Consider the following 72,089-nt stretch of genomic DNA (forward strand, 5'->3'; position numbering starts at 1 on the left):
TGAGTTTTTCACTTTTGAATGGGTTGTTTGGCATCTTGTAGACCCAGCCTATGATTATACTGCCATCTGTATTCTTTCTTACATCAGCCTTATTTCAGCCACAACTTCTACATGCTGTTTTGAGAAGAACTAGTCAATATTTTGGTTTGTCTTTAGCTATAAGAGCGCCGTAGACAGTCTTGCGTGAACTTGGCTCTGCCTTGCTAATTCTCTGTCAGTTCTGGCAGCTATAGGAATTTAAGTTCATGATGTAGATATTTGGATTCCCCTCAAAATAAAAATAAAATATGTAAAATAAAATCCTAAAATAGGCTGCTTTTCTTTGACAAAAATACCCAAATTCCTAGAAATGGCCAGCCATAGTCAATATGTGTATATGTGAGAGTCTAATTTTAATGTGAAAACAATACAAACAGAATAGAATAATTTGAAGTTAACAATGGCTCATGTTATCTTAGTTTTCAAACTCCATGAAGCAATTGAATAAATCATCCCTTTCTGAATTCGACTCTTCATGAGTGCTTTTGAAACTATAAGATACTATGTGACAGTGGTAGAATTGTTCACTCAACATTGGAAAATAAATTAAAATATAACTTGTATTTTTTCTTACTACTATTCTCACAACTTACAGTCTCACAATGTTATAGTCGCTATGGTGACCAGTTATTTCTTCCAAGGACCTAGTCTTGAAGAAGAGTGAAAGTTTGAACTTTGGAGGGCAATGAATCATGAAATAGTTTTTGCATAATGATCAAACCACCCTCTGGTTTTGACAGGTCAAAGCTGTGTTGAAACACTTTCCTCTATGAGTACATCTGAATCAATAATATCTTGTTTTTGTTGAATTTTTTCCTTAATGAAAGTGATAAGTCAAAGCAAATGAGGAGGAAATATATAATTTTTCATTCAATAAAGTGACAGAATGAGCAAATTCAGATTTTGTGGGACCTGAAATTATACAATTTGGAGAAACCATTTTTTAAAATACATAAAATTACAAATAAAACATTAAATATAAAAATGAATATTTAAAATGAGAAGGAAAGGGTCTTTGGAAGGAGCCTCCACATATTAGGGACCCTAGAGCTTGAAAGTCATTAGCTTTACGATATAGCTAATGACGGACTAACAGAAGAACAACAATTAAAAAAAAAATACCTGGAATTTGAACACAGAAAAACAATTTGTCACAAAGAATATGATTTATGACATATCTCACATTTGAAAATCTTTTGACTCCATTCATAAATAACACTTATATGAGGTCATCTGGGCTTCTTTCTTCCATTATTCCAGTAAAATTTGAGTTAGTTGACTCTTATTTCATTATCTTAAAAAACATTTTAGAATCACTAAGTAATGACCCTTTAAACATTAGGAGAAGGGAGCGTGTTACCAGAAGACCTGGGGCAGCCTTAGAAGTAATGCAAAGCGACAATGGAGGGTTGAGAGGCCACAGATTTATGCCTCACATGTTATCAGCGTCTTCGCTTCACAGATAAGTAAAATTAAGCCCAGAGAGGAGAGGCAACTTGCCCACTTACCACAAACCATTAATGGCAGAGGTGAGTTTAGAAGGCAGACCTGTGGATAGCCATTCCAGAGCTATGATGCCCACTAAATTTGACTCCACGCCAACCTCAAATCTCTGTTTCCCTCACTGAGTCAGCTAAGCAACTGTTGCTGTGGTCACCACTGACACTCTCCACATTAGCATTCTGAGAACTATCTGGTGAATTGTAGTGTCCTCTCTTAGGTTAATGTGGTATCAGTCAAATTTTGCATGAGCCTTCTGAAAATATTATGGTATTTACACTCACTTGCTCTGACCACTGAAACCACGTGTGGCTGCATTGCTTCCTGACAGTTGTGAGTAGTGTGGTTAACACAAACCCAGGTATATGATTCTTTGCTTTTAAGACATTTCTTCCAGTTATTTATTTTATTCACCCAGACAGTGGTGGTGCAGGATTCTTGAGACTGTTTTTCTAGCAACTTGACTAAGATTAGCTCTAACACAAAAACCAACTAAAAATACTGGTTTAAATATAAAAATATATATTTTTAGGTATATCAGTGATATGGCAAGAAAGTTAGGAGTTCTCAGGGATCAAAAACTAAGTGAAAAAAAGAACCCAGAGAACCAAACCAAACAGTAGTATGATTTGTGTTCTTAGGGCACTGAACCAACCAAGGTGAACTTGAGTTTCCTTTTCATATCTTCACAGGTCACAGGGAATGGAGAACTAGTGCCCACAAGGGAAGGACTTCTAATGACATCTAATAGGTAACCCTCTCCATAGATCTGGGACCCTAAAGAGCCAAGCTCTCAATATAAATAGAAATAATACCTTTCCCTAAGAAAGATAAAGTGCTTGTCTTCTACCTTGAATAGAAGAAAAAATTTCCTGGGAATTCATATCACAGGCAAGTCTTCACTGGCTGGGCTTGCAGATGGAGTCCACAGCACTTGGGTATAGTCAAATAAGACTCCAGCGATGCCTTTAATTAAAGTGATGCTGGATCACTAATGTCTCCAGGTCACCTAGCAGGAGCAAATGCAAATTCTACATAAAGGGACCTCTTTCAATCCAAACTTACAACAAATTTGCATAGAAAACATTCTAAAGAATAGGAACTCAAGCTCAAAAATTACAAAACACAAAGCAGTAGAAAACAGGAGCAAAAATAGCATGATCCTGAACCTTTCTACATTGAAAATATCAAAAAAAGAATATGGACTAAGTAAGCTTTGCATATTTAATTCATTTAAATAGAGGATGAGAATGAGAAAGAGAGAGGAGTCTGTAAAAAATTGACTCAACAGGTATAATATTAACCAAATCGATCAATGGAAGAAAAATATAATAATTAAAATTTAAAACCCAATATTAACCTCTAAGATTATATTAGACATAGATTAAGAAAAGAATTAATAAGCTGAATGTTACCTCTGAAGAAATTATTTGAAATGTAGAATAGTCAGGCAAGGAAATACAAAACATGACAGAGTTGTTAATAGCTATGGAGGATAGAGTGAAAAAAATCTAAAGCGTATATACTTGGAGTTTTAGTTAAACAGGAAAGAAGCAACATTTAAAGATAAAATGGTTGAAAGATTTTCCTAACTAATAAAAAATACTCATCCTTAGATTTTAAAAAACATAAGTAGGATAAAGTTAGCAATTCCATTTAAATGTATAATGATAAAATTTAATATCACCAAAGACAAAGAGATGATCTTAAAATCAAACAGAAAAGACAAATAGTTTGATGATTAAATTAACAACTGGCTTAGTAGTAACAGAAGCTGAAGGGGCTAGAATAACACTGGTAGTGCACTGAACGAAAATAACTATGAACCTAGAATTCAATATTCAACAAAGATTTTTCAAGAATGAGGATGAAATAAAGATATTTTTATGTAAAAAGTCTGAGATGCAAGGAAGAATGATGATCAAAGAAAGTAATAAATATCATCGTAAGTTGAAACAAACATTAACCATATAAAACATTAATTGCCACTATTGTGTTTGCAAAAGAGAAAAATAAGATAAAATAAAAATCTGTAAAACAATAGTGCATAAAAAGGGAAAATATTATTAGATTTATAATGTTCTAACATCATTGATTTGTTCAGAAGGAGAATGAAGATAATGATTAGATTTAGAATTTCATAAGTTAGTGTACATGTTAAGATTCCTAGAGTAATCACTACAAGAAATAAAATAATGTTCAGTGGAAAGGAAAAAATGGAATGAGAGAACATAGTCAATTAATTCAAACGAAGAAATTAAAGGCAGCAAAAATGAACATAGAAAATGTGTGACACCATGTGGGGGATGGTCATGCTGGAAACTCAGACTTGTTGGGGGGGGAAGAGCATTCATTGAAACCTTAAAATCTGTACCCCCATAATATGCCGAAATAAAAAATTTAAAAAAAATGTGCGACAAATTATAGCTCAGAATCAGGTAGAAATAAACCTAAATATGTTAGCAATTATAATAAATGTAAGTGACTAAATAATCCAGAGAAAGACAAATAGACATATTAACACACACATAAAAATGTTAATAGGTTGAATGTAAAGGATCGAAAACGTATTTCATCAAATACTATCCAAAAACAGAAAAAAAGATGTTATTATAGCTTGACTAATATGATACAAACATAAAGCTAAAAAGGATTATTGAGATTTTGAAAAGTGACTGAGTAATGAGAAATGATTCAATTCACATGGAAAATGTAAAATTTTTAAATTTAGTTTCCTAAAACATATGAAGCAAAATCTTATCCTCTAAAATATAAAAAGCAAAAATTAAGGCAGATATAATAAATATATTCATTACCAAATTAAAACATTTTAACAATACCTGTTACTAACTGACAAAAATCAGTAAATATGTGGATTTGAAAGACATTTTACAAGCTTGATATGATGAACATATATAGAATAACTTTCATGCTCTTCTTTTCTTTTTTTTTCAAACTGTAAAGCATACCTCTACATAATTCTGCAAGAATCCCTAAAAGTCATGGACTTGTTTGTACATACCATAACCAAAATTATGCCTGATAAAATTATGAATGATGGCTTGGTATCATCCACAATCCATTCCACACTATATTAAAATGATCTTGGTTGTTTAAACATGTGTTTTACCCTCAGTTTATTGGAAATAAGATCCAAACAGTTGTCCTTCCCCATTACCACCTTCCTTCTTTTCTTCAGACCATTGACTAATTGAAGAAACTGAGTCCTTTCTAAAAATTGCCTCACATTCTGGATGTGTCTGATTGGTTGATTGTGGTGTTAATTCACTTGGTTTTATTATCTCGAATATTCTCTGTAAATGGATTTAACTCTAAAGGATTAATCAAATTCCCTTTCGATTTGGGAGTGGGGATGGAGGGAGTGCCTACTATCCCATCACAATCAGATTACACGAAATCTGGTTGTCTCTCTGTTACTAATACAGACTGATCTTTCAGTTTATTTGGGGTTTGCCTGGTACCTCCATTCTAAATTGTCCATCAAGCTGGGCAAGCCCTGTGTTCCCGGCTGAGGTGGGAGGATCAGAGTGAGAGAGAGAGAGGAAGAGGGAGAGAGAGAGGGGAAGAGGGTGAGAGAGAGAGAAGAAAGAGAGAGAGAGGGGAGGAGGAAGAGAAGAAGAAAAGAGAAGAGGAGAAGAAAAGAGAAGAGGAGAAGAAAAGAGAAGAGGAGAGGAGAAGAGGGGAGGGGAGGGGAGGGGAGGGGAGGAGAGGAGAGGAGAGAAGAGGAGAGGAGAGGAGAGGAGGGGAGGGGAGGGGAGGGGAGGGGAGGGGAGGAGAAGAGAGGAGAGGAGGGGAGGGGAGGGGAGGGGAGGGGAGGGGAGGGGAGGGGAGGGGAGGAGAGGAGAGGAGAGAAGAGGAGAGGAGAGGAGAGGAGGGGAGGGGAGGGGAGGGGAGGGGAGGAGAAGAGAGGAGAGGAGGGGAGGGGAGGGGAGGGGAGGGGAGGAGAAGAGAGGAGAGGAGGGGAGGGGAGGGGAGGGGAGAGGAGGGGAGAGGAGAGGAGAGGAGAGGAGAGGAGAGGAGAGGAGAGGAGAGGAGAGGAGGGGAAGGTAAGGGAGGGGAGAGGAGAGGAGAAGAGAGGAGAGGAGAGGAGAGGAGAGGAGAGGAGAGGAGAGGAGAGGAGAGGAGAGGAGAGGAGGGGAGGGGAGGAGAGGGGAGGGAAGGGGAGGGGAGGAGAAGATAGGAGAGGAGGGGAGGGGAGGGGAGGGGAGGGGAGAGGAGAGGAGAGGAGAGGAGAGGAGAGGAGAGGAGAGGAGAGGAGAGGAGAGGAGAGGAGAGGAGAGGAGAGGAAAGAAGAGAAGGAAAGGAAAAGAAAGAAAAGAAAAGAAAAGAAAAGAACAGAAGAGAGAAATTCTCCATCTACCTTTCTCCTAATGGTTTCTTTCATGATATGATGACCATTGTCTGACTCCATTATTTTATTTGGCTTTGCAAACTGGCATTTTTTGAAGTACACAGAGAATACTTGTGAAAAGTGAACACATTTTGCCACAATGCAAGTTTAAAACATCAGTATATATTAAAGAATTCGTGTCGTACACACCATATTCTCTTATCACTATGAAATTCAAAAGGAATTTTAAAAAAGATAACTTGAAAAATATCAATCCTTCAATACTTTTTAAATTCTATTTTTTAAATTCAAAGTTTCCAAACAAAATATTGGAACATTGAAATCTAGCACTGTGTGAAAAGATTGAACTCTTTCTAGGGGGAGATTGATTAAACTTTAGGGAAAAAATCATATTATTTAGTTTACCCACCTAAAAGACAAGTGGGGAAAAAAACATGATTATCTTAATAGATGAAACAAAAGCCTTCAATGAATTAAACAATTATTCAAATTTTTTTTTAAGAAAAGAAAGCTATTTAGCAAAAGTAGAAAGAGAAGGGAATTACATCAATCTGACAAACAGTAATCTGCAAAACCTAGTATTTAGCAAAGGAATGGTGAAAGGGTTGGCTTTAAGATTATATAATACACAAGGATATCTGTTATAGCCAGTTCTGTTTGGCATAATGTAGGTCTTCGCGAGTGTAGTAAAGGAAGAAAAAGAAAAAAAAAAAAGATATAAGAAAGGCCACATGATGTAACATTTAAGATTATAGATTTTGGACCAGAGTGCCTGGCTTAAATGATTTCTCTATTGCTTACAAACTAAGTAATGAACAATGAACAAGCTTAATAACTAAGCTTATTAGCTAAGTATTTTATTCTCTGTGTGCTTTAGTTTCCAACCTATAAAATGGAAATAATAATACCTATCTCATAGAAGGTTATTAAAGTAAAATTAGTTAATATTTGTAAGTGCTTAAAACAGTGCCTGAGATGGTAAATACTATCTGTGTGTATTAAATAAGTAAAATAGATGGAAAAAAGAACTATTATTAGTCACAGATGATAAGACTGACTATGTAGAAAACTCAATACAATCTAGATATAATTTATTGGAATAAATTAGATAGTCATGCAGCTGTGTTGAATACAAAATCAACATAGAAAATTAGTAATTTACTACACACCAATAATTAATGTTAGAAAACATATTTTCCAAAAGATAATGGTTGCAATGAAATAAAAAATATTAGGTGCCTAGTAATAATCCTAACAAAATGTACATATGCTATTTGTGAAAAATTAAAACTTTATTGAAAGACAATAAGACACTCTAAAGAGAGAGTTACGCCATGTTCATTCTACTTCTAAATTGAGAGATACTCCTAAAGAAAAAAAACAAAGTGAGGAAGCTTTCTTTTTGAGACATCAAAAATCATAATAAAACTATAAAAGTTAAGGTGGGTGATATGACCACAGGGGGAGACAAATAGATTAAGGGAACAGAAGAAAAAACTTACACTGAAATCTAAAAATGTGTAATACAATGGAATTTTTTTCCAGAGGGAAAAATTAATAAACAAAGCCTACATATATAAGTAAATTTCATTTATAACAGAATTGGCATTGAAATTAGCAGGAAAAGAACAGACTTTAATAACTGATACTGGGGTGAGGAGAGCAGTTATTCAATAAGGGTGCATTATAAAATTTAGAAGATGATATAAAAGAAAAATTTTGACCCCAAGCTATCCAATGAATAGTTCTTGCAAGATTAACATTAGTCTGTGATTCCTTTATGAATTTTTCTTGAAATTTATTATTTTTCCTGCCCAGCTTTTCTGGTGGCATAATGGTTTTATTTAAGTTTTGAAAGTATATAATTATAGCAATATTTTAAACCTGGAAGTAGGAACATCCTAATGCTCAGAAAAAGATGAGTATAGTCTATTGTCCCTGTGGTTTGAATAGAACATATCTTGGTTTTATGAGAATCAAAAGTACCGTTGTCTAATAATTTATGTTCAGACTCACCATAATTTAGCTTATAAATTCAGAATATCATTTTTAAAAAGTTAAGTGGCCAATGATGTTGATCTTTTAGGTGTACACTCTTTTATGTAGAAGTAGGTGATTTATCATTAACCAACCTATACCTGCTAGTCCTTTATTAAATGAGAAAATAAAGAGTTTGCTGTCCCTTTATCTTTGGCCACCCGCTAAGTGATACTCCATGAGGGTGTTCCTAGTGTGCCCTTCCACTTGAGGTAAACATAAAAGCATTTCCAGTTGCAGAAAATGGAGGACGGTGGGATACTTATCCACCGAACTCTGTTACCATCTATAGCTACTTTGAATAATTGACCCTACTTTTTTTCTTTTTGCCATAATTAGTTGGATAAATGCCTTAGTTTTCCATTTTACTTAATCTGTGTAGACGGAGCCAAAGAATCTCTCCTCCTCCAAACACAAGCTTTCCCTCTGCATAAGTGATGCTAATGCTCTTGATTGGCATGACACAGCACTCTAAACCATTTGCCTCCAGTGAATTCATCAAGCAAGAATGTCTAAAAGCAGAGTGACTCCTCTGTTTAAGTACTTAAATGCACAGCAAATAACTGCTCGCCTTTTTTTCTTCACTAGTCTGCTGTCTCATGAAGCAGTGTATTATTACAGATAATCTACAATGAATAAAAGACAAAGCATTCTGTGTTCAAAATATACACACATTTGCCAAGTTGACTGAACCTGTGATTTTTCAAAATAAAAGATACAATATTTATTTGAAAAATGATATAATTAAGAGGGGCTTACTACAGAGCAACAACTACACAATGCCGTATAACCCAACCATAACACCAATAAACAGGTTTTGCACACAGACACCTATTGTCAATGAGATTAGTTGAACTCAAAATAGTGCCAGGAAACCTCTTTCATGTTTCAACAGAACATAATTTGTTTCAAGTAATGATGACTAGTTATGTATAATTATCTGATTATTGGGGGAAAAAAACTTGCCTAAACAACTTTGGTGTGCTGCATTATAAGGTTTCATTTAGTCTCTGAATTATTTAATGTTTATGTAGTTCTGAGACAAACTACACAATTCAAAACCAATTAAAAGATTTGCCCAGATCACCCATAACTTGTAAATTGGCACAACATGGTGGGATACCGATTAAGTTGGAAGTTTTTTTATTTTTTTGAGCATAGTAAAGGCTTTAAGAAATAATGAGGTTTTCCAGAAGGAGAATAGTTTATAAATCACTAGTCAATAAAAATGATTCATGAAATTATATCAATTTTAATATAAAACAGCATAATTCTTATCTCTTGTGTAGGTAGACTTTTAAGATGTATGAGAAAGTGAATTGCTTATACCATGTAAATGAAAATAATCATTCAGTGTCTAGCACAGTCTTTCAAATCAGGAAAAATATTTAGATTCATGCACAAAGAATTTTTAGTCATTGTTATTCTTCTGGTTTACTTGGAAACACAATGAATTAAACTAATATTATTTTCTATTCAACTGGCATAAATTAGCTTCACTTCTTGGAACAATTTATTTTGAATATTTGCCCAATAAGTTAAAATGATAAATTTGTTTTCGTCCCAGGTAAGGTCTCAGTTCCTTATGGGGTGGGGGGAGGGTAACTTAATCTTTCTAAGTATCAGGGGAAAAAAGGGGATGGTTATTATATTGAAACTATTTCTACATTATATAAATTTAAGGTAAATTTATACATAACTTAGAGCTTAAATCATCATCTCCTTGCGTAGACATTGTCAGTTGATAGTATTAAGAATGCTTTGGCTGCAGGTAACATAAAATATCAATAGTAGGACTTAGACGAAGAGAAGCTTATCTTTCTCATGTGATAAGGAACTCAGAGATTGGCAGGCAGCTGATGACATTGATTCTATGACTCAGCCATGTTGGGGCTAATGTCAACTTAGTTGTTCTTGGCCTTTTCTTCATGAGTCCACAGTGGCTGCCTCCTCTCTTGACATTGTGTTCATGTCAAGGTGAGAAAGAAGGAAGGAGACCAAGATGCCAGCATTGTCCATTGCTTTCATCAGAGAAGCAAAAACTTTTCCCAAATCCCCCCTCTGCAGCAGAATTTCTTTTTATCTTATCAGTCAGAAATATGTTGTGTGGCCACCTCTAATTGCAAATGTGGCTTTGGAAATTAGTTTTTTTCTTTATAGTGGAAATGGGTAAGGGAGAAAAATATTGGATTAGCTAAAGAACAATGCTTTTTAAATATTGACATTATCTAACGTTCTCATTATAGGAAAGCGATTCAGTTGAGTACTTCTACATTTCGGAAAAGTGGGGATGATATTTCCCTAACTCTTAGAAAGTTGTGTGAAGTTTCAATGAGATGATATGTGAATTTGTTCTATAGGCTATTAAGAACTAAACATAGTTTATATTGTCAGTGTTGATGTGGGAACAACTTCAGAGATAACATACAAGAACTCCCTTATGCAGGTCACTTCAATTTAGCTTTCACATTTCCAGAAACCCATCCTGTAGACCTATAAATACAGCTGTACACAATTTCTGACATAGAGAAGTATTAAGATATTAACAATAAGTGCAAAAAAAACCCACAAAGAGATAAAATCAATTAGAAATAAGGTGCTATAAAGGAATGAAGACAAAGATGATTTAATGTAACTTATAAATGGGAATCATGAAATAGAAAAACTTATCAAAGTTTCTAGAAAGATTCCACAATGTAAAAGTAGAAAATTTCCCTAAAATTAAGAAAAAAACCAGTTAACTAGAATTAAATATATTATATTCCAGGGGAAAAAAATGGATACAAATTCAGCCTAGTTAAAATATTAAACCTCAAGTATTTTTTTTAAGTTTTTTTTTTTTTTTTTTTGTCATTCAGGCAGTGAAAAAGCAAGTAAACAATCACATAGAAAAATGAGGCTAGCCCATACTTCTCCAAGCAACATTCAGTTCCAGAAGACTGTAGAACAATGTCTACAAAGTCTTACTATTAAAGAAATGTGACCCAAATACTCATGATCCAGGTGTAAAAACTAAAACTAGATGTTTTTAGGCACACAAGGATTCAGGAAGTACAACATCTATGAGCCCTCTTAAAATAAAGAAATTTATAAAGGTGAATACCAGGCAACAAAGAGAAGAATCAAAGTAAATAACTTAAAAATAGAGAAATAATTGATAGTGACTGTTGACTCTAGCTAAATACAAACCTCAAATAATATCAGAAATTCAGTTTTGAAGACTGAATTTAAATGCTGTGTACCTTGATGATGTAAAAATGATGCCACGAGAGTGGGTAATTGTTTGCCTGTTTCTAAAAGAAGATCAAATCTTTTTAAAATTGAAGCTTGTTCTATCAATATAACTTCAAACACCATGTATTATGATAATATTTATTTTTAAACTTAGATATATGTTTTAAAATATAGTAACACAACATTTAAAATATTTAGAGTTCAGAAAATTCTTCAGTTTGTTTTTTAAACTACTACTAATTTAATAACTTTATGAAAGGAACATATAAATTAGTATCTCATTTTAATAAAACTATTTCATATATATGTGTGTATATGTGTATACATATGTATCTTTTGCTATAAGCAGAAAAATAGACCCTCAAAGATGCCCACATGCTTATCCCCAGAATCTATGACTATGATACATGGCAAAGGAGAATTAAGGTTACAGATAGAATTAAAGTTGTTGCTATCAGTGAACTTTAAGTTGGAGGTTATCCTGGACTATGTGGTTAGGCCCAGTGTAATCACGAGGGTCCTTAAAAGTGGAAGAGAGAGGCAGAAGGTCAGAGTGATGCAATTTGAGGTCTCATCTCACCCATGCTGACTTTAAAGATGAGAAAGGGGCCACAAACCCAGAAGGTGGGTAGCTCAAGAAGTTGGAAAAAGCAAGAAAACTGATTCTTCTCTGGAGCCTCTAGGAAGGAGGCTGACACCTTGGTTTTAGCCCTATGAGATTTATAACCTAGGGATCTATAAGATTAAAAAATGTGTGTTATTTTAAGCCATTAAATTTGTGGTAGTTTGTTACAGCACTGTAGGAGACTAGTATGTATTTCAATATGTTTCTATGCAAATGGACATGTAAGAATGATGTTCAATTAAAGTTAAGGATGGCTAGTTTGAGATGACAGGATTTAGACAATTTTAAACATGATTCTTGTACTTTTCTTGCATGATTTTAAAATAAATTAGCATATATTACTTCTATTAGAAGTTACACATATACATGTATTTTATGCAACTCTAGACTTGAAATAAAGACAAAATACATTTATTTCCCCGGGAAGCTTAGTAGAAAAGATACTTGCTTTACTTTGTTTAATCTAGAGTTTTCCAAATATATTTGAATGTAATGTAGAAGAGTCAGAATAAATTCTTTTAGAATTTGTTAGAATCTAGTGTTTATTAGAATCTAGTTAGAATCGTATTAGAATCTAGTGTTTCAAGAAACATGTCTATCTACATTGTCTAATTGATAACCAAGACTGTTCAGGTAATAAGTGTTTAATTCATTCCTGATTCCTCAGAAGTTTAGGTGTGATCTCTGTGTGTTAACAACATAACTATCAAAGAGTCAGATGCATTCACTGTGTTTGGTAGAAGAACTATATACTACAAAGGAGAATGCATGTGTTTGATTGTGTGAGTGTGTTTGATAGAATGAGAGAGAGATAGATAACTAGGTTTAGGTAATTTATTCCCCCAAAGTTACCAGTAAGAAAGGAGTAAGGTTTGTGGAACTTAGTTAAGGGTCAGTCTTCATAGTAGTTATATAAATGGAACCTAACAAGTGAATTTCTCAGATTTTATTTGAAGGTTTGGATATTAGCTAAATTCCACCCAATGCTTGGTGGAATATTAGCTAAAAACCCTAACAATAATCCATATTGGAGAAAGAATCCATGGTTTTTTAAATTGCCTTCTCTTCAAACTCATTAGGTGGCTTTTGGAATTCATGCTGTTGTAGAAATAAACACAGGTGATTGTAGTCTGACAAATGCAAACTCCTGAAAGGGAAGATAAGTAGTTTTTCTTTGAATGTTGTGTTGACATTTAGCTCAGCCAACTTCTATTAATAACACTTAGATGAGGGCACAGATTTGAATTCTTATTTAAGGAGTGGAATCAACTGGGATAAGATTTGGCATTAATTACCCAATAGCACTTACTTCACTCTTTGGAAAACCATTTAAGAGCTGTAGGCTAATGGGGAAAAACAGTGGATTTGACAAATCCTGCTCTGGGAAGGGGAGTGGTGATAGATAGTAACTTTTATCTAAATTAAAATGTTTTTCCTGTAGCACTTGTACCTAAGGAAGGAAGATACTGAATTGCTTGAATTTTGAGAATTTTTGATTTTGCAAACAAGTACTGATTAAAAATTTCAGAGTCAAGTTTCTCCTTTTCTTATGATATCAGAAAAATTATTTATATTTTCTCTTTCCTTCTATTTCTGTACTCTGTGCTTTTCTCTCTTAAACACTTTAGTTGTAAGACATTATATTGCTAGCATTGAAGTAGGTGGAAATTTAACATGGAATACTTATGTGTTTTGAAGAGTAAAAAAATAATAATATAGAAATAATAATAAGTGCCTACAAAAATCAATTTTTTCCTGCTTGGTCCTTAGGTCTTTCTTCTCACTCCCATCCCAGGTTTTGACAGGCCTGACCTTTATAATCCTTATGTATTCTTTTGGCAAAATATATATTCAAAGAAGGATACTCCTACCTTTTTTGGGGGGTGCTTTAATGGGTAGAGTTTGACTTGACATCACAGTTTTCAAATTCTAAAAGGATATACCAAATTGGATGAAAAAACATATTTGCAAGGTTAGGAAAAAATATAATGTGTACAAGCTAAAGGGCTTAATTTTTTTGGCTGGCAAAATACATTTTATGCAATTCTAGACTTGAAGTAAAGACAAATGAATGTCCCCATGATGTAATCACTGAGTTGAAAAATCAGGTGACTTGAGTCTTCACATTCCCTTTTAGCACAGTAAGTTTTTATGTTTTTTTATATCTTGGTTGCTAGATGAGTCAATGTTTAAATGGTCATTCATCATTTACCATATAAAAGAAAAGCTATTACCTGAAACTCATTTTTACAGTTGCAGGCAAACAGAAATAATCATTTTCAAGAACCTAAAGCTGTTTCTTGAAGAATGTCATCATTTTATCCTTATTTTACTTACTATTTACTTATATATGAGCCAGCTTTTGAGAGCTGCACCCTGCAAGTTCTGGCTGTAAACAGTTTCTACCAATTCCCTGCTGTAGCAGACAAGGAGAGGAAATTGGACTTTCTAGAAATCAAGATTATCTTTCAGACAGACTCAAAGAACGAGCCCAAAGGCGCAAAGCCAGCCATAGCAGTCCTGGCTCCCACCAGGGACCAAGCTGCATTCATGCTTAGTAGGCGGCTGCCTACTAAAGTGAGTGTTGTACTTATTTTCAAGGTAGTCTTAGTTTTTTTCAGACATTTCAAGAATTATTATTCCAAATGTGTGGACTTAATTTTTATAAATATTTGCTACCTTTTCTATTAATAAAATGAAATCTGTTGGGACGTAGAAAGGGATAATGAAACGCAAGCTAGTTAGATAATGGTCTTCATGAAAATTGGTAAGAGTGACTTGAGAAGACAAGAGAAGTTGTTAGGAGAGATAGTTTGGTGATTGAGAAAGTATAGAAAACTCTAGAATCACCTAGAACTAGTTTCAAGTCCTCACTCTGTTGTTAAATAACAGTGTGGACACAAGCAATGTGTCCCTCTTCCAGCCATATTTTTCTTAGGGTCATAAACATGAGAAAAGTAACGTCCACATCAGAGAGTAGTTGTATGAAATAACACATATGTAAAAGGCCTATGAGATTGGCTCATATGCCATAGGAGCTCAATGAATGTTAATTGACTCCTGGTTAGGTATTCCCAAATCCAATAGTTCTCTTTGACTACCCTACTATGGATGGCCTTGGAATATAATCCCAGGCTGAACATAATTCAGACCTATGCTAAGCCAGGGGAATACTAGGCCTGACTTTAGTCCCCCACCTCCATCTTTCCTTTTATCTTCTAGGAACACCTGTTAGGTTCCAACTATGTATCAGGTAGCATGCTGAACACTTATATGGTTCATTTCCTTTAGCTATTCCTTTAGAAATGAGGTAGCTATTATTATTATTCCAGGTTACCACAGAAGGGACTGAAATTCTGAGAAATTAACTAGCTCCAAGATAATCAGCTAATAGACGACAATGCTGTGTCCATCCCTAGTCCCACTTTACTCATTTACCTCCCTCTAAGTTCTCTGATGTCAGAGAGGTTTCCATAAATCAGCCTGAGTGTTCACCATGGCAAATAAATTAACACATGAACAAAAGTGAGAGCTGTGGGATTGCTCTGCAGAAAGCAGGTATTGGCAGCACAAACTATTTTGAATTTCTCTCCGCTTGCTGGTTGATGGCACTGCGCTGGGTGCCAGAGATACAAATATTAGTTGATAAATATAAACAAGATGTAAGTTTGTTTTTCCTTACTTTTTTGTTACCTGGATGTTGAAAGAAAACCAGAGACTCCAAATTTTCAAGTCCTATGGTTGGGAGAGTGATAGTAGGAAACAGTTGGCTTTGGGGAAAAGATGGACTCAATCTTAGTTCTCATGAAATAATGGTGGTTTATTCACCACTGTGTGTGTCTTGGGGGGGCATGGATGGTGAGCAGGCAGATAAAAATAAGTGACTGAAGTTCAAAAGGGGGGTCATGACTATGAAGAGAGTTTATGGAGTCATTTCTGTATAAGAAGTGATTGAAACCATAAGAAATCATAAATGTGTTGGATGTGGTGGCTCATTCCTGTAATCCCAGCACTTTGGGAGGCCCGGGTGGGAGGATTGCTTGGAAGCCAGAAGTTTGAGCCCAGCCTGGGCAACATAGGAAGACCTAGCCCAACAAAAATAAAAATAAGAATAAATTTAAAAAATTAGCTGGGCATGATCCCATGAACCTTAGTCTTACCTACTTGGGAGGCTGAGGCAGAAGGATAGCTGGAGCCCAGGAGTTGGAAGTTGCAGTGAGCTGTGATTATACCCCACACTCTGGCCTGGGCAAAAGAAAAAAAAGAAAAAGAAAAAGAAGAAAGAAAAAATGTACTCTCCAAGACAAAGATCAAAGAGCTGGAACAGTTGAAGATAGATTTACAGTCTACCAGATCAGCTGACATTTTCTATAACAGCCAGAGAGATTAAATATTTTAGGCTTTGTGGACCAAAGGTCTCTGTTGTAACTACTGAACTTTGCCCTTGTCATACAGGAGCAGCCACAGACAATATGTAAATGAGTTGGTATGGCTGTGTTCCAATAAAAATTTATTTGCAAAAACAGGTGACGAGCTGGATTTGGCCCAAGGGCCTTAGTTTGTTGACCTTTTGGTCTAGAAATTTGAGCTGCCTGAGGGCAAGGACCATGTGTGCTTGGTTCACTACTATATCCTGAGCACTTAGTACAACACCTGGCTTATAGTAGGTTCTTATTAGGCATTTTTTGAACTGATGAATACTGTGGTGGAATGCCCATGTCCATATTTAGCTTTCTCGGAGCAACAAAGAAAACCAAGAGCATTCTAAGAGTTGTGAAGATAATCAACATCCTATGACATAAATGAAAGCAAGAAAAGAGTGTGTCGGTGAAGAAAGGTCTAGCAACAATGATGACTTTGATAAGAGAATATGAAGAATGAAGAGTTATAAAAAGTTACTTTTTAAGCAATTAATAGAAAATCAGATGTTGAGGTATAAAAGATTAGAATAAGAGATCACAGGAATGTTATCAAAGAAAAATTTATCAATACAATATAACCTGTATGGTAGCATGGCAGTTACTTTGTGAAGGAGTCTGCATGGTTTAAATTTGTAATTACTGCCCTTAACATTTTTAAGTTTCTAGTCAGAAAGATATGATTTTAAGTATAATCCAAAATCTCTGCATTAGATTCATACAAATATAACAAAATGAATTTGTGAGCTATTTGAGGGAGAATTATAGTTTTTTTTGACATTATGTAGATAAAATAGCCAGCTTGCCTAATTTTTTAAAAATAGTTGTGTTGATATTTGTCGAGAGTTTTCTTTTAGCTATGTTTTTCTAAATTTATGAGCTTAACTTTTGTGAATTTCCAACTTCACTTTATGAAGTTGATATCAAGCATACAATTTAAACATTTTCTTTTTATTATTGCTTGCCAACATTTACTTTTTTCTTCCAGATTATCTCACACAGAGCTGTTGGAATTACTTCGTGATGATTTCAAAGAAAATTTTCTTCTCTAACCACTCTTATCCCAAGGTAAATTGATGGATTTCTAATGAATAAATTCTAGGAGGAAAACATCAGCATTTTTATACTTCAATTCAGAGTATTTAATTCTCTCACCCCTAACTATAGCCACCTGTCATTCTAAGCTTATGCAGTCATTTTTAACAATGCAAAATTATTATTTTTTATTGTACAATGTCGATCACCTTTATGTCATTTGATACCTAGTGTGTTTAGTTTGTTATGCCTATGCAAGTGGGAGAAAAACAACACCATAAACATGTCTAATCATGTCATTGAAGCTTTTCTTGGAATAATTGGAGTGTGAGAGTAGAGCAGGGAGAAAGGAGGGAATGGAAATTGAGGAAAAGGGTCTCAGCCTGAATTTTCCAAATTGGCTATTTATCTGGTTAATTCTTCATCTTTCCTCATCACCATGTCTGAATTGAGAAAATCTTCCTAATGATAATAAACTATGTCAAGAACAGATGGCTGATTTGATGTGATGAAAATAGCTATGTCAATTGAGGGTATTTTTTTCTTTACCCGTTTTGCTTTTCATCACTCTGGGGTTGGTGGTTCATGTATTTTTTTTTTTTTCTTTTATAGAATATACCCTCAGCCCAATATAATATGGTGAATCTCTCCTCAAAAGCAGTTTGGGCCCTTTTCTCTGGAAAAAAAGGAATGAAGAAGTGGATTTATTTTTTATAAAAGTGATTATCACCTTTCCTGCCTTTTCAGCTTTAGTTAAGTTACTTTTGGAAGGATCAGTTTACAACAAATGTTTAGTGTCAGGAATTTTACAGTTTCATAGGCCCTGACAGCTTGGCATGAAAAGAGGTGGCATTATGTCAATTGTAAATGAGTATGCCATTTACATACTAATTAAACTTTGCACTAGTGGGGTGAAAGAATGTCATTTTGAGCACCCCAGTTATTCTGTTTATATCATTGTTGTCTATTTAAACCGTCTATTGTTTGGCATGTCATAGCCTCATCCCCTAAATACCATTTCATAACCTTTTACTACTTTAAAATATTACCCCACTGCTTGACAAATCATGCAAAATCAGTATATGTGAAAGCAAAGGGAATTTCCCGAATCACCTTGCTTCATAATACCACCTACTTTGATGATGATGATAGTAGCAGTTAGCTTTTATCAATTACTTCCTGTATGCATTTTGCAGAACAATTTGTACATCTTCATTCCCTTAATCTTCAAAATAAGGTGGGAATGCTTATTCCAACTGTTTTTCCCCTTGAGGAGATCGGGGTTCCACAGTTTGTGAGGACATGAGGACTCTGATGGCCAAGTTCTCATCCACCGTACTACGTTGCCGTCTGCTTCGCTGTCCCCACTGATCCACAGAGTCTCCCGCTGCTGTCATATGTGGACAGGGCTGCTAAAAATCTGCCCAGAGCAGAAATTTCCCTCATTGTCTCAACCCATTTACTTATTTACTTAAGGAAGAAAGTGATAAACAATAAAAAGCATTTGCATATTACATGGTAAATTATTCCTTATTTACATTATTAATATTTCATCAATACAGGCTCACATTACGTACACATTTCTCACTACCCCTCTTATCTTATAATATCTTGTACCAATGCAGGCTTCCCTGGTCTGCTGGTGATGCCTTTACATAGAGTTCTACATGTGAACCTGTGAACCTGATTCAGAAATACCAACAGATAGTGTCTGTTAGCTTACAAAATAAAGAAGGGCTAATAGTCTATTGAGCTATTTTATTCTCTTGCTTCTTGTCTACAAAAATTGGTTTACTGGATGTAGCTATTTTTTCCTCCCTCGATAAGGAGCAGAATCAACATTGTATCACACCTGTGTGGGAGGTGATTTAATAAAATTTGCAGGATGGAGAGCAAAATCAGAGCTTTTCCTGGCTGGTCTGGTGGAAGAGCCCACCCTCCATGTGGGTATTTATGCTCCAGTGCGGAGAGTGCAGAACCGGCATTTCTTGGCGTTGTCAACAGAGTGCTTGGTCTGTACTTCTTTCTTCTTTAAAAATGACAGAAACAGAAAGCCTGGATACTTGACATTGAAGTAACTTGCCAAGAGAGGGTTGAACATATGATCTCTTGATAACGTTTGCCTCACTATTTTCAACAAACTTCAAGGTTGAAATAATTCCATGAGAGAGTCAAAATCCAGGGGAAGAAAAGAAAGAAAATAGACTTTAGCTCTCCGTAATTCCAACTACCCTCTCACATGTCATGAAATCTGACATAGTTTTGCCCACAAGCTTGCCAAAGGGGAAAAAATATATATAAATTTTAAGCTGATAACTCGAATGGTTCCAGAGATATCAACTTGTGAAAAGTCACAATTTTGCATTGTGCTGAAAAGCCACCTTACAATACGGGGACTACCATCACTCTTTAATATCCAGCCGAGTCCCCCGCTGTGCTTTGTCAGTCAGTAGCAACATCCAAGTCTTCCTGTAAAAGTAATTCACACTTTTTTCACAACACTGTTGCTTTAATTACCACTGAACTCTGCTGATGCTCAGGCAGGCCTGGCAGGACCAAGGGAGGGTCAGAGCCACAAAAGAAGCAAATAGCTTTTTTCCCTCCTTACGTTATTATTAGCAAACCATCTTTGATGGAAATGTTCTTAGTTCTGAGGCCTAGACTTAACTCTGGGTCCCCTTGGCGTATTCATTATCAAAAGACAGTCAGGGATGTACAGATGCCATTCTGAGTGACATTGGGGGGTGGGGTGTGTGTGTGTGGAGAGGACCTACAATCCTAATTAGAAATTAGAGATTTTGGCAAAAAACAAATTAAACAATTTAAAACTTGCAAACAATGATTGTGTTTCTCACATAGCTTTCACTTTCTGCAAATGAACATAGATTTTATACAGTACAGTCTTGCTGGACAAACATCAATTTATCTACTTATTTACTGCGGATGTTTTTTCAAGATTAGTTGACACAATAAATCATATATCAAAGGAAACCACAAAACGGCCAAAATCTACCAGTGCATAAAAGTGATATAAAAAGCATGTGCTTTCTAAATAATACGACAGCAATAGTATAGGTATAACATCTTGTGTGTATAAGGCATCTTTCATTTCATATCACAAAATGTTTCTTCAATAAAACTGTTCTTGTGAAACTAACTTCTGAAGTCTCCGCCACATGGAATATGAAGTTGCCTATCAGTAACTTCATACCTACTTTTAAGCAAGAAATAAAAGGGTTGTGACCTTAAGGAAATGAATAAAAGGGCTGCTAAACTTTCTCCTCGCTCTAAAATTCCATGTTTTAAAAAATTGTTATTTAAAGTGACATTTGGGGTTGTCTATGCATCATCAAGTATTTAGTGCTACTACAGTTTATTGAATACTGATTCATAATCTGATTTACCACAAATGTGCAGGGTTTAGTTAGAAAGCGAGGTGCTGTGACAAATTAGTTAATATAGGTGCAATAATCATCAGATCCTAAAGCAGACAAATGATTCGTATTCAAAGGACCCCTGTGATTTGGTCCTAACCTTTCCTTACAGACATCTTTACCCCAATCCACTTACACCCTGTAGCTCAATGGTTCCAGAATCTGATTGATCATCAAAATTTCCTGGGAAGGGGAGCAGGAATTTAATAAACTGGAACACCTTAGAAGTGAGGTATAGAATCTGTAGCTCTAAAGCGATTCTTGGAGTTTCAGATAATGTATGAGGTTTGGTCAATTTTTGAATCAAACTTTTCTGCTTATTTCCTTACTTTTAATGCCTGTCTCCCAGCATCTTCTGTAGACATCTTACAAATGTTTCAAATTCTAGTTCTGATACCACATGCCCCATGCAGTAGTTACTGATTTCTTCAGCTAGTAGGAGTTGTCTGTGCTTTCTCAAAACCTTGATAGTACTAAACACCTTCCCCAGGACTTAAACTTTCTATGTTAAGTTGCCATTATCCATATTTCTCTTTATTTTTTCTCATATTTTTATCTTATTGAAATATAAACTTCTTCGGGGTGTAATTTATAACATTCTTCCTTGAATCCACATTGTATAAAGAAGATGCACTGTATGTGATTGTTAAATGAATTCCTGATTTAATTTTTTGTAGAATGTAAGACTGCAAATGATGTTGAAATCACTAACTCCTATTGGTGTATTCCTTTATGTGATACAGACACAGTGTGGCAGATTGAATTTTCCAAAGATGGCGGAACCAATATATATTCCATCTCATATGTTCTTCTTAAAATGTTGAAAAATACATTGAAAATCCTTCATTGAGAGTGGGGTTTATATTCTTTCACCTTAAACCTGGGCAAACCTTTAAGACCACTTCATCCAAAAACAATGTGATGGAAACGACTCTTAGTGACTTCTGGGGCTACATCACAAAAAAGGTGACAATGCTCCCTCCTGGACTTCTCTCTTGAAAGCCAGACTGTGAGAGCCCAGAACTAACATTTAAGGAGTCTGGCTACCCTTGAGCCTTAACGCTGGGGAGACCATGCAGAGGAACTGTGCAGTGATTAAGAGGAGTTCCATTGTTTCCATCCCAGCAATCTGGTTGGGACCCTAAGTATCATGGAGCAGAGAGAAGCCAACCCCACACTTACCCTAAGTGTTAATGCACAGAATCCGTGAGCATGACATGTGACCATTTTATACCACTATATTTTGGGGTAATTAGTTACTCAGAAAGTAGTCATTGGAACACCCAACTTTAGACACTAGAGACCCAAAATGAGCAAGATAAACTATATCTCTGCTCTACAAAGCTTATATTCTGTGATAAAAACAAAACAAATTAAATAGAAACTTCTCAACTTGTTAATTAAAACTGTTATTGAGGTCTGCTTGGCATACAATATACTGCACACATTTAAAATGTATAATTTGATGTTTTGAAATATTTATGCAACTATGAAACCATCACCACAGCCATGATAACAAACATATCCATCACCCCCAAAGATTCCCCCAGTCCCGTTATAATCCTTTCCTGCACCTGTGCAACCACTCCTCTGTTTTCTGTCACTTTAGAGTTATTTGCATTTTCTAACATTTTATGTAAATTGAAATCATACAGTATGTACTCTTTTTTTGGTCTTATTTCTTTTACTCGGCATAATTATTTTGAGATTCATATATTTGTTGTGTATATTAATAGTTCCTCCTTTTTATTATGAAGTACTATTTCATTGTATGGATATACCACATTTAGTTTACCCATTTGAGTTGTTTTCAGTTTTTTACTATTACAAATAAAACTTCTGCTATAAACTTCACGTGTAAATCTTTTTATGGACATGCACTTTTATTTTTCTTGAGTAAATACCTAGGAGTAAAATGGCTTCTATTCTGCACTGTAGCCCAAGAACTCTCTCAGGGGAGTAAGGTGGAGCAATCTTAGGGCTCACCTTCTTTTTTTCCCACCTATCAGATATCACTCTGTTTTGTTGCTTAATGTCCAGTGGCTTCAAAATTGTAGGTCTGAATGTATCTGTATATGTGCATGTATATATATATATGTATTCATATAATGCATATGTGTATATATGTGTATTCTTAAATGCACGTGTATATGAATACATATATTCATATAGTCTCCCTATTTTTACTTTTTTTAGATGGGAGGGTAAATGTGGTCCCTATTATTCTACTTTGGTACTGCCTCATTCTTTTAATGACTTACAGGTTATGGTCTTATTAAGAGACAGAAGTATATTTGCCTCCTCTTTTTTGTTTCCTGGAAATATTCTTTACAAATGCAAATGTGCACTAGTGTCATGGAGTAGAAAGCCTCTGAAGTCACAGTGTCACACTATCTGGTTTTGACTCAGGGTTCTGACACTTAACAATGTGAATTTGGACAAGTTTCTTAGCTTCCCAAGCCTCAGTTTTCTCATCTTTGTATTATTAATATCAGTAACAATAACAGCAAGAGCAATAACAATAATAACACCCATTTTATGAGGTTGATAGGTTAGAAGAGAACTCAAGAAAAGTGCCAAGCCCAGTATCTAGAACATCATAAACTCCTAATAAAATGTCACTGATTATTATCGATATAATTTTAGGCGCAGCTATCTGTACAGTGAGAAATTGTGTCAAATCCTTGGATAAAAAGAACATGGCAAAGAGCTATAATGCTATTGTATGCAATACTTAGTAATAGAGGTGGTTCCTCACACACTCTGAATAAAGTATCTGGGTTTCATTCCCTTTTCCAAATCCCATCACTAGAGAATTGACATTCTGCAACCTTTACACACAAAAGCTTCAAGAAATTCAGTCAAATCATGTCAGGGATCTGGGAAAAGAACTTAAAGTTCGGTCAACAGAAATGATCCTCTCAGAGAAACTTGTTCTATCCACTAGGGCTAAAGGAGGGTAGATGTGATGTGGAGCCTAATGCAATTGAGAATGAGTTTGCAGAGGGAAGCTGTCTGTTTTGAAATGATAGAAAGTTTCCTGATTGAGCAAGTTCTATAGACAGCTAAGTAGACTGAGGCAGAGACTGAGGTCCTTGGGTTCAGGCTGATGGTGAATTCAACTTTTAATTAGGACTATATTGAATAGCTATAGGACTATATTGAATAGTGTGTGTGTGTGTGTGTGTGTGTGTGTGTGTGTGTGTGTGTATGTGTGATGTGTGTTCGCAATGGAGAAATCAAGTGGGGTCTCTAAAGGTTTCCTTTGCGACTTTATCCCAAATAGGTTCTTCCTGCTTTCTCTTGCTTACCACCTTCTTGTACAATGGGAAGACAAAACAGGGGTCACAGAGATAAAGCACTAATGAATCAGACAAATCCTTTTGTTTATAAAGGTGCTCACTTTATGATCTGTTGTGTAAATGCTACTTCTGCAGTCTTTGGAGACAATGCAATGAAAAAAATGATGCTTTCCTCCTTGGTATCTTTAGAGGAGACAGTCAGGAATATAGTCTTGAAGTCCCAGAATCTCGGGATTTCTAGTCTGTCTCAGGGTGTCCCTTATCCTCTCCATAAGTTGTTTGAAATTCTCCAGCTGTTCCATGGGTGCCAGTTTTGTGCTTCAGAGACATCACATGGTCTTAAATTCTATCACTATTTTCCCTCGTCTGCAAAGTCCCAATGATCTTGTTACCTTTGATATTATGCCCATGACCAACATCTGATGAGACAGGAGGTTTCCTCCCCAGACATATTGACTTTCTTCTTTTCTTCATTGTGAGCACTTACAACTTGCAGCTCAATATATATCTCTTCTTGGGGAATGAGGCAATAGGAAAGAAGTAGGTTTGGAGTTATGTGAAATTGGATTTCAATGCAGTGCTTTGCTACTGACTATGTCACCTTGCACAAGTCACTCAACCTTTCTGAGTCTCAGACTATCGGTAAGTGGGTAGTAGAAGACCTTTCCCACATTCTGTTGGGAGGATTTGATGATGTAGTTGATGCAAAGCACCTGGTGTGTTTTTAGATAGATTGCATCTTGTGTTGACTCCCCAGGTCAGCATAAGCCCTTCTTCTTATATGTGTCCATCATATGTATAACAAACCCCAGAGAGCCAGAACAGCAACATGAAGACACCAGGCCATAAAAAAAAATACTAATGCATTTGAGCTACCATTATCAGTTCTGTGTGGCTGGACTTTAGGGTACAGTCAGAAAATGTGCTGGAGAGATGGACTAAAACCAAGTTGGGACAGGCATTGTAGATTAAATGAAGAAATCTGATCTACTGCTATGTCTTGGAATTCCTGGAGTGGATATGTAAGCTTTTCATCTTCTTTAGATAAAACATGGTTAAACATCTTAAAGCACTTCAGCTTAATGTACACATAGTGATGACATGTTGCCAAAGAAAGCTTTAGGACTTTGTTGCCTACAACTATGCAACAGCTTAGTTACCCAAGCGTGCTTGCTATCACATCAGTGATAGGTTCTGAATAAATTAGCTATGTCCAACGTGGCATGATGCTTTGGGTCAAGTGAGACTATCATATTGTTAATTATCATTTTTCCCCAAGCTAGGCAAACTGTTTCATAGGATTTTTCTCAGTGCTTGTGTCTCAAAATAAAATTCCTACCAATCTGAGTAACTAATGATTTAACCATACACCAAGTTGGAGTTACTCCAGTGTGCATGTGCTCCTCTGAAAATGAAAAAGGCAAGCTGCCAATCAAAAGACTAGTTGTGGGTTGCAGGCAGAGATCAGATTGGTGATAATTGCTGGCATGGTGCCTAGCACAGTGTCCTGTACACACACGTGCTCAGAAAGTGCTATTGGGTCCAGTCATGGCTTCCGTGTTCCAACGAAGAGTCCTCCCATGAAGACATGACATTTGTTTAACCTACAGCTGGAAGGAAGGCAGTGGTATGGACAGTCTCCAATTAGCCAGAAGATTTTAATCTACTTTGCAGAACTAATCGAATGGTTGTGCTTCCCCAGTGTTCACGTGAATTGCACCCTAGCTGGAGGTTAACGGACTAGACAATAGCAGCAGCAATTAAGTGGATGTAAATGAATGTGATAGGCTAATTCTCACAAGGAGAACATCAGTGTGTCAGTGTCAGTGCACTGGTGCCTGGAATAAAGAAGGAATTGACTGGGATGAAAAAGGTAAACTAGACTAGTTTGGAAATTCTTTGGATGTAAGCAGGAGGAATAAAAATAAGTAACGATAGCGGTTCTCTTCTATATATCCTCTTGCAGGAAGAAAAAAAAAAAAAGAAAATACCACACTTTCCCATAAATACATTCAAGGTATTATACCTCATGGTGCACCTTAACTGTGAAATAGATTGTTGGATGTGGAATAGAGTGAACCACAAATCTACTTAAAATAAGGAGAAGGACATTTTCATGACCTGAGAAGCTGAAAATTCAAAAAAGGACAAACTTCCCTGGCCTTTTGCATATTTGGAAATGGAGACTGATTGACAGAATAAGAAGGCTATAAAAGCTGATTGCTGCTGGGTTTCAGCAGAGTCTAGAAATATGGAAGAAGTTGTGGAGCAACAGGAAAATGAGGTTTTGCTTAAGTTCCTCAACGCTTTGATACTTTGGGGGAAATCTCAACATTTGTAGAATGGGGTGTGGGACTTGGAGGGAATGTAAATTCTGTAAACGCTATTTTACTGCTGCTTCAGAAAATTATTTGTGATAAAAGCATCTGAGAACATTATTGGATGCCAACTTGAGCTGTTTGAAAGGAAAGGATTCTGTGAACACAAGAGATTCAGCGCAATTCCCTGATCCCTGTTCTTGGGGCATCCAAAAGCTCCTCTGGAATGTACTGGGTGAGGAGAAAGTTCTGTGTCAAGTCTTCTGGCAGGGAGTGAGCCCAAACCTACCTTTCCTATAGATCTGCAGAGGACATCCCTGGGTGTATTTGCTCCCTGGTCCCTGGTGGACACATAAATGGGCCTGATTACCATCAGAATGTGTAGTGTGTCAAAAATCAAAGGCTGGGATGGGAAAGTATTCTCCTTTTCCTGAAGAATAGTTTCCCAATGGGCAACTGAGGCATTAAACCAAGTGAAATTGATTAAGATTAATAGATTGGTAGCTTAAGAGAAAGAAGAACCTATTACCTAGAAAAGAAAGGGGAATACAAACATTCAGAGCCTTTTTAAGAGTATGTTCAGTTGATTAAAAAAAGTATAGTCAGAGAAATCAAAGTTTTGAGAGAAGCCCAATGAGCACTAAAATTAATTATCATTATACAACCATGTTAGATGAACAGTTACTGAAATAAAGCTGTACATGAATGAAATGGCATGCATAGTTTTGGTTCTTAACCTTTCTATTACTTTTTAAAATTGTTTAACATAAATCTGTAAGTTTTCATTTCTGCCAAGATCAAAACTATGGCTTTGAGAACTTATGTCATATAAATACTTTGTATTGGGAAAAGATTGAACTTGAACAATGAAATTATAAGAAGGCAATATAAATCTAAGTTCAGCAACACTAGTTGCATCACTGACCTAGCTCAATCTCCTTGCCCTGCCTTTTTGTAGACAAAAACTCAAAGAAAGGGGAGGACATATTAATGACATCTTACTTGGCAAACTTAGATAGAAACACTATAAATATTATCAATTATCAATTACTTTCCAATAAAGCAAAAATTAAAGCAATGATAAGGAGCAAAATTTGAGCTATTATGCCTCAATGACTTAAATGGAGTCAAGAATTTTTTGAGACACAAAATCTTTAAGGTTGTAATGTAACAGCCTAACAAACTATCTGACCTCTATGTTTATTTGAAAACTAATGTAGTATCTGCATATGGGCTGGCAGGAGAAAAGAAAAGGGAATATAAAGTAAAAAAAAAAATCAAGCAATTTTCAAAATTATTTGCCAATAAGTATAACACATCCATACACTGTAAAATACTAGGATTCTCCTTATGGGAAGAGATGTGAAAACAGTGAAGCATGGGCAATAACGCCCTATAAAACAAGCAGAATGTATTTAAAAGGCAAGAAAAGATCATGGCCTAAATTTGACTCCATTAAGAGAGATTACTGGTTTCATCTGAAAGTGGAGGACAGCTTCTTCTTAGACATACCTGGTGTTATGAAACAAATGCAGAGTTTGAGGAAATATTAATCCATTTTACCATTATTTACAAATGCATATCGTCACAAAAAGAACTTATTCTTTCTCTGTACAAATTATATAAAAATGCATTTGTGTTATGCTAGAGGTGAGTTAGGAGGTTGGAATCAGAAAACCTTATACTTTTTAAAATAAATCAAAGCAATACCACCTCAAATGATCAACTTGTAGCCATGTCTTTCATGAAATTATGAAAATATCAAAGGGTGTGATAGTCAGAAGATGTTTAAATGCATTTTGATTGCTAATTCTTGGTAAGCATTAAAGAACATGGTCTTTTTGTTGCTTTAATATGCTGCCCTTAATTTCTGAGTTTTAGTAGTAATCTCCAGGTAGTCAGCAGGACTGCAAGGGAAAATAAAGGTGTTTATTCTAATTTATTGGTGGAGAAAGGGGGCGGTTCACTTACCTGAAATTATAGTCAAGTCAGGATGGAAATCAGGTCTCATAGCATCTAATTTGATTCTAAGGAAAGGTATGGGTGCTCTTTGCTTTTGACAGAAACAAGTTATCCTACAAGATATCCTACATGGTTTTTAACTCGTATGCACTGTTGACATCATTCCAGGAACACCCTAGATACTCGGTGTGCATCATCCTATTCCATACTTATAATAAGTCACTACATTAGATATTATTGTTCCTACTTTGTAAATAAGCAAACCACGCCTTAGTGAGGGTAAAGGACTTGTTATGCTCTTGCAGCCAGTGAAGGGAAGAGTGAGGGCCAAGGTTCCCACAGGTGAACTGCCGACGAAAAGGGTGTTATGAAGGCTGCAGTGCTAACGTGTGTACATTTTGGGACAGGATAAATTAAATTGAGTAATGTTATGTTAATATCAGGGAATTTCCCATCAACCCCATTGATGTCTTCTCCACAGAATTCTTATCATTTAACATGTCTTTTAGGTATTAAAGTGAACAATTTTATCATAGCTAAAAATGGATCAGAACCTGAATACATTTTTTGGGGGAGCCCAAATTCCAATTCCTATCTTAATTCAAAGAATATGAAGGAAAGAAGAAAAAAATGAAAGAACAACAGGAAGAATGACAGAACAGAAATGGGGAGGAAAGAAGTATGGAGAGAGAGTGAGAGAGGGAAGGAAGGTCTAGGGTAAAATTAAAATCTGTGGTCATTACAAATGTTTTAAAAACTGTTTCTAGATATGCAAAGAAATTGGCACCTTCTCCTAACACTGGTATAAGACATATGTGTTTAATCTACATATATTCAAGGGGAATGCAGCAGCCACATTTGGCCATGGATGCTGAGCACTAGTCTATGCAGTCTTTCATCTCTATCAGAGATAAAATGATTGACCAAATTATTAAAGATAAAATGATTAAAATGGGTAGACTGGCCATGCTGAGATCCATTCACCCCATTCCATGTGCATACATAAAATGTTTTTTCTAGGCACAAAATACATTAGTAGGTCTTATTGTGAATTTGAACTATTTTGCCCCATGTTTCATTCATGTCTTTCTATTGGTTGTGGGGTAGCATGTGCTCTTTATTCAGACTCTCAAATGGTAACACAGCTGTGGCATTCAGTGTAGAATTCCCACACATAGACCAGGTGTGCTAGCCAGTGGGCAGGTATTCAATGTGTATGCATACTCTGTACTCTATTCCCAGTCTATTGGATTAGCTTGGCAGGTGACACCTTGGCCTCTTCAGGATGCAAAGTGCTCCTTCTCGGATTCCCAAGATTCTGTGTCAACTGCTATGTACCAATCATTGACTTCTCTGTGCGTGATGTGAGGTTAATGAGAAATGACAGGTTGCCTTTTATGCCTCAGTCTATAGAAGCTGCCAAGCACACTTATCCCAATTGCCATTATGTTGAGACTAGCTTCTGACATATGGATCATATCTTAACATACATTGCACACATTTGATACGAAGCAAGTGTCTACAAAATATCCTGTGTACATAGCCATGTTATACATACTCATTCATGGTAGAATATATGGAATAGTATTTGTAAAACATGAAATATCTGTCCATAAACTGTATTGCAGTGAGCTCAACTGAAGATAGAAGCTTTCTAAAGGAGCAACAAAATACCTCTAAGGAACATGAGTGACTTTTTAGTAGTCTGATATGGAATGAAAAATGCAGGCACAGTATTTAATAACGTGCTGGAGTAGAGACAGTGAGTACAATCATCGTCCATCCCCACCGCCCCCCAGTGATCTTTATTAGCTTTGTCCTGACAATCTGACCTTACCGAGCTCTACCCAGTCCTGACAGCCACATAAAACCCACAAACAAATAGGGAACTGCTGCAGCCTTTTCAGATTTAGGATCATGTTCAAGCTTATGAATCAGATTTTTCTATGTGTGGACATGACAACTATGGAAAAACTGTAATTTAGGACATATTCTCTTTATCCTTTTATGTAGAATTTCACTTTAATGTGATGCAAATGACAGTAAGAAATACATTCAGTGAATGTTAAAGCCTTCCCATTAAAAATTCTGTATGCATTTTACATTCTAATTCATGTACAGTCAAAAACCCTGATAAAATCACAGTGCTGATTTGACTGCTGCACTTATCGTATTAATGAGGATACTTTATGCCTTTTGAAAATTGGGATATGGTCCATTATGTGATTGTAAATGATGTGATTGTATCACATAAATTTGTTATTCAATCCCACCCCTCCCTTCAGTCAGCTTTGTATATAAGAAGATTCATTGGTGAGCCAGAACCAAGGCCAGGAAACTAAACTGCAAACTAGACTTTTCTTCTTTTTGTCTTTATTTCTGTTTATAGGAAAGAATGCAATAAACATACGCATGTGTGTAAGTGGGTATATATGTATATGAATGTAATTTTTCCTTTCTGTTTTTTTTTTTTTAATTTCCCTCAAAACCACAGGGAAAAACTCCTTTACCAAGGAAGTCAAAGTGAAAGAAAGCAGCAGACAGGGACAAGTCTCCCTGTAGTACATAGAAGTCTCCTTCCCATCCACAGCCATGCTGTCTTGGCTTTTGTGCTCATACTGGATTGGCTAGCACTTGGAAATCTTCCCTTCGTCCTTCTTGCAACAAGTGAAATGTTTGAGAACTGTTCTTGGCCAAGTTTCCTGGTTTTTAGTTGCATTCGCATTCCTAAAATACCTGCTCCTTTTCCTATGTATTCATTTTTCTGTCTTGCCCACCTAAAGACACAAACACATTCACTGGCGTAAAGATCTCCAAACTCCCCACAGACATACTACAGTGCTGACAGCAGAAGTGTCTTCAGTATGCTCAGATTAAAGCAAAGGAGGAGACCACTGGCTCTCAGCTGAGTAGCTCTCCTGGCCTTGGAGGGCTACCCACTCGATTGCCTTTTATGATGGTCCCTTTCTAACTTGTGATTATCCCAGAGAAGCTCATGCACCAAAGTTGCTTTCTGGCTGCTGAAACCCTGGCAATTACCAATTGTTATCTACTCCTATGTTATGTAAACATTACCTTTGGTTTTGGATTCTGGACCATTTGTAGGCTGGCTTTATTTATTTATTTTTTTCTTTATTCCTTTGAAAACTCATCCTCTGTTGCCTGGAAGCTGCAGGAAGTGATATTGCTGTTCACAATGGAACAAACTCTGGTGTGGAGTTCTTAGAGTTCAGAAATACAAATGCCCAAGTTCTTGACACCCACCTGGCAATTTTATACTTCTGACTCTTGTTCTCGTTCACCTTGCAACCTGACCTTTAGTCTTTATCAAGCTCTGTGTTTTCTCAGAGCTCAGATGTCATGGCTTTTAAAAAAAAAGTTTCTTTTATGGTTCTGTTTCTGTCATGCTATAACATCAAAAATATAGAAGCCCATTCTTCTAAATGATCACAAGAATGGAAAAACAAATACCACATGTACTCACCATTAAATTGGTACTAATTGATCAGCACTAACATGCACATATGGGAAGTAACATTCATAGGGTGTCAGGCAGTTGGGAGAGGGGAGGTAGGGATGGGTAAATCCACACCTAACGGATGTGATGCCTGCTGTCTGGGGGATGGGCATGCTTGTCAGACGTTGCAAAGGCAATTTATGTAACCAAAGCGTTTGTACTCCTATAATATCCTGAAATGAAAAAAATTAAAAAAAAAATACAGTAACACATTTCCCCTTCCCTCCCCTCCCACCCAGAAGAGATACCATAGGGAATGATTTGCATATTATTGTAAATTATATTGCATATTATTTGCAATTTTGCAAATATTATTGTAAACTTTATTTTTTAGATGACATATGTAAAAGATAAGTTTCTTGACTAAGATATACCAAAAGCTCATAGGAGGTCTTTCCTGATGGGAGGTAATTTTTTGTTTGGATTTCTTTTTTTTTTACCTTATTTCAGATTCAAGGCCAATAAGAACTTTATACAATCTTCTGGACAAAGCTTGCTATATCCTAATCTCTGCAAATCCACTCTGTTCTGTTCACTGGTCTCCTTATTAATCAGTTCTACAGAGCTGTACCCTTCTCAGTAGTTACACACACTGCATTTTTATGCTTCTGTTTCTGAGTGGCCTTTCCTATATTTTTGCTTTGTCTTGCATTCAATTACCCACAGCTTGGTCTATAGAATAGGATACCATCGCTGCCTACATTTAGGCAACAGCACATTATGTCATCTTGCTTCATGCATTTTACTTCTGTCTCTTTTAGGAAGAAGCTCATTTGAGAAATCTTGGCTCTGCCTTTGGGGAGGAATCATTTACCTTCTTTCATTTGGGCTGAAATTTGTCTCCTCACTCCCTTTGTTAATAAAAAAGAAAACTTATTTACATTTTCTTGGATCCTATTAGTTAGCTCAATTGCCTAATTGTTGCAGTTTTAAGAAAGACAGAGTCATTTTCTTGCTTTCAGTCATTGTTGGTCTATTTTATGGGGTACACAATGCCACATTCATGAGTCTGCTTACTTGCTTTGGGAAGCTTTTTCTATTTCACTCTGATGTGCAGCATCATGTACGTGGTCCATTTCCTTCCCACATAGGAAATATGACTAACCAATCCCCCTATTAAAGAGCAGGGAGGAAGATGTTAGGCCTGACAATATTGCCCATCACCTTAGACTCTATGTCTGAGGATGGGGGCAGCCCGGATACTTGCTTCTGTCTAAACTCGGTCTGATTTTTCTTCTCTCTTGTCTTTTCTAATGGATTTCCCCACCTAAGATGGCTCTCCCCCTTTCTCTCTTGACAATGCTGAGTAAATCAGGGTGTGGAATATTATCCATGCAACCCACTCTCTGAGAGTGGGTTGCTGGCTGAAGCCATGCTGTTCATACGCCATTCTATACCCAACGGTGGATAATAACAGAATTGATTTTACCCGAGGAAAGACAAAGGAACCTCGGGCTGCTTTCTGCATTATTTTGTTCTCAGGTTATTCTGTTCTGAATGGTAAGATCTCTCACTAGAATACTGGGTCACATTTAGCTTTCTTTATGGCAAATCCCCTGTCGGGCAACTTCTGGCATTGGGCTATGAAATGTTACTGTTCTGTGCATGTGTGGTGTGTGTGTGTGTGTGTGTGTGTGTGTGTGTGTGTGTGTGTGTGTTTTCAAATTATGAGTAAGGTTATGTTTTAATATCCCTATGAATACCTTATTTTTTTTAAAAAAGAAAGATATGCTAATAAGAAAGCATATCTTAAGCTAGAGACTAAAACTTGGCTTTCAGATCTTCCGAATGGCGGTTCTTTAATAAATTGTAATATGATGATGAATAAGCCGACCTACATAAATTATAAGGCAATATTGGTAATAGCCACTATAAATTGAGTGCTTAGGCATGTTCCAGCTGCTTCATACTTATTAATTCGCTAAATCCTTATAACAACTCCATTAGGCATATATTATTTTATCCCTATTTTACAGATGCAGTAAGTGAGGCACAGAGAGAGATTAAGTAACATGTTCAAGCCATATAAATGGTAAGTGGCAGGTCCAGGATTCAAACAAGATGATATCAGTTCCTAAGTCTTGACTCTTAAATGTTGAACTTCTCCACCTCCTTGAGTGAAAACCCACAACTTCTTGTATGGTGACCATGATGCCAACAAGATGTTTTACAACAATTTTAAGAAAATTCTGATGAAATAATATGTACTTATAAGTGATTTTATTTCTATCACCTTAATTGTGATTCTTTTAACTATATTATCCCTTTAGGTTAAAACAACCCAGTAAGTTATCTTGAGAATTCAGGGAAGTTGATATATGATGGCTGTAACCTTTCAAAAAAATATGAATCTGGTATATTTATTACATGGTTCCTTGAATTATTACTTTTAATTGAAATCTCTATCTCACTTTTTATTTTCTGTTGATGTTCACTAATAGTTCTATGCAGATGAGAAGGTCTACACCCATTTAGGCTGTTTCTGGAAAGTTCAGAGAATCAGCTAGAAGTCTCCATTTTTGCCTGTATTTAAAATGACCTCTACCAAACATATATTCCAGGGATGATCTTCATAATTAAGTGTTTACAAAGAAAGGTAGTAAGTATGTAAGGATCCATGGTCACATCAACTTTCTGAGCATTGGTAATTTTGGGTCTGATTCTTTTAGTTCATTGCCCCAGAGTGGCCATAAATATATTTGAGAGTCCCATGCACACACAAAGAATGCATTTGGCATAGTGAAATTTTGAAATTCCAAAGAGTATTGGATTTTATTTCTCACATATTATCCATCACTTGCTGAAGCTAGCTTGCTTCTGGTTCTTACAGTATCAAGAATAGTGAGAGGAACCACTATTCTGGTGATCTTGCACAAGTATTATCCATTGGATTGTGTGAATACACAACAAATTGGTGTCTGGGAATTGCAAACTAGTAAAAGTTGCTGTAAATACTGTAATGCTTTTTGGGTCCCCTAAAGAATTCTTTATAGCTGTCTCTGGCTCCAACCAAGTCTTCACTATTGAATCAATACATCAGATCAAGAATAAGTGGAGCCCCAAAGTCACACCATGCTATCAAAATAATTATCTATAATTAATATAATTATTGATCATGTAGTAGAAGTCACTGTCTAGATGATATAAGGTTTTTAGGATTTCATGGGAATGCTTTACAACTTAATTATGTTTCCCTGGGAGATTATAACATAATTCAATTTATTTTTCCCATGTGTTTCATCAATCATTATGTGAATAGAAGGAATATCAGAATGTCATTTCTGTGTCAATTCCTGCAGAATGTAGACAAGTCATTTCACTACTACAGAGCTGATTAGAAGAAAACAGGGTCTCTCCCATAGGGGAATGATGCCCTATGTCACTTGTAATGCTGGTGCCACATTCTGTTGATTTTGTAGTATGTGATGAGGCTAACTGCAAAAATCTGCAATGGCCCTGTCCCAGCTTTTATAGCAAATGAAACAGATGCCTGTGTAAAATTTCCTTCTTAGATATGTGAGAAGCTGTGTTCTTCTGTGGGTCTTGGTTTGCCTATTTAAGGAGGTGAGTGGTGGCTAAGTCCCCTTCCACCTGTAAAGCCCCATACTCTAGTTTTCCTTGTTCTTCTGCTCTTCAGTGTCTACACTGGTGCGTCTCAAAGTTAAACATACTTATGCATTACTGGGAATCTTGTTAAAATGTAGATTATGATGCAGTGGGTCCAGAGTGAGGCCTGGGCTCCTGTTTTCTAACAAGCTCGCAGGAGACGCTGAAGATGCTGGTCTGTGAGCCACATCTTTAGTAGCAAAGATCTAAATGGCATACAGAGGTGAGGGGGAAAAGATTAGTTCTTCCATCTCCCTGTGGTAACACATGCATTTGCTTCCCTCCCAGGGCTGTGGTTCTCGACTTTCTTCTGCAGAACACGGTAGCATGCTTCCTCTTTCCTGGCTTCAAGAAGACAGAGCGCATCCATACAGAGCACAATTCCCTTCTCCAAGAAGGAAACCATGGAGCTTATCGGGAAAGATCTGTGCCTCTATTGTCAGGCACCCTCAGCCTTGCTGAAACGTGAAATAAAGGAGGTGGAGTTTAATTTTAGGGTCTACAAATTTGTAATGCGTTCATCATTCCTGTTGCCATTTTACATGGCAGGCCGATGTTGTCAGGCATGTTTTGTGAAGAGAGCTGCATTTGAGTTCCGGTTTAACGAAGCACTCGCACCTTCATGCCCCTCCCCTAGCCTCCATGTATGGTGATGAGAAAGAGATGCCACTCGTGATAGAGGTTTTTGACAATGTGCATGTCGTTTGCTTTCCTTAGGGCCAGGCTACGTGGGGGAATTTTCCCAAACTGGACTGCAGGCCGGCTTCCCGGCAGAGGGCGCACCGCCCCAGTGCCATGGCCCCGGAGCAATTTTTCTCCTCTTCCAAGTTGACTTCTCTCCCCACTAGGCTAGTTACGGTCGCAGGAGGGATCAGATATGAGCTTTCAGGAGAGGAGGAGATGAAGACTATTTTAAGGGAGGAAAATCAAATCAAATCATTTCAGATCTGAATCAGTGACTTTTAAAATGAAAGGTCTACTTGGCTACTGTTAATGGGCAGCTTTTCATAATTCTCAGCTATTATAAGACTAACTTTCCTTTCTTAAAGCTTCTCTGAACCGTGCATCGTCCAGCATTTGTATCTTTCACTTTAATGAGCACTAAATAAGAATTATATAAAGAATTTTAATAATTCTCACTGGACAGTTAATTAAGCAGTGAGAAGTCTTTAGAACTGTTACTCTTTCTGCCTTTTACAGACAAGTGCTCCCACGGATTCCAAGGAAAGAGGTCGCATTTATTCACATATATATATAAAATGATGTGTGGGTTAGTAATTTTTCCCAGTAACAAATGACCTCCTTAACGAGCTGAAATAGTGAAATAAAAATCCACCTTTTTGTGGCCCACTTTCCCTGAACTCTGCTCTCGACTTTCCTCAAACTTCTTTGCACAGGAAATGAATTCCCTGTAACTTTGGGGGGGAGCTTGAATATGTTGATCTAAAGTTCTCCAAATTTTTTGTTCCTCTGTAAATCATACAGGCATGACCCAGCCCAGTTATTCATCTCAAATTCTTTTCTTTTCTTTCCTTCTTTTTTTTTTTTTAACCAGCTTCTGTTTTTCCTCATTTTTGATAGATCCTACCACAAACTTCAGGGAGAGTAAGTGCAGACGACCATAACACTATTCTCACATAGAGGGTATTTTATTAAGTCCAGCAGTTAAAAATGTACAAAGTTCCTTGTAATAATCCATTCATTCTGTTCTCGCCTGATTCTTGGAGTAAGCCTGCACAATTATTCAAATCCCAGCTTTTAGCTACAGCATACACCTCGCCATGGGGCTATGCCTCTGTAATCTTGCTTTGGTCTTGCATGTCAAATGGAATTAACTCCCATAAGAAATGTGTGCGAAGACAACCCAAAGTGTCTAATCCTGCTGCTGTCTTAAATTTCTGAAACTCTGAGCTGTCATCTTTTTCTATTGCTTTGTTGAAGTTCTCACTTATGCTTCAGTCCATCCAAAGCTGAAGTTTAGGAAAATTTGCATTTTTATATATTTTTTCAGTTATGCTCTCCCTTGGCCTTTTCACATGTTCTCTTTGTAGAAGGATTTTTTTTTTCTTCCTTCAAATTCCAAGACCATTTTATACACAGTGGAATTTCAACGAGAGGTGAATTCACTTTTTTTTATGGCAATATACAAGTTGATACACAGACAACACTAGTTGAAGATTCACAATCCAAATCCAAACAGATATGTGAGGGTGTGTGTGTGTGTGTGTGTGAGAGAGAGAGAGAGAGAGAGAGAGAGAGAGAGAGAGAGAGAGAGAGAGAGAAGGAAAGAATGTGTCTCTGAATATTGTATGAGAGAGAAGAAATAATGATGTCATTATTACTATACCTTAACCATTCAACCTAGCTAATCACAAAAGCTAATTCTGTCTCAATTGAATCTCAAACTGCATCATCTCCCTCATGAATAAAATGCTTCGTTAAATGAGCCTGGTTAGTCTACTTATATGTTGTATTAAGAGTAGATTAGTTTGATGAGTAATTTTATACTTTCTTTCTTCTCTAGGGGGCATACTGTTTAAAAATCTTGAATACTGTCATGGTCCTCTTCCTTCTCCACCATATCCTGAATTCCACGTAATCACCTCCTGCAAATTTGTAGTATGCATGAAGAACCTAGGAGAATACTCAGTATTCAGAATGCCAAACAAACACTTCATAAATATTTGTTGAATTCCTGTGAATCAAAGAAGCTTATTAGCTTTTAGCTACAGTACACACCTTGCCTCTTTCTTTCTGAGTGACTTACCCTGTTGCTTGATTTACAAATTGTATCATTCCATCTGGAAATAAAAGCTACCCAGATTTTAGCGAAAACTTACCACACAGCCTATGTGTTCAGTGTGAAAATTACACGTGGTACATATTTTTAAATCACCAGTTATTCAGCACCGTGGGTTTCTTGAGGTGTCTTGACTAAGTGAGGTGTGGAAGGGTAAAACTGTAACTCAGTGTAGTGGATATTTAATAAGTGGTAAACCGCAGCATTCTCCATCTGAAAGTTAATTAAGGCCACTAGCTGACCAGGCTTGTGCAAAAAACATGTTCATGGTTTAGCCATGGAAACAGTCACAACAATGCTCAGCTAAAAATAATGGCCTTAAGAGATATTTCACTGATCATTCCTGAATGCTTAATTGTTGTTTTTCTTTAAATAAGGAGTTGTTACATTTTTGAGTAAATACCCAGTAGCATCAGCTCCTTTTTAGACTTTAAAGTTTCTTTTTTTTTTTTTTTTTAATGACTGGACAGTAGATACTAAATGAAGAGTGATGTGAGGGGATAGCAACATGACCAAGTTTTAGGTTTAATGCTAGATGCAAGAATGTCTCATAAGATAATCATCCCTTATGCTCTCTTGAATCTCTTTCCCTAGTTAATAATGGCCTTTATTATGTGATATAACTAGCTTTTGGCACAAAAGGAAGTTAACCCTCTAGCATCTATTAGCTTATTTTGTCCAAATTAGGTTTGAGTTTGTTGAAGAGCCCTTCTCTAGTGACAGACGATAGCATACGAAATTATGTTTCTGTGTGCTCGTTGTTTCTTCATGATGAGAGTACTGCAATAAGACAATATACTTTACTGTACAATATATTACTTTGGCTAATAGGATTGAAAAAGCACATTAAATGTAAATGTCCTTTCAGCATCTTGATGGTGAAGCTAGATCGTCTTATCAAATATCTTAATGCTATACTAGGATCCAGCAATATTTAGTGTTGCTGAAATAGGTGATGGCAAAGGATCGGGCAAGTGGACGTAGGCATAACCAAGGTAAAGAGGTAGCAAGGAGGCCACAGGGAGTCGGGAGCATTGTTAGGCTGGCTGATTGCAAATTGTTTATAATGGAACAAGAAGAAATCTGTTTGAAATCACTCTCAGTAGTGGGCACACTGTAATCTTGGTCCATGATCCTTTCGTTTAATTTTAAACTATTTTACTAACATTGGAGTATATTGAGACCAGGTATTACAAGAATTTGTCTCCTACCCTCCCATCCATTCACACTCCAGTAAGTCTGTAAGAACATCTCTGGAAGACTTTAGAGCTCAAATGACACTTCATCCTTGGCAGGACTTGGTAGAGGAAAAATGGTGCAATGGGACAAATATTCTCAGCACCTGCCAAGACCTATAGCTCATATCGTGCACATGCCACCATTTAACCAAATAGAGATCGTATCAGTCCGAGAGCTGTAGGAATTCAAGTCTAGATTTAGAACATTTTCCTGCTTAACCTAGCCACATCTGCAGTTGAATATTTTAGACAAAATTGATCTGGAGCTGTTACCTCTACAAATTCTCACTTGTGGCTCTTTTTAGCCTAAGACTAGATGACAACCATTGATCTCTGCCAGTACTAGTTGAGTTTTTCGGGCTCCATTTTTCTCATTGGCTACTTTAAATGAATAACATTTTTGCTGGTTTGTTCCTCCTCCTTCCCACTCTCCTTTCATTTTCGTTATTTGTTCTAATTTAATTTGAAATGCCCAGCATCTGACTGTAATCAGGTAAGGGGCCTCAGGAGACTTCCAGCAAGAGCAGGTCTCCTGAAAAGGGTCTTTTGGACACAACAGAATGAGCCTTTATTTATTATCTCAGGGATAACAAAACGGGGAGCGGGCAGGACTGCTCGGCAGCCGTCCTTTCAAGCAGCAGCTAACTTGGTGGAACACCCCGTCCCTGGGGTGTGAACAGACCGCCCCTTGGCTCAAAGTCATCCTTCTGTCCCTGGCTGCTGGCTCTCTGGGCCAACACAAACAGGAATAATAAAGCACGCAGTGAAAGTGTCAACAGAAACCCCTTCTCTAGGAGCCTTGATTTTGGAAGTGGACTGGATGTGCAGTCCATACAAAGGCTTGGCAAGGTTCCATTGGCCATGGCCACACACCTAACATTGCGACTTCTACCCAGAAGGTGGGACATGTGGCTTATTAGGCACACGTGGTTTAGTTGCTCTGTGAGTCTCCAGAGAAGGGCCTCAGTGGCCCCAGTGAAGGTTGATGGGGAGGAATAAACTCTAGACTTTGCGAAGGATCACCTGGGTTTAAAGTTTTAGCTGTATAACCTGAGAAAATCACTCTCTCTAACCCTTAGTTTCTCCACTGATAAACTGGGGATAACAATTTTCCTTTTCTGGTTGTGGTGATCAAATAAAATACAGAGATGTGTTATCATTGAGAAAAAAATCAAAATGTTTAGGCCAAGATGTGTAGAGCCAATGAAACCGTAGATGTGAAAGTGCTTGAGAAATGTGGAAATATTGTAGAAATAAATATTATTATCATTATTAGCATTGCTATTATCTTTAAGGTACTAAGTCATTTTTCTCCCTCACAGAAAAAAGATAGTGCTTCTTATCCCTAAATTCAAGCCTGGATCTATCACATCCGTAGGTCCTTCTAGTGCCTTGTGGAGGAGAGAGCTCATGTGTGTCCCTTTACTTTGGAGAAATGTTTCAGAACAGCTCAGAGACCACATAAGCAGCGTCCCAGGGTCCTGCATGCTGAATATATTCCAGATATGTAAGTATTTTGGGTATTTAATGTTCACATGTTGTGAGTTTCCAGGGAGCATTGAGAAAAAGTCAAAAGATCATGCTAGTGTGTGGTTCAGTTCCTACAAGAGAAGCAAGATGAAGTGGGCTGCTGAGAGCTCTAACCTGACACCATAACGAGCGTCCAGCTTTAGGAGTTTTTCAGAATGTGGAGACATTAGTTTTTCTGCAGTTAGTACTCAAGTGAATTTTTGGTTAATGCAGGTGCTTCAGCCTGCCACATACATCCGCCTAGGAAATTACGTATGAGCGAAGAAAGACAACGAGACTCTTTAGGAATTACAAAATCGAGGTAAAGCAGTGGAGGGATGAGAAGGAATAAAACCCATAGCCTGGGCATGTTTGTCTCTTTATCCCCAGAACTTAACGCAGGGCCTGGCTAACTGTGGAATGTTACATGGTTGAAAAGAATTATGGAAGACTGTGACTGACTAAGTTTAGATATTTGTCCCCTCCAAATCTCATGCTGAAATTTGATCCCCGTTGTTGGAGTGGGGGGCCCAATAGTGGGAGGTGTTTGGGTTACGCGGGCAGATCCCTCATGAATGGCTTAGCGCCATCCTGCCAGTAATGAGTTACATTCTCACTCTGTTAGTTCCCAGGAGATCTGATTGTTGAAAAGAGCTTTGCACCTCCTCTTCTCTCTCGTGTTCCTTCTCTTGCCTTGTGGCACGACTGCTCCATGACTGGAAGCTCCCTGAAGCCCTCATCAGAAGCAGATGATGGTGTCACGCTTCTTATATAGACTGCAGAACCGTGAGTCAAATAAACCTTTCTTTATAAATTACCCAGCCTCAGCTATTTCCTTTATAGCAACACAAATGGCCTAACACAGTGACCACATCATCTATTTTTTAAGTGACACTTTGCTCCTATACAGAACCTATCATAGCTCTGTGTACAAAGTGAACACACAACCCTTTGTAGTACCCAAAGGAACTTGCCAGAATATGTGACACTCATAAAATAAAGCGGGAAGGCTTTGGAAGGGTTGACAACGTCTAGATGATGGGCAGAAAATAATGGGGCATGTTTCTGGCAGCCTGTGGAGTAACCAAAACATTGAACCTCTTTCCAATGTAGGGGAAGGACTGGCAGGGGCCTGAAGCCCCCAAATCAACTTAGTTGCCTGACATATGGGGATGTTTTCCACCTGCTTTTGTAACACACATCCACAAACTTCTGTGTGTGTAAGGAGCAGTTGGGGGAGCTGGGGGTGACAGGGGAGTGGAGAAGCAGAAAGTAGGAGTTACTTGAGCTGTGTGAGCCTCTGTGTTCTCATCTGTAAAATGGGCTAGTGCTCCATGTGTCCCAGAGCTTAGGGAATAAATGGGATAATGTAGGTTAAGCATCATCCCAGGGTCTGGCTCAGAGGAAGTGCTCAAAAAAAAATAATAATTTTTATTAGGAGGAGGCACATAACTCTTGTCTTTGGAAAGAAGCCTTCTTTCTTCTGCCTCTTCTTTCAGGCCTTGAGGCACCTCTGTAGTAATTGGCTGCTAGGACTTGGCATCTGTCTATAAAGAAATAGTTCTTGTAAGAGGGCTCTGAGGTGGTGGCGTGAGGCATTTATTAGTGATCTAAGGCAACATAAGTTGCCTCTGGTGCTTATTGACTGTTTCTAGCTGGAGGCATAGAAATACACAGGCACTAAAGGGAGACTTACTGTTGGTTGCTACTCTCTGCACCAGCAGGGACTTGGCAAGCTCTTGGAGGACATAGTGTCTTGCATCAATCAACAGTGACCCCTCTGGCTGAATATGTACAGGCGTAAAGAGGCTCCTAAATTAGCCTCTGTTCTCCTTAGCTGGATGGATGGAAGATGAAATGCAGTCCCTGGAGTAGGAGGAAATGTGTGTGGTGGAGGATTGAGCTATACTCTGGAAATCCAAGCCGACCCCTCCTGCCCAAAACAAATGTGAAATTTCTTCATTTTTCTATGGTCCTTTTAAAGTATATATATATTTAATTATTTAATTAAATAATTAAAGTATATATATTTCTACATTGTAGGAGATAAGAAAGGGAATGGAAGAGATGGGGAGAGAAGAGAATGGTCAGAGAAGAATAATACTGGAACTACTTGTTTGATGAATGGATTAAAACGGAGCAGGGGTGGGTCAGGACTAACTCCGGCATTTTTCCAAAGTGTGTTGATGAGATAGACTTATGCTCTGAGCAGAGGTATGAGGTGTGGTATTAGGCCAACTGATCAATTTTTAATGCCATCCAGAAAAATTTCATATTCTTCTGAAAAATATCAATGAATATTAATTTACCTAAGAATGCTAACGATCTGGCTGAGCTCCATAACATTCTAGGAATCATATAAAAGATGCCCTTCCAGGATATGATAATAGCATCCTAGAAATAATGCTTTTGTTTTCGAAAAATATTAGCATATATCCATGGATTCTTCTACTCCCATTGCCCTAGTAGTAATTTCTTCTTTGGTGGAAAAAGAAAGAGAAGGACTCTATGGATAAAAGCATGCTCTTGTGCTCACATTTTCTAGCTTTTCTATATGGTCCAAATGGAAATCATTTTAATGCCTGTTTTAGAGCCATCAGTATGCAAAAACCCTGGTGAGAAAATAGTAAATCCATGAACTCAACATTGTTTCCATGTTGAGAAATTTCCTTTGCTTGTTTTCTATAAGGCGTAAGACCATTTCATTGAATCCTACTCCAGACAGGTACGTTACATAACCACAACCAGGCTGGGGGGTCTTCCCGGGGCTGACGGAGCCAGAAGTACGGACAACTCAATACGAACCTGACCCTGTTGCTGCCCAAGTGAATCCTGAGGGCTTGGTACACATCTGTTCATGCACAAATAGGTCATCGCCACACACGCTTGGACTGTGAAGTGCTACGAGAAGTGTTTCTTTCTCAGAGTAACCAGGCCGTTTCAGCATTTTCGTACTTGGGGGACAGGGTGTGAACGTCAGGTGGTGGTCTGGATATAGTTGAGGACTCACATCTTCGTAATAATAATGATTAGCATTTATGGGACACTTAGCATCAGGTACTGTTGTATACAGTTAACATATTAACACATTTAAAACTCTCAAGAACCCTATAAAATAGGTTCTTCTATAATCCTCACTTTAGGATGATGAATTTAAGGCAAAGAGGGGTCAGATGCTTTTCTCAAGACCATAGAAGTAGTAAGTGGGAGAGCTGGGATTTGAACCCAAGCTGTCTGACTCCAGAGTACATGCTTTTAATCTTTATCACTTACTTGCCTGACCTAGGCATATGCTGGGGAGACTGGAAGGTAAATATGGACCCTTTGCCTATAGATTATATCTCTTTTAACTTGGCAGGGAAAGGGAGGGCTTCTAAGGAGATCTAAATTTATAGAGCAGTCTTAGAATGTTTCCATCTTCTATGATCTCTACATCTTCTCCCTCAAACACACACGCAAAAGAGCAAAATTCCCAAACCAACTCTAGAGATAATTTACAGGTTTAAAGAAGCTTTCCTAATTAGGACCTACTTTTAGGACTGCTCTTACAATATAGGTATAGGAGGTGGCCTCAGGGTTCACACCCAGAATAAGACCAATAGTTCTGAGGGAAGACTTGTTGAAGGAGGTCTATTGCTCTTAGCAACAACAAAAGGGAGAAAAATGTTAGTCTAAAGGGGTGTACCATGTTCCTAAAGCGTGGGATTAAATTTGTAATGTCATGAGCATTCAGGGGCTGTCACATGATGACTCCATTTGCTTCTGTTTGTGAATTCATTCAGAAAGGATTTTTGATATTTCTGTTAGGAGAAGATCATTCCCCCTGGTTCTCTTTCCTCCCCTCTTCCCTCACCCCTTTCCTTTCCCACCACCAACACCACCATGCATTTTTAAAGTCCTTTAAAGTTTTCGAAGTGCTTTCATATACATACTTTATTCTTTATGTCAGGTCAGGGCAAAATTTTATTGCATTTGGCCAAAGGCCATTTTGAAATTTTGAGAGAAAAAAAGAGAAGTGATGTGATCTTTGAAATAAAGGGATTAAAACAGAGCAAAGTTAAAAAGGATTTATGAATAAAAAAGAGTTTATATATATATATTAAAAAAATAAATTTTAGTTGAACTAGAAAAGGACTGACTGACCAAATACTTTACATGTTTTTTAAAACAGTTGGGGTCAAGACCAAAACAACTGGAAGATATAAACAAATTATTTAAAAATAGCATTTGTCCATCTTTGATTTTAAGATGCTAATGCATGATTATTGCAGAAAAATTGAAGGATATGAAAAGTGAAAATTCAAAAATATGAACATCCATAATCTCACTATGCAGAAGAAAACCATGATTGTTTAAAGTTACAAACCTCTAATCGTGTGTTAAACACACACAATGGAGTTGTACATTTCTTCATGCGACAGATATGCAGAAAATAAATGCTGCCTTGTAATTTCTAGAAACTCCAACCTGGCTCATACACTACCACCTCACTAAATGGTGAAAACAACTTACTGTCCTTTGGCAATACTTCAGCCTCTTCTGGTTTGTAAGTATCCTTTCACTTTAACATTTAGTCTGTTCAAAGTTATGATGGTTTATAAAGCCATCATCTTTCAAAGACTTAGTCTCTTTAGGAAAATGCTTAGTCTTTCAGATTTATTCCACTAACTCCAATTTTTTCTTCCTCGAAACAATGCCCTGGCATCTGAGAGATATGGCTACAGCTAACACAGACTTAGAGTGGATTACAAGACTGAAAACGCCCACACTCTGTGATGACTAATACCAAACAAGCTCCCTTCCTCCTGACTTGCGTGGCCTGCTCCAGGGGGCACGGTTTGTTGAATGAAGATGGCAGACTTAGGCTTCACAGTTGTGTGGGCACAACCTGCCCAGCCCTAACCCACATCCGTTGCTTGCTCTGTCTCCATGGGATGCTTGGGTCTGTGTCCTATTTCTGGCTCTGGGGGTCTCCAAAACAAGAGCTCCCATCTGCCCAGTGCTCTCTGCCCCACAGGCGTCAACAGTGGGTTTGCTCTGGGACTGGCTTGCCCATTGCTGGGTCAGTACTCTCAGATAATCTCCAGACGCCTCTGACGCATCTCAGTCTTTGCATCTCAGTGATTTGTGTCTCTGCCATATAGTAGCAGATAGTCCTAGAAACTCCTCCCAGAGTGTCTGGGAAGAGACACCTGCTGTTTGCCACTTTGCCCTTGCCAGGCCCAATAACTCAGCCCCTTCTGAGTCCTCTGTTTGAGGGGCATAAAGAAATTTCTGGGTCTTGCCCATACCACATGGCAAATGAGATTGGCTTACAGAATACAAATAACACGCCTTCCTCTGACTAAGTAAGTGTCATCACTGGGTTCCTTTTATGTGGCATCACCCATTACATATCTAAATGATGCCATTTCAGCTTCTGCCTGCATTAGAACTCTTAAATTAGTGGAGGGTCAAAGGAACAATGGAACAGGTTATAAGAAACTTTTCTAAAATATATAGTGTGCATTTTGTGTCTTGTCCCAAGTTGACACATTTTCTTCTTGAGGAACTTTAGCCTCTGTACCCCTTGAGTCCAGACAAACTTTCAAGAGAATCCTCTGAGTCAGTGATTTTGGCTTTTGCTAAGTTTAGATTTGTTATCTAGAACATCTTTTGGTAAAAAGCAACAGCAAGATATACAGAACCAATTTTAGCGATGACTTATATAAGTTGATTGAAAGTTTGCATTGCCACCCAAATTCTCATTTATTTTTTAAAATAATTAGTTCTTTTTTTATTATTCTTACAGAGAAGACTGAACAGTAGCCTTTTGAAATCTATGCAAAGTGAAAAACATCAGAACCTTCAACATTGAGAAGATAAGAGGTTTTCCTCCAGTTAATTAAAGGAATAAGAATTATGAACTTTATACCCATTTAATTATGTCATTACGGTAAGAGTTGGCTAGCAAGGATGGGGCTTGGGGTGTGGGAAAGACTGCCATGGGCCACTCTGTAGATTAAGTTTGACCTTTCAGGGTTCTGCCAATACTTACACAGTGACTCTGCATTTTTTGAAAGACTGCAACTGGATTGACTCATTTCTTATACAAATATTTAACAGTTTAGTTAAAATGACATCAATACATATTTTTCTAATGGAATTTTAATTTTTTCTTGTTAGAAGTGCTAAACATGGACAGGTTGACTCTGAATGTGAAAAGCCAAGAAGGAAAGTTCTCCCGATATGGTTAGCAGCATGGATAGGCATGCCTCTGGACACGATGTCAATTAGCCTCTCTCTATCTTAGTTTCTCATGTGTTAAGTGGAAAAAAATAGCAACACCTTTCCAATACTAATCCTAGCTATAATTTATAGACTTATTTATTTAGTCCTGTGTGCTAAGGCCTTTATTGTCTTTCACTTAATTCCCACAACAAACTTATGAAGTAGGTTTTATTGTACCTGTTGTAGTAGTGATGCAAACTGAGCCTCAGAGATGTTAACTAACCTGCCCTAGGTCATACAACTGAGTGGGATCCCAATCCAGGCATTTATGACTACAAGACCATCCCCTTATATGCTCTGGTCAGTTACCTCTCCTTCCTATCCTACTAAATTTGTTAGAAAGATCAAATATAACCATGTATGTAACAATATAAGCCATTTTTGACCAGGCACATTCTCTTCAAGGTATTTTTCCCTCCCTATTTATTTTCAGTAACATTTTGGTTTTTCAAACTATTGACAATATATAAAGGAATACAATAGAAAATATTAATTATGAAATGTGTCAATGATAAATTTTTTTTTAAATAAAGAAGTGAATATAATCATGGCATCTATCTATTTGCACCTTTATTTGATTTGCCTTTGGTTTCTGCCAGAAGAATCATAAAATTATTTATAGTTTGTTTATTAGAATTTGTGGTTAGGAGGGAATTATCTATGATTTTTTATGATTTATATCTCAGCTAATAAAGAAATGTGGCACAATTCCTGTTAAGGTGTCCCTTGAAAGAAAAATTGTCTGGCAGATTATATGCTTTCCTACTAAAATTGTCCTCTTCATAAGAGACATATACATATATGAGAAACAAGTTCTTTGTAAGGAATATTAGAATAAGATTTATTTTTAGAAAACTGCATCTGCATAGCCCTCCTGGATAGTGGGATGAGCAATTGGAGTGGAATAATAAAGAGAGAAGGATGAATTTAACCTAAGAAGCAAAAGATATCTGCAAAGAAAACTATAAAAATTGAGAAAGACATTAAAGAGAATACATCAAAAACAACAACAACAAAAAAATGGAAAGACATCCCATATTCCTGGGTTAGAAGAATTAATATTGTTAAAATGACCATACTATCCAAGCAATCTACAGATTCAATGCAATCGCTATCAAAATACCAATGACATTCTTCACAGGAAAAAAAAAAAAAAAACAATCTTAAAGTTCATATTAAACCACAAAAGTTCTTGATAGCCAAAGTGATCCTCAAGCAAAAAGAACAAACCTGGAGGCATTATACTACCTGATTTCAAAATATATTTACCAAGCCATAAAAGTCAAAATCTCATGAAACTGGCATAAAAGCAGACATATAGACTAGTGGAACAGAATAGGGAACCCAGAAAAAAAGATCCATGCATTTACAGCCAACTTATTTTCAACAATGGTACCAAGAACATACACTGGGGAATGGACAGTCTTTAATAAATGGTGCTGAAAAAACTGGACAATTATATACAGAAGAATGAAACTAGACCCTTATTTCTCACCATACACAAAAATCAATTCAAAATAGATTAAAGACTTAAATGTAAGACCTGAAACTATGAAAATACAGGAGGAAACATTGGGCAATCTGGGCAAAGATTTTTCGGGTAAGATCTCAAAAGCACAGGCCACAAAAGCAAAAAATAAATGAGATTACATCAAGCTAAAAGCCTTTTGCACAGCAAAAGAAACTATTAACAAAGTGAAGAGACAACTTATAGAATGGGAGAAAATATTTGCAAAATATCCATACAACAAGGAATTACTAACCAGAATATATAAGGAACTCAAACAACTCAATAGCAAATAAACCAAATAATCAAGTTAAAAATGGCAAAAGTTCTGAAATAGGTCTTTTTCAAAAGAATGTGTACAAATGTCCAACAGGTATATGACAAAATGTTCAATATCACTAATCATCAGGGAAATACAAATCAAAGCCACACTGAGATATAATCTCATCCAAGTTAAAATGGCTATTATCAGAAAGATAGAAAATAGCATATGCCAAAGAAATCCTAAGCAAAAGGAACAAATCTGGAGGCATCATATTACCAGACTGAAAATTATACTATTAAGCTATAGTAACTAAAATAGCATTGTATTGGTACAAAAATAGAGACATAGACCAATGGAACAGAATAGAGAACCCAGATATAAAACCATCCACCTATAGTCAACTGATACATAAAGAAACAGGCAAAACTAATGCTAGGGAAATGAAGCTCCATTAAATAAATGGTGCTGGAAAAAGTGAATAGCTACATGCAGAAAAATGAAACAGGACCCCTATCTCTTACCACTCACAAAAATTATTCAAGATAGATAAAAGATTTAAATATAGGGCATGGAAACATAAGAATTCTAGAGGAAAATGTAGGAAAATCTCTTCTAGATATTGGCCCAGGCAAAGAATTTATGACTATGACCCCAGTGGCAATTATAGTAACAACAAAAATAAATAAATGTAGCTTTATTAAACTAAAAAGCTTTTGCACCATTAAGGAAATAATCAACAGAGCAAATAGACAACCTACAGAATGAGAGAAAATATTTGTAAGCTATACATCTGATAAAAGGCTAATATCCAGAATCTACAGAGAACTCAATCAAATCAGCAAGAAAAAAACCCAAACAACCCCATTAAAAGTGGGCAAAACACATGAACAGAAGCTTTTGTAAAGAAGACAGATGTATGGCCAGCAAACATGAAAAAATGCTCAATATCACCAATCATCAGGGAAATGCACATTAAAATGACAATGAGATATCAACTTACCCCTCTTAGAATGCCTTTCATTAAAAGTCTAAAAACAAAATATTTTGGTATGGATGCAGAGAACATGGAATGCTTATACACTGTTGGTGGGACTGCAAATCAGTACAACCTCTATGGAAAACAGTATGGAGATCCCACAAAGAACTAAAAGTAGACCCACCATTTGATCCAGCAATCCCACTATGGGGTATCATGAATTGAGTGGATTAATAAAATGCAGTATATGTATGCCATGGTGTACTACTCAGCTGTAAAAAAGGATAAATTAATGCCTTTTGCAACTATTTATATGGAACTGGAGACCATTATCCTAAGTGAAATATCACAAGAATGGAAAAACAAACACCACATGTACTCACTATTAAATTGGAACTAACCAATGAGGACACATGTGCACAAAGGAATGTAAAACTTAGTGGAAATCAAGCAGGGGAGAGGAGGGGAAAAAACCTACCTAATGGGTACAGTGAACACTATTTGGGTAATGGGCACACTTATAGCTATGATTCAAGCATTACAAAAGTGATCCATGTAACCAAAAATATTTGTACCCCCTTAATATTTTGAAATAATAATATAATAGTGGAAAAAAGAGAAAACATATGCTGGTAAAGGTACAGAGAAAAGAGAATACTTGTTCTCTATTGGTGGGAACGTAAATTCATATAGCCCCTATGGAAAACATGGAGATTTCTCAAAAACCTAAAAATCGAACTACTATATGATCCAGCAATCCCACTTCTGGGTATATATTCAAAAGAAAGGAAATCAATATATCAAAGAGATATCTGCACTTCCATGTTTATTGCACCACTTTCACAATATCCGGATATGGAATTAGCCTAAGTGTCCATCAACAATGAATGGGTAAAGAAAATGTGGCATATATACACAATGGAATACTATTCAGCCATAAAAAGAATGAACTCCTATTATTTGCGGCAACATGGATGGAACAGGAGGACATTATGTTAAGTGAAATAAGCCAGACAAATACTGCATGTCTCACTCACACTTGGAAACTAAAGAAATGGATCTCATGGATGTAGAGGGTGGAAAATGGGTGACGGTTACCAGAGACTGGGAAGGGGAGGAGAAAGGGCAGGATGAAGAGAGTTTTATTAATGAGTACAAAAATACAGTTAGAAAGAATAAGTTCTAGTGTTCAATTGCACAGTAGGACAACTGCAGAAAACATAATTTATTGTATATTTCCAAATGGCTAGAAGAGAAGCTTTGGACTATTCCTAACACAAAGAAATCACACTTGTTTGAGGTGGTAGATATCATGATTACACTGTTTCAATCATTATACATTATATGCATGTGACAAAATATCACATGTATCCCATAAATATGTCCAACTATTATGTGTCAATAAAAAAAGAGAGAAGAGAAAATAAATATCATTAAAAGACTAACATTATATATTATTGGCACAATTCAGTTTTGACATACATGGAAGATTAAAAAAAATAGAAAGCAGACATAAAATAAACACTTTTCAGGATTTACATTTAATTCACAAATTTAATTAGCCAAGCATTTTCCAGCTCTCTTTAAAAATGCCCTCTACTAAGTCAGAAAACTTTTAAATTGACCATGTAAACTCTTGAACTCTTGGCCTTCAGGTGCCTTATCTTAGCTCATCCATCAACCCATAAGAATTTTTTTTTTTTAGTTTCTATAAAGTGCTCCAGGCTCTGATGATCCTTTATCCTTTCACACCCTCACTATGTCAGACCAAATTCCATCCTGTTTTCTTTTTTATTATACAATTTGGTCTGTCTTGTTTTTATTTTCCAGACTCTCTTCACTTGCTTTTGCTTTTTAATCTCTCTTTACAGACTTCAAGTGCCTTTCAAAAAACAAACAAACAAACAAAAAACCCAGGCACTTACCTTCAACAAGTGGACAAGTGGACGAGCTGCTTCAATCAGGATTCTGCTTTTCTCTCCTTCCCAGAATAATTGCTGTTTAGTGGTTCCTTGCCATTTCATCACTTTTCTTGAGACTGTGATAAGGTAGTTGTACCATACTCCAGGAAGGAGCCTTTAGGGGCTCTACAAACTCTTTTTTTCCCTTTTTCTTTAGTACGAGAGTGTATATATGGTCATTAGTACCAGAGTGTATATATGCTCAGCCATGTAATTTTCTTTCAGGGATACACTGATTAAGGTATTTCTTTTCTTATTACAGGGACTCCCTTCCTATAAGCATCAACACAAACATGCTCAGGGTAATTTTAATTTCTCTCACCTCATTATCCCCCTTCTTTATTTCCCACTTCTCCTTCAAAGTCCATTTTTCTTGGTCCCTCAGTATCATTAGATACTCTAGTTTTGTGTTCTTGTGATGAATATTTAATTGTAGCACTTACTTTAAAGCAATACAATCAGATTATTTATCTGTCCCTCTCCAATAGACACGTTGGTAGAAGAACGATGTCTTCCTCAGAGTGTGATAGTCCAAGGATTTAGCATACTATGCAGTACATAATAGAGGCTGGGTAAGAGTGGATGAAAAATGAACTGTTCAGTAGAATTAGTGCTGTAAATTAAGGGTGGGAAATTTAGTTAAAGGAAAAAAATTGCTAAGCAAGAATAGGAAAGTAAAATGGGTTGATCTAGAGAATACAAAAGCTAAAAAAATGAGTTAAGAGTATATGCAGAGTTCCTACCTTTTCATCTGAGGAACGGATTCCCCATGTTCTCCAAGGCTGACTCCAAAGGCACAACCAAGCTCCTCCCAAGTCAGAGAGTTTTGGGCAGAGCAAAGGATCAGGCACAAGCCTGCGTTATTTGCTGATATCATTTTAATATCTTCAAGTACTAAAGGCCAACTGGGGCATAAAAAGGTATAAAATCTTCTATGAGCTCTGAAAGTTAATTTATTTTAACACACATGTATTGAGAGCCCACTCTGTGCTGGAGCTACGGATACAGAGATGACTGGGACACTATCTCAACAGCAATGCTCTTTTCTCAATTCAATTAATTATGCCAGTCACTTCAGTTGGTCTCCATACCAGACATCTGTAACATCACTCTAGGAGATCTTTAATACTTTCTTGTGAAGGATTCCAAATGGCTTCTTTTCTTATAGATATGTCATTCTTCTTTACCCACTGTGAGTTTAACCTTAATTTTTCAGTAACTGATATACCCAAATAAAGCTCTAAAAGATAAAGTTCTAAAAGGTTAAATTGGTAGTTTCTTACTATAAATTATATTTTTCATTTATTCACTTGAAAATATTTATTGTGCAATGACTATCCATCTAGAATGTTTCTGTCCACTGGAATACATAGATGAACAAGATACAAAAATATTCCTCTTTTCATAGAGCTTAGCCCTTATATTCCCATGAGGTGGCAGACAATAAGCAAACATAAACTATATCAGTCAGCATTTATCCTGTAATAGTGCTATGAAACAAACAATTCTAAAATCTCTGAATTACAATATCAAACATTCCTTTGTTTCAATAACAGTTCTGTGGGTCAGCTGGAAGATGACTGATCTTAGGAAGATTCAGTTTATCTTGGCTCTATATTGTCAGTTGGGATCAGATCTGCTCCTTTTGTCTCTATGTCTCTCTGGGCCAGCAGCTATCTGGGGCGTGCTCTTCTCATGGAGAACTACAGAAGTGCAAGAGCATAAGCCAGATAATGCCACAAGTCATAATCTCTGCTTCTGTCTCCTTTACTAACATTTCATTAACCAAAACAATTCTCATGCCAAGCCCAACATAAATGAATCAAGGAAGTATTTTTCACTCATTGTGGGAAGAACTGCAAGTTTCATGGGAAAAAGTGTGAATATATAGTTTTATAATAGGAAGGGAATACAGATTGAAAATAATAACTTTGTCTACCACAGTCTTCACTCTTTTCACAATTGTTCATGCTCCTTCTGCATCTGGGATATACTCACTGCCGTCCTAAGAAACCCACAAAATCTCACCTAATTCATCAGATTCAAAGTCCAGGATCTCATGATCCATGTCAGGTCCAGATGGAGCTGCTATTTATCTGGACATCTATAAGCTGAAAAGATATATTATCTGCCCCCACATATTTAAGATGCAATGTTGGCATATGGACAGGATAAATTAAACAGCTGCATGCAACAAGGAGAAAACTGGAAGAAACATAGAAGTCACTATTCTATAGCAATTTTGAAATTCTGCTAGGCAAATCTTGCCAGGTTCCTCTACAAAGAGATTGGCATCTATTTTGCTTAGGCCCTTGCTCTGCACCTGGGAGTTGATCACCACTCTATTGTAGTACATGAGTCTTGGCTTTTGTCTTGGGAACTCCTTCCTTTGTCATTTTTGGATTTTCTGATGAGTACTGGAGAATATGCCCTCTTGACAGGTGAGCAGATTACTCAGCCTGCTTCCTGCCTGTAAAATTTTGGGGGTTCAGAGAGCCTTAAGTATCTCAAATAGACATAGTCTTTTTAAATCCAAGCTGGTGGCAATTTTGCCAACACGGCTCTCTGAAAAACTTTGTGGGTTTTCTGTTTGATTCCAGTCAACTACATGTGCCAAATGCCTCACCATAATTCTTTTAGAGGCATGCTTCTTTCTAGATATAAATATAGATACTTTGCACATATTGGGCATCTGTGAGATGCACCCTCAGACTCCTTAATCTTTCAGGGATCTTACCAATGGGTGTGATGACTGCTTTCTTGACTTTAGCTTTACTTTATGCCAATGTTCTAATGGAAATGCTCTCTATAAAAAGAAATTGTTTAATTTTTAAAACTTTCAATTTCCAGAATTCCTGGGTTCTCTCAATTACCCTCAATCCTGTTTGTAAACCAGTGAGTTCTTTTCCAAGCTTATCTCTTTTGTGGAGTAATAGCAATCAACTTATACTATGAATATCTACCCCCCAAACTTTCCAACCCAATGCCATGAGTACCTTTAGCATAATTATTTCCTTCTAGGTTATTATAGTCAACAGTTTTATCAAATGTTTTGGTGCTATATGAGTTTTCATTTTTTTCTAGCTTCCTATAACAGTGTTTTTAAGTTTCTTCTCTATTTACCATGTGATCTCCCCAAAAATGACATGTTTTAATGTTTTTTTTTTTTTTTTACAAAAGACCAGAAATAGAGTTTCTATGTTAACTAGCAATTGCCACAGTAATGCTACATGACAAACCTCATATCCAAACCCAAAACTCAGTAACTTAAACAAGTATTTATCTTCTTGCTAATGGTCTCATGGGTTGGCTGAAGCATCACTATTTCAGGTCACAGGAGGACTTGGTTCTAGGCTTCTGATTAGGTTCAGTTTTGTCCTAAGAGTCGCTTTATTCTTCTTCAAAAAGTGACTACCTAGGTATAGTTTTCTCCTAGGGAATGGCAGGAGCACCAGGATCCAAGCAAGACACACAATATATTTAAAATCTCTGTTGTCATCACGACTGCCAACATTTCATTAACCAATGCAAGTCACAAAGCTAAGCCTAACATCCACGGGGCAGGGACCATTTTCTACCCATAGTTACATGTGACATGGCATGTGTATTAAACAGTAAAGAGGTAGTCAAGAATTAAGAACAGTTCAAGCTAGCATAAACACAAACAGTAAAATATCAGTATAAATTATGTGATTAAAATAAAGCAGGTTTACAGAATGACTGAAAAGCCATTAAGAAAAGTTTATTTGAAAGAACATTTTAACAGAGGCTGAATGTATTCCAGGCAGAACAAACAGATACTGCAAAGACCCAGATGCAGGGATAAGCTCAAGGTGATGGAGGACCTAAAATAAGACCAGGGAGGATAGTAGCAGATGAAATCAATGGAGTAGGTAGAGGTCAGATTATTTAGACTTCTCATTATCATTATTTGCAAGATCTTATAACTGGACATTTCAGAGGATTATTTTCCAAATGCTGGAAAAAAGACTTTTCGTGAGTCCTACGGGTTGTCATGATAACCCATGAATAGGGTAGCGGAATTCAACCAATCTGGGAAGTTTTCTATGGATGGAGTTGTGTAATCGACTCTAAATAATTTACCATCTCAGTAGCTTTTATTGAAGGGTTGACCTGCTAAGTTGTTTCAATGGGAACACCTGAAAGTACTAAGCTCCTTGACTGGAGAGTTACCAGGTGATATCCTCAAGTGATAAAATGGTGGCCTCTGAAACCATTTGGCTTCTTAACAGTTTTAGGTATTTCTTCCCACCTCCACCCCTGGGCTTTTCAGAGCTAAATGGAACCATAAAGGAGTTGGAGCCCTCTTTCCCCCCATTAGTCTCATTCTTGGGAGAATTCCCTTATTCTTTACTCCCCTGAAGGTTTTCTAGATATATAATAGTAACAGCTCTGATTGGTGGTGGTATCATTTCCTTGTGAAGTTCGTGTACTGATTCTTTGGACAGGGGATCAACCCTGGGTATGAAACCCACAGGTAACCCTGTGCCCTTGGGAACTTCATGATTAATAGGAGATGCAGAATAAATTTAAATGGGGGCACGTTCATGATCACAAATAGTGAGGTCACATGCAAAGCCAATTGTAAGTATCTCAAAATTTCACTGAATCAGACACACAAAGATGCTATAGCATGAGGTCGTGAGTACTTTCTAGAAATGACCTTTGATCTTTGCCCAATGTAAAAAAATGTTGTTTAAAAATTGGCATTTAATTAACCATATTTGCTTTTCTCCTCATCTTTCTGTAGATTTAAGAAAAAGAGAACTATTCAGCTTTCAAACACATGAAAGAAAAGCACATTGAAACCAGCAACATGGAGAACTGTTGCTCTCTCCCTGGGTCACAATAACACCTTTACAGGTATGCCCTTGACTTCTATTAAGAATCACCAGCTAAACAGGTGAAATACACAGCTGTAAATTTATACTGCAGCATCTTTTAGCAGGAAAGAGGCCGTGTCTAGATAAATCAGGATATCCTTGCTGGTAGAGATCAGACACAATAATGCAGTTTTTCAGGAAAAATAAATGTGACAGTGTTTATGTCACACACATTTGTTTGTCAGAGGACTTCAAAGCGGTGGGCAGAGATCAGTTAAGCATCACCACCTGTCCCATAGGTTGTGCTTTTCCTTTTCAGGTGGGACTCTGAGGTCATTAGCACTGGGGTAGTTCATCCTCTGTTCAGCTTCTGTGCAACAACGTAGGCCAGGAATCCTGCCAGGAGGAGGACTTGGGTCCTGGCTCCTAACCACCCCCGCTGGACTCCAGCTGCCAGCACCGCCCAAAGAAGAGAGCACGCCGCCCGGCCTTAAGAAAGCTTGCAGCTCCTGCGAGTGGCAGGTTAAAAACCTATAGGATGGTTCAATCAAAGGCATTCCCTTGCTCCGTCCTGTGCCGCTATTGTACGTTGGAACACATGCTGCTAGGAGACAAAGAGGACATGCGCTTATTTTCAAGCGTAGGACTTTGGAACCACTTGGGAAGAATATTCTTGATTGAGAACCAAAACATTCCATGATGCTTAACAAACCTGCAAATTGAAAAATCAGCATCGGCCTGTGCAGCCAGGAGGCAGGAGAAGGACCTATACCCTGGGAAAAAAAAAATCAAAATATTCCTTAAATGATATTTGTGTGCATTTACAAAATTACCGCTTTCTGAATCAAAGGCTCAAGCTGTTTTCATCCAAGAACATATGTTGTGCCGTTAGACAATATCCCAGCCTGCCGCCGTCCACGACATACCCCGCCGCATCGCATAATGGACAGTCCCTCGAAAAAGGAGCCGCAGCTCAGTCAGTGCCCCTGTAATAATATTTTAAAATAAATGATATGCATCATTAAATCACTGAGGATGACTAACTCAATTTTAGAAAACCCACAACTCCAGCAATCATAGTTACAGCTCTGATTTGAATATTTTCACTTTCACCTGCGCAGCCAGCGGGAGCCAGTCAGGCAGATTGGGCATCCAGGCAGAGGAAGGCTGTGTCTCCCAGGAGCGGGAGGGAACCTGTGATTATGTAGTTACAGTAGCGTCGGCTCCTGCCTCCTGTCCGCCTGGGCTTTTTAGGCTTTTCCTTCCTCCCTTCTTGCCTTCTTATTTACATATCACAGGCGTCCTCTTTGTAAAGTTATTTTAAATAATTTATTAGATTGATCTTTTTAAAATTCTACCATGGCTAAATGTCATAAGGAAAAAAAAAATAAGTCTTCTAAACTTATTTAAAGGTTTCTACTGGAGTAGACCGGTTACCTGCTTCACTGCTGATATTCTAAAAATACCTCCATGTCCATACTATTATCCATTCTTCACGTCCAATTGCTCTGTTATGGTAATAGTCAGAAGCACACCATGCAGTAATTACTTACAGCTGACTGAAGAAAAGAATATTCAACTCCCCCACTGTTCCACTAGAAGGTCTTTATGCACTATTAACTCATTCCTGTTTATTAATACTCTACTGGTAATTCAGACTGCTGCCTCTTAGGTTTGTAATAGGAGGACTATTAAACAGCAATTACTGACCATATGGGTTGGCGAATATTTGTTGTTTTTTTTTTGGTGGGCTTTTCCCCCCTCCTTCCAACTTGTTTTTTAAGAAGCCATATTACAACATAGTAAAAGTATCATCACATCTGCATGAGATTAGCAAGCTTGGCAGTATTTCTCCCTTAGAAAATGTGGATTTATTCCCAGATTATCACTGCTAGTTTAGGAAAAAGAGATCATGGGAGAAACAGGAAAGTGTGGAAGATTGTTCTCACGTGGGAAGACCCCTACTTTGGAAGATACTTTGAATCTTATATTCCCTAAATCACTCAATAGGTTGTTTTCTCTTACTGACTTTGAAAGAGTCCTGACCCACCCTCAACCACCCTCAACTTCTGAAAAGCAAGCATATTTACTGAGGAATCCAAATTTAATACCAGTTCCCTGAGCATTTGGAAGTGGTCACTTTAAAATTTAAGAATTAGTAAATGCATCTCCCAAAGAGCAGGTATATGAACCCTAGGAGATGACAAAGGGTTCCTCCTGGGAGAGGGATGGCATGAGTAATGGGTTCAAGTGAGGCAAGCAGGTGGTAAACGATGATTATGGTAATAATAATGTGTGTCTCTCTTGCAGGTAGTGAGCACTAAGCACACTGCAGGCATTAAACATATTTAAATGAAGTAGTGTCTTTGAGAAAAGTAGGAGCCCAGGAGCTAATTTTTATTGGAAAACGATAGCTTCAGATCTAGACCAGGTAAGGCACTTGACCAGCAACCTCCACCCAGGTGGTGGCAGAGGCTGGGTGTCTAGGCTCTCTGATACAATAAGGTTTTGCCCCAAAGCAGCTCATCTCCTCAGCGCTCCCTGAGCTTGTCTTCTGTGCTCTCCCCTTCCCCATAAGGAGTCATTTTCTCTTTGTGTGCCAATCTTTCTAACCCTTCAATAAACAGGTCAACTCCCCCCCACACACACCCAAACAAAACACACACACACACACACACACACACACACACACACACACACACACTTCAGCTTGCTCTGATCTTGCCCTTTCCAGACTGCCAAGCAAATTTAGTGTCAGTACCATGCCTTTGGCAGGTGGCTGTGGCTAATTTAGCACTCTTCCTTTGTTACCTGCTGGTCTTGTGTGTCGAGGTTTTTTTTCTCCCAGGTACACTCTAAATCCTTGAAGACAGTGGCCATATCTTTTAAACTTTTCTTCTATTTATCCCTGTACCTAACTCTGTAAGGGTCACTCAGCTACTGGGCAATAGAGGTTGGAAGAATTCAATGGAAATATATGTAGAGGGGCAGGAGGGAGTCCCTAAATATTTTTACTCTATGGAGCTGTAGGAGCTGGAGTTTCTGGGTGAAGTATGGAAAAATAATAACAACGACAACAAAAACAAACAATGACCACAATATAAAAACAAAATGACAAATCTCAGCACCAAAGCATAGTAGTACAAAGCTAATGGATAGCCTATATTTGCTATTCATCAATAAATATCTGTTGAATGAAATTAAACGTGTTGAGCTAGACCTTTATACATCCCAGAATTTTTTCACAGAGGGTCTAAGCCGTAGAGAAAACTGCAGCAAATTTATTTCATCCCCACCTTTCTGATTGGATCTAGAATCCTGGGTTGCTATGCCCTACCAGGCCTTTCAGAGCAGTGCTCAGGGGTGGGGTAAGGAGACTCCTCTAAGAATCTCTGTGGTGGACACCTTCAGTAATGCAGTCTGATCCCAATACTCAGCCTGAGCCAGGCAGGATCAGAACTACCTGATGTGATTTGAAAGGCACTGCAAGGGCCACCCTCCCCCTGAATATCTCACAGACTGCCAGAGCTAGACACCTAAAGATTAGCTACTCCTGTGGATTTTAAACATTTTATTTTTTTACAGTAGAATTATTTTTTCCCAGCTAAGCATTATGCAGAATACCAGTGTCTATAGCAGATGAAAACAGAGCAGCTCTGGTTGAAGGGGGTTTGGGAGGCATGGATGCCTAACCTGGTAACTCAGATGACAAAGCCAAGAGGCATCTCTGGGAGACCTCAGTGTTTCTGGGAGCACTATATAAAATGTATTTTTCTAGTCCAACCTCATTTGGATACAAATGTGTATACTGGATGCATAATCTCAAATCCACATAGCTAACAGCAGAATGGTCCCTGGAATCCAATCATTTCCCCCTCAACTTTACTGAGGTATAATTAACAAATAAAAATTGTATATACTTAAGGTATGCAACGTGATGTTTTGATATACATATACATTGTGAAATGACCACTACAATCAAGCTAATTAACGTATCCATTGTCCCAAATAGTTCTTTTGTTTTTTTTGTGGTGAGAATACATAAGATCGACTCTCTTAGCAAATTTCAAGTATACAGTACAGTATTATCAACTATTGTCGCCATGCTGTGCATTAGATCTCCAGAACTCATTCATCTTATAACCAAAAGTTTGTGCCCTTTGACCAACATCTCCCATTTTCCTTGCCCCTTGCCCCCCTACTCTCTGTTTTTATGAGTTTGAATGTTTTGGATTCTAGAGGTAAGTGAGATGATGTAGTATTTGTCTTTTTGTGTCTCGTTCATTTTACTTATCATAATGTCCTCCAGTTTTATCCATGCTGTGGCAAATGATGAAATTGCCTTCTTTTTAAAGGCTGAATAATATTTCTTTATATGTATTTTTTCTTTATCCATTAATCTGTCAATGGAAACATAAGTTCTTTCCATATGGGCTATTGTGAATAATAAATTTTTTGTTAATTAACTGTGTTTTTATATCTATTGAATCCCATGCTAGTAGATTAAATCTTTGTCACCAGAAGGCTACTGTTTATAGGCACATATGTGGCAAGAAGAGGCTGTAGCCCTCTTCTTAACAAAGAGTTGAAATGAGTTTAAAGTCAGATAAGTCAATATGAATTGGGTGTTGTCTTAATCTTCTCAAGCTGCTATAAATATAACAAAATACCATTGACTGGATGGCTTAGACAAGAGACATTTATTTATCCCAGTTCTGAGGGCTCATAAATCTAAGATCAAGGTGTCAGTGGATTCAGTTCTTGGTAAGGGTCCTCTTCATGGTTTGTGGACACAGATTTCTCATTATGTCCTCACATGGCCTTTCCTTGCTTCATGTTCTTGGCACAGGGGAGATATCTTGTGCCTCTCCTTTTTTTAATAAGGATATTAATACTATCATCAGGTCCCCACCTTCATAACCTAACCTAACCCCAATTACTTCCCAAATGTTCCACCTCCAAATACCATCACATTGGAGATTAGGGTTTTAACATATACATTTTGGGATATTCAATCTATAGTGTTCTACCTCTGGCCCCCCCTTACATGCAAAATACATTAATTACATCTCAACAGCCCCAGAAATCTTAACATGTTCAAAGCATCAATTTTAAATTCTAATGCCCAGAGTCTTAGTATCATCTAAATCAGATATAGATGAAAGTAGAGATATAATTCATCCTGAAGCAAAATTCCTCTCTAGCCCGAGAAAAGTTATTTATTCTCCAAATACAATGATGGAACAGGCATAGGATAGATATTCCCATTCAAAAAAGGAGAAATCTGAAGGAAGGAAGGAAGAAAGGGGTAATGGGTTCCAAGCAAGTCCAAAACTTAGCACAGCAAATTTCATGAGCTCTTAAGGCTCAATAATAATTCTCTTTAATATGATTCTCTATCTTTTGGGGCTCACTGGGGCAGAGGTCCTACCTTCCAGACTCATCCAGGTGGTGTGGTTGGTTCTTCCAGGCAGGAGTGAAGGGTCATGTTCTCCAGGCTCTGGGTGGCTTCACCTCCACTGCTCCAGGAATCCACCATCTGGCCTGTTGAAAAGGAGGTATTTGCTCTGCCTGCCTCTGAAAGCAAGAAGGCAGCTCTGATGATTTACTTTCAGGGTCATTCTTCTGTTGTCCTAAAGAATTGTATTGGCAGCCAGATAGCTCTATGGTCTAGTCTTGAAGGATTTAAGAAGTCTGACAGCCTTCCTTCATTTAATCTCCTCCTTGCCCCCTTCAGTGCAAACTAGCAGTGTTTCTTCTGGGGTGGCTGATTGGGTCCATGTTCTTACCCATATTAATCTCCTTATCAAGTGATTGCTTCACCACACCCTTAGTGTTCTCTGTAATATGAATGGGCTAAGACTTTTCAAAATCTTTTAGTTCTGATTTCTTTTTAATTAACAATCCCTTCTTCAGTCTTTTTCTCTTCCTGCATTTTACTATAAGCAGTCAGGAGGAAACAAGCCACTCCTTCAATACCTTGCTTAGAAATATCTTCAGCTATATAGAATTTCATTGCTTGCAAGTTCTACCTTCCACAAAACTTTAGAACACAAATGCAACTTAGTCAAGTTTTTAAAACGAGGATTGCCTTTCCTCCAGTTTCCAGTAGCACATTTCTCATTTCCACCTGAAACTTTACACAAAATGGCCTTTACTGTCCATATTTCTACCAACATTCTGTTCATGATTATTTATATATTCTCTCAGAAAATAGAAGCTCTCTTTAGAGCTCTCCTCTTTTCTTTCTGAGCCTTACTAGAATCATCTCTAACAGCCCTTTATAGGAACCTTAGCTTTTTCTAGTGTGTGCCTCAAAACTCTCCCAATTTCTACCCATTACCCAGTCCCAAAGTCATTTCCATATTTTTAGGTATTTGTTTTAGCAGCATCTCACTTTATTGGTACCAATTATTGTTCTGGTCTTCTTGGGCTGCTATAAGAACCATAGTCTGAGTGAGGAGTTAAACAACAGACATTTATTTCTCACAGGCTGGAAAGCCCAAGATCAAGGTGTCAGTGCGTTCAATTCTTGGTGAGAGTTATATTCCTGGTTTTTGGATGCCATCTTCTCCTTATGGTCTCACATGGCCTTTCCTTAGAACATTCACATGGGAGGTGGGGAGAGATGAAAGAGATACTTGAGAGAGAGAGAGGGAGGATATTATGTATATCTTCCTCTTTTTATAAGGATATTAATTCTATCATGAGAGCTCCACCCTCATGACCTGATCTAAACCTGATTACTTCCCAAAGACCTTACCTCCATCACACGGAGGATTAGGGCTTTGACATATGGATTTTGGGGGATACATATGTTTAGTCAATAGCAGATGGCATGAACAAAAGCCCTTGAATAAATAGGGATACCTACTTGGGGATCTTAAAAGACAAGGCGAATGTGGGGTGATTGTCATTTCAACTTGGCCACTCTGGCACTTGCTGGCTGAACTCTCAGCACTGGTTTTAGCTCAACTTGGGTGTCCTGTGCTTGCCTGGCCCTGGATCATACGTTTACACCAATTTCAATCCTGCCTAAGTTGAGAGGAATCACCACAAGAACTTCCTCCTGGTGCTAGAAATTAAGCTTCTTCTATATATAGAACAATATAGATTATACAGCATTTACAAAATTTTAGGTAGAAATGATCATATTGCAGACCTTCCTCTTATTATTCTTTCACTAATAGAGGCAGCAGAATGTAGCAAAGACTAGGGTACAAGACTCAAGGTATCTGTATTCTAGACCAGACCTTTCAGCCAATTAGCTGTGTCTCTTGGGGACATATTATTTAACCTTTCTCTACCCTTATGGTCTTATCTGTAAAATAAGACCCTTTAGCCCAGAATTACTTCTGAAATATATTTGGCTTTACTAGGCCATCAAAAAATTTAATGCTCTCTCTATAGTAACCCTAAGTTAAATTTTATTAAAACAAAACAAATTATTATAGTCATATTATGCATAAAATGCACATATATGCCAAGAAATATAAATTAGGCAGCATGACAAAAACATTTATTTCTGCTATCAGTGAAAATTCAAGATAATTCGGTAAAGATGGTATTAAGCCTTGTAAATATCGTCCAACTGTGACTTGGAATTGTGGAACTTTCCTCATGAGTAAGAACATCTGGGCAGTATGCAGGCTTGATTTCGGAGATTCACTTATTCAATACCTACTTGCTTTGTTTCTTCCATATTTCATTATTCAATTGATAAATGTATATTAAATTGATACCATTGCTTCATTCAGTAAAATTATTATTCAACACATCTTTAAGGAGGAACCTGCTGCATGCATAAACTGTTTTCATTGTTAATAATAATATCAATAAAAAGACAACTCCCTGATTGTAAACAGCTATTAATATCACTGGGGGGGATGGGTATGCTAAAAAGATAAATACCTTTATATGACAATGTATGATTGAGATCCAAGAGGGGTAAAGGCTATAAGATTTGGGAGTAGCAGGTAGGGAGTGAGTATGTGGGCTGGAATGAACAAGGAATGTTCAGGAATGTCTTGGCTGTTCCTTGACACGTGATAATATTAGCACAGATGGAGAGGATGAGTGAGGTCACTTTAGATAGGGAAATAGTATGTGCAAAAGCAGTGAATTAACTAAGATTAAGAGATGTATGAGTTTAGTAAAGATCCAGGTCCATCTTATATGAGAACCTAGTGAGGCAGTGATGGTGTAGACTCTTGCATTTTGGAGAGGTATTTAAAATCAGGTGAGGAATTTTGGCCTTTCTTTTCTCTTTCTTTTTTTAAAGATGCTTTGCTCAATGGAAATGTTTTTATTAGCGAAGTCACAGAGAAGTCCTATATAACACAGAAAGAAAAAAGGAAGCTGTAAAAAAGCCACTAGGGGAGCAGGTGAAAACAAGACTGGTTATAAAATACGGCAGAGTGAGGAAGACCCATGACGAAGGCAGAGACCAGAAGGAGCCTTAATTCAGGTTTCAGTTTCTCTTGCTCAGGATATTGTGGGTTAGAAGGCAGCACAGGGTGCAAAAGTCTGGAGGAGGGTGTTGGGGAAAGAGAAGAATAAGAGGAAGAAGTGGGGAGATGACAGATGGAGACAGAGAAGCAGACAGGAGCAAGGATGGGAGGAGCACAGAGCACCCGTTCAATGAGCTGGAAGACAAAAGCAAATTAATCCAAAGTAGTGTGAGCTAGGTTTGGAGTTAAACCCACAGAATCAAATGTGCAAAATAATAAAAAAAAAAAAAGTAACTATTTTTATGTAAATTATTCTCCTTTTAGTGCAAGGCCCCATTCTCCAGGGAGCAGAAAAGTAATCTTAGTCATTTCAGTTTCCTCCCATCAAATCTGCAAGTTTGTCCTCATTTCTGGGGCTTTGAGTAGTACTAAGGTGATAGTGGTGGCTGGAGGGGCCGAGCATCTGCCTTGGCTGGTATCTGTCCATTGGGGCATGTGCCAGTCCTGCCACAGTCACCAATCCAGACCGGTCACCGCTGAACACTCCTTGTTCTTACCTGGCAGGCATTTGGCACCTCCCATGGCCCCTTCTGTGTGCCTCTCCTTTGCTGGAGAATAGCGGTGCTCGTGCAGTGCTGGCATGGGGACTCGCAAGAGGCCATATGCCCGGAAGGACCATGAAGCACCATCTCCTTAGGGGACTCACCATCTCCCTGGACTTCCACCGCAGGTCTTCCTTGCTCTCAGCAAACACAAAACTATCTGAAGTTTTTCTCCCTTCTTCTCCAACTGTCCTCCTCCCTCCAAATCTAGGGCATTATCTCTCTTCCTGAGGGCAGATCATATTATCACATTCTACCAAATTCTCCCTTCTCTATTATTTTCCCATTTCTGATGAGACAGAAACATGGGTCCAAATGGTGATACAGAGAAGTTATGTGACTTACCCAAGATCACACAGCTTGTCAATGGGAAAATGGGTGAAAATGAAAATATGCACACTTGACTAACTTTTCCTTCTCCTTTGTTCCTGAATTCCTTCCTGTCCTTCCTTCTTTTCTTTCTTTACTTTTCTTTATTTCTTTTTCACTTTCGCTCATACTTTCTCTCTTTTCCTATCTCTCTCTAAGAGGACCCATATGTGCCAGGCAGTATATATTAATGGGTTCTGGGTAGACCATACTGAACCCATTAAACATGTCCCCTGCTTTCATGCAGTGCCAGTCTAGCAGGGGAGATGGGCATGGAACCCAAGTACACAGAGTCATAATTTAAATTGTGGTCCATATTGTGGGTGCTAAGAGAGTACTGAGGAAAGCCTAATTTAGATTAGGCAATCTAAGAAGATTCCATAAGCTGGGAATTCAAAGACAGGGATGAGAGCATTCCTGGTGGAGGGATTGGCTTATGCAAAGACTTGACATGTTCAAAGAGTTTAGGAGCAACTTATGTGACTGATATATTTGAAGAAGAAAATAGAACAAAATGTGGTTTAACAATGAGACAGGGCCAAAAAGTCTGTAGAGCTTTGTCATCCAAATTAATAAATTTGGATTTTATTCCAAGCTTAATTGAAAACCAGGGCAAAATTTAAGCAGTGGAGTGATATAATCTGATTAGCATTTTGCAAAAGTTTATTCTGGCTGCCCAGTGGAAAATGGATCCAAGAGAGGAAGGTTGGGCAAGAAGAGACCTGTTGAAGCCAGGGGCTCTGCACGTCCTGGGGAGAGATGGTGTGAGTATGGAGAGGGAGCCCGGCAGTGGGCATGGGAAGGAGGGGAGGCATCAAGTCATACTGCAGAGGAAGAGCTGGCAGTGTCTTGTGATTGCTGGATTGGAGTTGTGAGGGGGGAGTGTATTTCCCCAATTTCAGACATGACTAACTGGTTTACTGATGAGGAATACTAGGAAAGAAACAGATTTGGGGTAGAAGATTAAGGTTTCTGGTTTCCTGTAAGAAGATTTTCTGTTTTGTGGTTTTGTGGCCACGGCACAGACTAGGGTGTAGATTAACTCAGTGTCTCCAATTCCTGAGCACAAGCAAGAAAACATTTCCCAGAATTCTGTAGTTAATTGCAATCTTGTGACCAAGTCCTAGAAAATGACAATTTCAGGAGAAACGATGCATTACTTCATTGCTTCCTATCAGGGACTGTCCCCCTGATTCTCCCCTACCACTCCTTTCACTTTCTGTGGTGACTTCGGAGGCAGCCTTTTCCCAGTGGTGGAGCCTCTTCACCTCTGGGGCACTGGCTCAGAGCTCTCCCCAAAGCCTTGCTGTTTGCTTCATGTGAGCAGTGGTGTGCTGAGGCCAGCTTGTACTGGATTGTGAGAGTCGATGGTTATATCTTCAGGGAGTGTCTGAACTGACAGGTACAGATACTATTAAAAAAATAAATAAGGTAAACTTATAATCAAATAAATTATATTACAAGCAAAGATTAGATGGATTGTATTGCTGTGGTGGAAATTCAGCACGGTAGTGTGATACTGCATGCCCTTTCCTATTCTATGGTGTCACGCTGGCTTGAACCATGGTGGCTTGCACTTAGGCATAGTGGTGTATTTACACTTTGAAAGTCAGCACATCCTACGAATCAGGGCTTGGTTCATTGTTTTGTTGATTGTCTAGAGTCTAGACTTAATAAAGTGATGGAGAAATATTAATAATACAGATTAAAGGTGTGTCAGGTCTGTAGCTGTTACATTAAGAATAGCATAAAAAATTGAGAAAATATTCAAAATTATTATTCTATTCAGCAAGAAGTTGCCCCCTTCATTGATGAAGGAGTGAAGTTCTGACAGGAGCTGTGTGTTGCTGTTTTACTGCTAAAAGAAAGTGGTAGGTCCAGAATGGTCCCTCACAGTCAGAATGCAATGCTCTATAGTCCCTAAAAAATAAATGGCATCATGAGAGTGCTATGTCCAGACTCTGCACGCTGAAACATGCTCCTCTATGCTAAGGCCTAAGTTTTCAGATGTGTGACATCGTGTAGATAAACCAGATAGATTTTAACTTGGGGAAAAGTGTGAATCCTAGGGCCTGTGCAATAATCACTAACTCAAGATTGGAATTTAAAGGAAATAGACAAAGTAGGTTTTGTTCCTCTGTACTGGTGGATGACTTATATATCATGTACTGTAAATTGTGTTGCCCCAAAATTCGTATTTCAAAGTCCTAACCCTCAGTACCTCAAAATATGACTATATTTGGAGCTATGATCTTTAATATGATAATTAAAGTGAGGTCACTAGGGTGGGCCCTAATCCAGTATGACTTGTTTCCTGAAAAGAAGTGATTAGGGCAGAGATGCTTGCATGGAGAGAGGACCATGTGAAGACATAGAGAAAATATGGCCATCTACAAGTTCAGGCCTGGACTAGATCTTTACTGATGGCCCTCAGAAGAAACCAGCACTCCAAACAACTTGATCTTGGCTTTCTAGCCTGCAGAATTGTGAGAAAATAAATTTATGTTGTTTAAACTACTCCCTGTGCAGTACTTTGTTATGGCAACTATAGCAAACTAATACAGTTACCCTCTAGTGTTGTGGATGGTTCACACATTCATGGTACATAATACTTTAAACTTGTAGTATCAATCAGTCATTGCCACAGCAATAATGTGCACATATCACTCTCAAACTTAGTAGCATACAACAACAAATGCTGTTTTTCACCCATGGTTTAATGGATCAGCTTGGACGACTCTGCTGCAGCCTGTGGTGTGAGTGGGATAGCTCTACTCATTCTGGGGCCAAGTTGATAGTGACCATCTTGGAAAATTCTTCTCATGGCAACAATAGAAGTGCAAGATAGCAAGCCTAATTGCACAAGCATATTTGAGCTCTTCACTCAAACATGTCCTGTAATGTCCTATTGATCAAAGAAAGTCATATGGCCAAGCTCAATGTCAATGAATGGGGAACATACTCAGAGTACCAAGAGGCCATGGCATTCATTTAAATACATAATAAAGGGTAAATGAAGAGTTGGAGACAAAAATTCGCTGTATGACACTATGCAGAGGCAGGAGGCTGGATATGATGACCTTTTAAGGCCATTTCTCTCTAAGATATATGGTTCTATGACTTATAGTCTACCATTATTGAGAGCTTACTATGTACCAGACCCTCATCTAAGTGCTTTACAATGGTTATCTGATGAAACCACACAGACTGGTAGCTTATTATAAACAATATCTTGCATGACCTAATTAAGTGTAAGATGATGAACCCTGGTGTGACACATCAGATGGTAATTTACTGTTCACAAACACTTCAAGTACAGACTGCGAGTGAAGGTGCATAGACATCCCATGCAAGGCAAAGCATCCACAAACAAGCCAACTCATTGGTAAATGGCATTGTGTTTGTTTTGACGGTTTTTCCTAACTATGTATGTTTGATTGTGGCATATAAATTAGATAATAGTAACTAAGTCAAGAATTTGGTATAAGAAAAGTATTTACAATCTGTAAGTCTGTTCTTACGTACTTATTACTAATGATTGTTATTTACCAAATAATACCAAAAATTGCTTTTCATGTTAATCACCATGCATTTATAAATTTTCAACTATGCTTATATCTCTGGCCCATATTTGATCCCTATGATAAAGAAGGTGGATTTGTTTCCATGTGATAGAAATAGATGGGGATCGAGAAAGTGATGACACTTAGTGTAGGTCAAATGACAATTCAGAACTTAGGAATGGCTGGAACCTTCACTTTTGTAACAGTCATTGAGAGAGAAGCTGCCTAACAGTCCTTCACACATGTTGATTCATCCCAGGCCAGGTTGTTTACACTGTAAAATTTAGAAAGTTGATCTGTGAAATGGCCTTCAGGGCCTCAGTGGAGATTTCTCAAAGACAGACTGAACTCCATATCTAACAGTGTTTCACAACGTGTGACCACTCCAACATCCAGATGTTGCACTCGGAACCTTGTTCGATCTTCCAGTTTGGGGCAATTTGACACCCTAACAGGGAGTCACCTTGGTAAATGACTTCATGTAGATTGTTCTTACAATACATACTCCTGCTGACAAAGAAAACAAACCTGAATGAAAACAAATCTGAACAAAAACTATGCCAGAGCAGGTGTTCTGGTTGTTGGAGAAAAGTCATTAGAGTGACATTACTCAGTCACTTTGTTCCTCTTATAATAATATATTATTTATTAAAGCATTGCTTTTCTTCTGTGTAATTTTTGATAAATTTCACATCTAACATTTATTGAGAAGGTGCTTGCAGAACGTGAAACAGAAATCTTAATTCTGTTTTGAATAGACTGTCAGAAGCTTATTTCGAAACCAACATAACTTTAAGCAAGATGCTTCTGACACTTCTTTTATTTGGGTCTCTCAAACCCAAAATGTTGCATTTGAAGAGATCAGAGAGTATTGAAACAAAAACAAACAAACAAACAAAAAACCCCTATTTCTCATGTTGGTCTATTGAAAAATCTGAAGAGTATATGCTTTAAATGACTCTGTGGCTACTTTAATAAGCAGACCAAACACACACATTTATGCCAGAGCCTTTTCTTCTAGCGCAGAAGGAGCACTGATACAGCAGAATGCCTTTCCCTTATCATACCAAACAAAAGTAAGAGGGATTCCATTTCCTAGGTATCTTATTTAGTAAAATTAAGCAAAGCTTCCTGATTGTAAAGTCCTTCATGATGATAATAAGAGTATGTTAAGTTAGCAACAAATATTCTGCAAAAGCATGGCAACCCTTGGGGAGGCCTCATAGAATGTCTGTTATTGAATTGTGAGTCTCATACAACATGTTTTTTATTTGGATGACTCAAACTTTACCCGGTTCCCTTGTCATTTTGAGCGGCACTATCACAGTTCAGGCAATCAACAGGGACCTGGAGGAAGAGAACATTAGATCTGTTCGCAGGAACGCAGGGGAGACAGCATGTGAAAACTGGGGCAATCGCCTCAAAATTGGGGCATGTGGTGCTCTAACAAACTCCCTCACCTCTGAGAACTCTCCCCAGAAACGTCCTGTCGTCCCCTTGAGACTGTATCAAGTCAGCTTGGATGTGACATTGTAAAAATGCTATAGATGCAGCAGGAAAAATCATTTCCTCTCTTTTTTTTTTTTTTTTTTTTTTTTTATTTTGGCATATTATGGGGGTACAGATTTTAAGGTTTCAATAAATGCCCATTCCCCCCCTCCCCCCAAAAGTCTGAGTCTCCATCATGACCATCCCCCAGATGGTGCACATCTCACTCACTATGTATGTATATACCCGCCCCCCTCCCCCCTCCCACCTGCCCAATACCCTATTACTGTAGCACCTATGTGTCTACTTAGGTGCTACTCAGTTAATACCAGTTTGCTGGAGAATATATCTGGTGCTTGTTTTTCCATTCTTGGGATACTTCACTTAGTAGTATGGGTTCCAGCTCTAACCAGGAAAATATAAGGTGTGCTATATCACCATTGTTTCTTAGAGCTGAATAGTACTCCATGGTGTACATATACCACATTTTATTAATCCATTCTTTGATTGATGGGCACTTGGGCTGTTTCCACAGCCTTGCAATTATGAATTGTGCTGCTATAAACATTCGAGTGCAGGTGTCTTTTTTGTAGAGTGTCACTGGATCATTTGGGTAGATGCCCAGCAATGGGATTGCTGGATCAAATGGTAGATTCACTTGGATCGCTTTAAGGTATCTCCATATTGCTTTCCACAGAGGTTGAACTAGTTTGCAGTCCCACCAGCAGTGTAGGAGTGTTCCTCTCTCTCCGCAACCACGCCAGCATTTATTGTTTGGAGATTTTTTGATAAAGGCCATTCTCACTGGGGTTAAGTGATATCTCATTGTGGTTTTGATTTGCATTTCC

The 72,089-nt window shown here is 37.6% G+C and overlaps 2 long non-coding RNA genes across 2 annotated transcripts in view; both read left to right on the forward strand.

Annotated features, from left to right (window-relative positions):
• The first annotated feature begins 804 nt into the window (after nucleotides 1-804).
• LOC105871469 (uncharacterized) lies at nucleotides 805-45,172 on the forward strand. The gene is made up of 4 exons (XR_012918564.1): nucleotides 805-2,290; nucleotides 17,214-17,293; nucleotides 33,770-33,825; nucleotides 35,688-45,172. It is a non-coding gene; the product is annotated as an uncharacterized LOC105871469 (long non-coding RNA).
• A 13,907-nt stretch (nucleotides 45,173-59,079) lies between these two features.
• LOC142869961 (uncharacterized) overlaps nucleotides 59,080-72,089 on the forward strand; it is a 21,527-nt gene continuing 8,517 nt past the window's right edge. Inside the window, exon 1 of the long non-coding RNA XR_012918489.1 lies at nucleotides 59,080-59,200. This is a non-coding gene — a long non-coding RNA (uncharacterized LOC142869961). The remainder of the gene's footprint in view (nucleotides 59,201-72,089) is intronic.

The sequence above is a fragment of the Microcebus murinus genome, chromosome 3 (genome assembly GCF_040939455.1).
Source record: "Microcebus murinus isolate Inina chromosome 3, M.murinus_Inina_mat1.0, whole genome shotgun sequence".
NCBI lineage: Eukaryota > Metazoa > Chordata > Mammalia > Primates > Cheirogaleidae > Microcebus > Microcebus murinus.